Source organism: Oncorhynchus mykiss, chromosome 6 (assembly GCF_057628025.1).
Source record: "Oncorhynchus mykiss isolate SJ-2025 chromosome 6, ASM5762802v1, whole genome shotgun sequence".
Lineage (NCBI taxonomy): Eukaryota > Metazoa > Chordata > Actinopteri > Salmoniformes > Salmonidae > Oncorhynchus > Oncorhynchus mykiss.
Genome location: NC_143027.1, coordinates 68,598,391 through 68,662,611, shown reverse-complemented (window position 1 = coordinate 68,662,611; position 64,221 = coordinate 68,598,391). Strand labels below are relative to the sequence as shown.

Here is a 64,221-nt window from a genome sequence, read left to right as displayed (position 1 = left end):
ACTCCCCCACCTTTGGAAGATCTGTCTTGCCGAAAAAGGTTATAACCAGAAAGGTTGACATCAGTATGAAAAACACTCTTCCTTAACCACATCTCAGTAATGATCAACACATCTGGATTGGAGCTGTGAACCCACACTTTCAATTGATACATTTTAGCGCTAAAAGAAAGAGTTAATAAAATATTTACCAAATAAACGAAAGTAAAAAATTATAAAAAAGTAACACAATAAAATAACAATAACGAGGCTATATAGAATGAATGTGCGGGAGTACAGGTTAGTCGAGGTAATTTGTACATGTAGGCAGGGGTAAGGTGACTATGCATAGATAATGAGTGGGGGTCAATGTAAATAGTCCGGGTGGCCATTTTATTAATTGTTCAGCAGTCTCATTGCTTGGGGGTACAAGCTGTTAAGGAGCCTTTTGGTCCTAGACTTGGTGCTCCGGTACCGCTTGCTGTACGGTAGCAGAGAGAACAGCCTATGACTTGGGTGACTGGAGTCTTTGACAATGTTTGTGCTTTCCAAATCATGTCCAATCAATTGAATCTACCACAGGTGGACTCCAATCGAGTTGTAGAAACATCTCAAGGATGATCAATGGAAACAGGATGCACCTGATCTCAATTTCGAGTCTCATAGCAAAGGATCTGAATACTTATGTACATTTGGTATTTCTGTTTTTTATTTTTAATACATTTGCAAACATTTCTGTTTTCACTTTATCAATATAGGATATTGTGTGTAATTTCATCAATTTTAGAATTAGGCTGTAACGTAACAAAATGTGGAAAAAGTCAAGGGGTCTGAATACTTATTGGTCATATGGCTTGTGCCATTAGATTAGTCATATTCCTGTCATGAAATAACCAACCACGTTTCAGAGTGTATATTCAAGAATTTAGGACAAGTGATGTGCTTATTAGTAGTCCATAAAGCATAGGATATAGGGAACTTTACGCATAGGCCTGTTTAGCGCTTTCATCTGAGCCAGTGTGAGCAAGGCCTCACATCAAAGGCGATTACTCACCCCAAACCTTTTTTTGGATCAGAAAATACCCTCTCTATAAATAGGTGCCTCTGCATAAATGGTAACGATTTCTCATTGTCACATGCGCTTATAGAAAAGGGCGAGAAGTAAAGGAGTGGGTGTATAAATGCAAGGAAATTAAAAAGTATTGTGTCTCCATGGAAACTGAAGTAGTGTCAATTAATGGAGCCCAATTGGAGCTCTTAAAAGGATTAAAAGCATGAATAAATGACCCCTCATATGGGGTCAATAAGCGCACTAATGACCATACTGTAATGCATGAGAGAGGCTTCATGGCATTAGTTTACACTTTACAGTGACAGGAAGAGAAAAGCCACTTGATGGTCCCGACCCACACACCCTCACTCTGAGCTGGGCTGGGGCCTATACAATCACAACCCTTACTGCAAGGGGAGTGTAACGCCTCCACTTACCAAGATAAATGGAAACACAGGTTTGGGAAAGGAAGATGTGGAATTTACAGACACATCATCAAAGCTGCACATTCATTCATTTATCACACACTGAAACTGAGTTATGACAGTAAATTGTCATGTAAGAAGGAGGAGCGAGACTGCAATAAAACTGAGAGGCACAGCACAGAAATCATAAATACAGAAGACTGACCTCAGACCAGTCCCACCAGTACCATTCCTCATCTAATCATATACACAAACACTAAATCATCTCTATTATGTTGATGGGTGAGAGCTTTAGAGGGATGACTGCAGTAGACTATTAGAGTGTCAGACTATGCAGGCTCCACTTGGTTGTTAAGAGTGTTTGAATTTCATTCCCAAATTTTAGGCTCTGTTCCCAAATACGACCAGTACAGAAGTTCACCTAAGGCACTGTGTGTGTTATGGGACTGCTCTGTGTACCAGCATGCACATACCCAGTCACACATATACACACACAGTTGCACATGCACACTTTCAAGTGCACACACACACACACACACACACACACACACACACTCTTTCTCTCTCTCTCACGAACACATACACACACACACAAACACAGACAGACAACTCGTCACATCAGCACAGATTAGGGGAGAAATGTTAATTAAATCAGTAAACACTTTAATCTTTAGGAAACACGAACACACACAGGCCTCATTTGCTCAATAAGGCAAATGAAAGACAGAATGTAAATACATGAAGAAAGACAGCATTGATGAAGAACACTTTAAAGAGACAAAAGCATAGATCATCTGGAGTCAGCAATACATAGACAGTCTAGCATGATGTACATACTCAATCCATAAAACCAGCCTTTTAACTGGGGGGCAGAATGAAATATTTTCAAGTAACGACAAAGATGGATATTCCAATCCAGACTAGGTGTCAGTGGTTAATTTGTTGTTGTTGTTTATTGATGGAAAACACGTGCCATCCAGAGATTTGTGACCCCTCCATATCCTCACACCCCTTCACCTTCTCATCTGATTGGTCAGTCTTTGATTTGGCTGGAGACCCCCCCTCTCCCACTCACCCCATGTACAGTGCCTTGCGAAAGTATTCGGCCCCCTTGAACTTTGCAACCTTTTGCCACATTTCAGGCTTCAAACATAAAGATATAAAACTTTATTTTTTTGTGAAGAATCAACAACAAGTGGGACACAATCATGAAGTGGAACGACATTTATTGGATATTTCAAACTTTTTTAACAAATCAAAAACTGAAAAATTGGGCGTGCAAAATTATTCAGCCCCTTTACTTTCAGTGCAGCAAACTCTCTCCAGAAGTTCAGAGTGAGGATCTCTGAATGATCCAATGTTGACCTAAATGACTAATGATGATAAATACAATCCACCTGTGTGTAATCAAGTCTCCGTATAAATGCACCTGCACTGTGATAGTCTCAGAGGTCCGTTAAAAGCGCAGAGAGCATCATGAAGAACAAGGAAAACACCAGGCAGGTCCGAGATACTGTTGTGAAGAAGTTTAAAGCCGGATTTGGATACAAAAAGATTTCCCAAGCTTTAAACATCCCAAGGAGCACTGTGCAAGCGATAATATTGAAATGGAAGGAGTATCAGACCACTGCAAATCTACCAAGACCTGGCCGTCCCTCTAAACTTTCAGCTCATACAAGGAGAAGACTGATCAGAGATGCAGCCAAGAGGCCCATGATCACTCTGGATGAACTGCAGAGATCTACAGCTGAGGTGGGAGACTCTGTCCATAGGACAACAATCAGTCGTATATTGCACAAATCTGGCCTTTATGGAAGAGTGGCAAGAAGAAAGCCATTTCTTAAAGATATCCATAAAAAGTGTTGTTTAAAGTTTGCCACAAGCCACCTGGGAGACACACCAAACATGTGGAAGAAGGTGCTCTGGTCAGATGAAACCAAAATTGAACTTTTTGGCAACAATGCAAAACGTTATGTTTGGCGTAAAAGCAACACACCATCCCCACTGTCAAACATGGTGGTGGCAGCATCATGGTTTGGGCCTGCTTTTCTTCAGCAGGGACAGGGAAGATGGTTAAAATTGATGGGAAGATGGATGGAGCCAAATACAGGACCATTCTGGAAGAAAACAATGATGGAGTCTGCAAAAGACCTGAGACTGGGACGGAGATTTGTCTTCCAACAAGACAATGATCAAAACATAAAGCAAAATCTACAATGGAATGGTTCAAAAATAAACATATCCAGGTGTTAGAATGGCCAAGTCAAAGTCCAGACCTGAATCCAATTGAGAATCTGTGGAAAGAACTGAAAACTGCTGTTCACAAATGCTCTCCATCCAACCTCACTGAGCTCGAGCTGTTTTGCAAGGAGGAATGGGAAAAAATGTCAGTCTCTCGATGTGCAAAACTGATAGAGACATACCCCAAGCGACTTACAGCTGTAATCGCAGCAAAAGGTGGCGCTACAAAGTATTAACTTAAGGGGGCTGAATAATTTTGCACGCCCAATTTTTCAGTTTTTGATTTGTTAAAAAAGTTTGAAATATCCAATAAATGTCGTTCCACTTCATGATTGTGTCCCACTTGTTGTTGATTCTTCACAAAAAAATACAGTTTTATATCTTTATGTTTGAAGCCTGAAATGTGGCAAAAGGTCGCAAAGTTCAAGGGGGCCGAATACTTTCGCAAGGCACTGTATGTTTATTAGCATAGCAACTTTGTGAGGCTGGACAGAACTAATTCGTTAATCAATGACATAACAGGGGCACCTACTCCTCATTTACCCAACAAGCTCCTCTTGGTTAATCACATACTGGAAGGCAACCCCCCCCCCCCCCCCCTGTCTTGATTACCAGTCTTTGCCATTGATTTCTATTCTATTTTATTCTATTCTATATTTATTCCTATTTGCATGTTTATTGTAGAGCAAACAGTACAGTGTCCCAGCTCCTCTTACAGCTGCTCTCACAGTTATCTTTCGGAAGGCTCTGCCTGTAGCAAGCATCTGGGGAGAAAATAGAATGGGCTCAGCAGAACAACTGCGTCTCACAAACCTCTTCACGCGCCTCCCTTTCTTTAAACTCTCTCTCTCCCTCTCTTCCTGCATCTCCCCTACTTTCATCTTCCTTCGTTTTCCTCTGTCTCCTTACTCCCTCTCTCTTTCCTCTCTCCCTTCCTATGTCTCTTCACTCTTCTCTCTCTTTTTCTACCTACTTCCTTTAAATATATTCTCTCTCTTAACTGAGCAAGTGTAGGAACAAGGAGGGTTTGCGGAATAAATCACAGCTTGAATCACACAAATGTGTATACATGCATGCATCTATGGGAGGGTGACTGCCTCTGTCCTGTTGTTGTTGCTGCAACAGAAAACAGCTTTTCACTGTTCTTTTCTTTGGTGTTTATATCAAGTCTGTGCATCCCAATGTGTCTCAGTGTGATAGTTTGTCTCAGGGGATACCAGCCACAGAATGGAGCTGTCATCCCCACACTCCATCATTCCCAAAATCTAGACCTTCACCAATCCATCATTTTCAAACAGAAACACACTGTGGCACATGTATCATTCCAAAAACCCAAACACACTGATACTGTTATCATTCGAAAACCCTGACACTGTAAACCATTTATGTCTGACACACTGTCACTATGACATGTCAATGATTGGTTTCTCAAATGATTGCCTCGCCTGGTTCACCAACTACTTCTCTGATAGAGTTCAGTGTGTCAAATCGGAGGGTCTGCTGTCCGGACCTCTGGCAGTCTCTATGGGGGTGCCACAGGGTTCAATTCTTGGACCGACTCTCTTCTCTGTATACATCAATGAGGTCGCTCTTGCTGCTGGTGAGTCTCTGATCCACCTCTACGCAGACGACACCATTCTGTATACTTCTGGCCCTTCTTTGGACACTGTGTTAACAACCCTCCAGGCAAGCTTCAATGCCATACAACTCTCCTTCCGTGGCCTCCAATTGCTCTTAAATACAAGTAAAACTAAATGCATGCTCTTCAACCGATCGCTACCTGTACCTACCCGCCTGTCCAACATTACTACTCTGGACGGCTCTGACTTAGAATACGTGGACAACTACAAATACTTAGGTGTCTGGTTAGACTGTAAACTCTCCTTCCAGACCCATATCAAACATCTCCAATCCAAAGTTAAATCTAGAATTGGCTTCCTATTTCGCAACAAAGCATCCTTCACTCATGCTGCCAAACATACCCTTGTAAAACTGACCATCCTACCAATCCTCGACTTTGGCGATGTCATTTACAAAATAGCCTCCAATACCCTACTCAACAAATTGGATGCAGTCTATCACAGTGCAATCCGTTTTGTCACCAAAGCCCCATATACTACCCACCATTGCGACCTGTACGCTCTCGTTGGCTGGCCCTCGCTTCATACTCGTCGCCAAACCCACTGGCTCCATGTCATCTACAAGACCCTGCTAGGTAAAGTCCCCCCTTATCTCAGCTCGCTGGTCACCATTGCATCTCCCACCTGTAGCACACGCTCCAGCAGGTATATCTCTCTAGTCACCCCCAAAACCAATTCTTTCTTTGGCCGCCTCTCCTTCCAGTTCTCTGCTGCCAATGACTGGAACGAACTACAAAAATCTCTGAAATTGGAAACACTTATCTCCCTCACTAGCTTTAAGCACCAACTGTCAGAGCAGCTCACAGATTACTGCACCTGTACATAGCCCACCTATAATTTAGCCCAAACAACTACCTCTTTCCCTACTGTATTTTATTTATTTATTTATTTTGCTCCTTTGCACCCCATTATTTTTATTTCTACTTTGCACATTCTCCCATTGCAAATCTACCATTCCAGTGTTTTACTTGCTATATTGTATTTACTTTGCCACCATGGCCTTTTTGCCTTTACCTCCCTTATCTCACCTCATTTGGTCACATCGTATATAGACTTGTTTATACTGTATTATTGACTGTATGTTTGTTTTACTCCATGTGTAACTCTGTGTCGTTGTATGTGTCGAACTGCTTTGCTTTATCTTGGCCAGGTCGCAATTGTAAATGAGAACTTGTTCTCAACTTGCCTACCTGGTTAAATAAAGGTGAAATAAAAAAAATGTCAGTCTGTTATTATAGCCAGGGTTGGAGACATCCCATAGAAAGTAAATACCCCCTTTCACACAATGGGTGACATCAACACACAACTATAACCTGGGCGGCAGACGTGGGGCATGGTGGACAACATCACTGGGGCATAGGGTGGGATTTGCAGAGTGTAATTTCCCACACAAGCCCCTACATCTTCAATGCAACACGCTCCCCCCATAATTATTAATTATAATTATTATAAGAAGACGGCCATTCCACTCCATTCACTTCACCTTTGGCATTTCTCTCTGGTGTTGTGATTACATCCCTGATCTTTATTTGGATTCACTCCTGGATGGATGGAGGGACATATGGATGGAGAAGCTTTCCACAGATTGTAATGTAGCTGGAATCATGCCACCAGTGTAGACCATCCATCCACAGAAGAGGGGGCAGGGGTTCATCCATTCAGTGTGTAAGAGGCAGAGTTCATAGAGAAGATCCAGTGTGTGTGTGTGTGTGTGTGTGTGTGTGTGTGTGTGTGTGTTTCAAGCTTAGCATTTTATTAGTCGTATGTACAGGATACACATTGTAGACACGGTTCAACAAAATGCTTACTTGCAGGTTCCTTCTTGAAAATGCAACAACAATAAGAAATAATACAATAGAAGGATACGAACATAAAGTAAATGGCTCAGTAGACCAGAATAAACTTTTTAGCATAAGTATAATACAGTAAGGCACAATTTATAGTCCAATATGTACACATGTGCGTATCAGGGAAGGGGGGATTGGGGGGCAAGTTTTTAAATTGTGCATTATTAACACGGGTAATTAAGAGTCTGGTAGCAGCAGTTGTGATATGTGTGTATCATGAACAAACGTGTGTGTGTGTGTGTGTGTGTACAGATTGGGATTGAACAGAGCGGTGAAAGAGGAACAAATTTGGAGCACTGAAAAGGGATTACATTTACAGTAAATGTCGCCCAATCACCTGACCAATCTCTATCTTTCTCACCAATTTAAGCCTATCATAACTCATTGTCATCTACCTCGCTTACCCACACACACTATTTCACTCTCTGTGACATAAATTAATCTATAGTATATTACACAGACAGAAGTTAATCAGTAAACTCACACTGTCACACAGACATAATGTAATCAAATAGACATAGCTTTTCCATGTTCAGTTGATGCATTTGAAACTCTCCAAGCTATTGTTAGTGTGTCTGCGTGTCTGTGTGCATGCATGTACACGTTTGTGTGATTCAAACTGTGATTTATTCAGCAAAGGCAATGTGTGGGTAATGACCTTATACCACGTCAGTGCTTAAAGTGTGAGAATGTGTGTGTGTGACACTGTAGAACATTAGCCATCCATCATATGGTTCACCATTTAGCCTCATCCAGACAGCAAGATTCTGATAAACCAGACATAGAAAAAGACAAACACTATTCTCTGTTCTGCTGTTGCCTCAACACTCTCACACGCACATTCTGATCTGAGTGAACCTGCAGAGGGGTGGCTTGTTTCCCTCTCCTTTTCTGTTCATCCAGACATCTGCTCAGTCCTTCATTCGTAGTCGCTGGCATGTGAATTTTGCCAAGGGAGATGCTAGTTGTTCAAATATTACATAAAGCTGCCGACTCGGCTACTCCCCCCCCTCCAAACCCCATCTCTACCCTCACTCACAGATGGTGAGTGGATTTGGTTAATCGAAGCAAAAGCAGGGATTCTACTCGGAATCATTCAATGGTTCCATTAAAACAAATCATTAGATCGCACTACATTCACTGAAGCCCTCCACTCCACAGCTATTGAAATCAACAGAGATGAGTTTGTAGTGGAGGAGTGTGGGGGGAGAGGCTGAGAAAGAGAAGGGGGAACAGAGAGAACGTAAGAGAGATAGAGGAAGAATGTGAAAATTACAAACTGAATGTGTTCATCATCTACCTATAACATGTACTGACAGAACATTGGTACTGTATAAACAAGGCTCAGGGCTGTAGCTCAGACATTTGCTTTATTGTGCTTTTGGATGTTTTTATAAAAACAAATTCAGAGCAAAACAAAGAGAAAGAAGAATCATCTCCCAGTATCTTTCTTTACCCTGATTTCAGCAGCTTGTGTTCATTACAGAGCACCCCTGGGAGTTCACACTCACTTTGGTAAACCTTTGAAAACCCTCTTCCCGATGTAGACACCAGGATTGTCCTGACAGCTTCTGCTAATGAAGACTTTTCTTGGTATTCACAAATGGCTGTTCCAGGCTCTTTGTTGTGAATAGCTTGAAAATAAATAATTAGACTCTACTCCGTTTCTGTTCACTAAAGATGACTAAAGTAAGGCAAAACGAGGCAAGAATTCAATGAAGTCAATATTTGAGGGAATACCACATGCACCAAAAAAATATAATCACTTGAAATATTCAAAAGAACATAAATCTAAAAAAAAATGTAATCGTTTTTTTCAAAGGCTAACAAAACATGTACAAAACCAATACAAAAGTATGTATAAAAACACATTTTGTGGACACATCGACTGGCACAACATGTTCCCAAAACCCAAAGCACAACATTTTGGTCCAACCATTTTCTTCAATAAAGTATCTGACCACATAGGCTAGCTGTTCTACTGGATGCATCATTCCAAAGAAAACATAGAAATGCAGGTTAGACTGGTATGAGACATTTCAAGGCCAGCTGTGCCGCAGACATTATCAGATCCTACATAATCAGGTATTCATTTTTAGTTTAACACCAGGTGTAAATGGGGTCTAAGTATAGATGCCGTAGAGGCAAGACTACATTTTCTTCAAACCCCTGCAGAGTGAAACAGCGTATGCACGGCTAACCTTCACAGCAGTCCCCAGGTAAAAACACAGTCACACAATCTACTGTATTTAGTCACTTCTGGTTAGACAGTGTCAGGAAAATTACACAAAAAAGGCATTTTAACTCCTAACAAACTGCATGATAATGTTTTTATTTAAATAGTGAAACTAATATGAAATATATTTTTTATTTCAAATAACTTGAATCAGCAGTACATGAGTTGTGCTGTCCTAAAAATACATTAGATCAGGGAAACAGGGAAATGTGACCAAATGTTGTCCTAATTTGAACAGATTAACTGTTGACAATCATTTTAAAAAAATAATCACAGCACCAATCAAAAGATATCAAATAAATGTACTTCACCGCATTGCTTGCCTCTAATTTTCATCCAAACAGGGACCAAATGTGCCCTTATTAAATAATGAAAGTTGCAATGTCCAAAAACAACCCAATCCCACTTCTGTGATACAGATCTGAAGGGACCAGATGGGATTAAGTTTATGGGGGGCTTCCACCCATCCACTTCCTTCACATCTGTCAACACTGATGGGGTAGGGGCTAGAGAAATTAGCTAGTCAGTGCTTGTTTTCAGGCCAGGCTATGGTACAATCCACTCGAGACACCCAGAGCCCCCTCTGTTGACCCCAGCTAAGCCTTCATAAGCAGGTGCAGCCGTTGATGGACGATGGCTGAGTTCATGGTCCACAGGAACTCTGTCAGCTCTCCTTTGAGAAGCTCCATGGGAACAAACTGCAGTACCTGTCTCTGACCAACAGGAGGCAGAATGTCAGTGTCCTCCTCCCCAATGGCCAGGCAGCTCATACGCTCCTGCACGTCACCGAGGTGGGGAATTTGTCGAGCGGCAGCTCGACAGAACCCCACACATAACAGCACCGCAGCACCTGGAGGAGAAGGACACTTTAAGGTGATGGAGCGGAAGGACAGGTGGAGGCAATGGACGGTTGCAGCGGTTACGCGGGTAAAGGTGGAGAGGGGAAGGAGGAGGGCGTCGCCGGGTCCCATGCGGTGCAGGGAGAGCAGGACGCAGCCCAGCAGGTCTCTGATATTGTGGCTCCCCGTCATGCAGAGTGGTGCGGGCCGTAGGTGGTAACGAGGGCTCCGAACGAAACTCGAGCGCCAACCCCCCAGCCTGCTCTTCACAATCCCCCCAACACGATGCTCTGCCAAAAACTAGGCACTTTCTGTTTCCCTTGCCATTGCAGGGAGTGATGTCACATAGGGCTGCCACCTCAGAGAGGATGGAGGTGGTACAAACCATTGGGCAGGAGCTACAGGGAGGGACCAGAGTCCAGGCAGGGCATGCCTGCTCCAATGCTTCATTGAGGTGGTTCAACAAACCCCCATCACAGAATGTTGAGTTCCTGACTACAGGGAGGGTCGCCCCCACTATCACAAACCAGGTGTCCATATGACATTCTGCCAGCGGCCCTGCCAGCACACAGCATGCCCCCTGTGCCCTTCCACCCAGGCAGCATTGCGGCCCTTCCCAACACGCTCCTTCCAGCCCAGGGCCTGCAGCTCTCTCTTCTGGCCCAGGGGCATCCGACCCGTAACGCTGCAACACGCTGGGGCCACTGTTACGAGACAACCAGCGGGCCCGCGGCAGAGAACTCACCTACACACAGGAATAGGAAGAACAGCTCAAGCATGGCTTGAAATTTTTATGCAGAAGTTTGTATTAAACAATTCACTGATAATAAATTACAGATCCACCAAAATGAAATCCAGGATGTGGCAGTCACTGAATATCTCATATTATACTCATCAAATTATTCTGAAATTGTAGATAATTATTATCCTAGCACTTTATGTCCAACTAATGGTCAACGGGCATCAGCAAACTTTTAGCATGCTATAGGCTTCGCTATCTACTTTAATTAACTTTGCACATTTGCCACTCTTACCTGGAAGCGATGCAGGTACTCGTGAGCAGTGCAGTCCCTGATGTTTTCCAGTCGTTGCCTCTGCTTCTCATTGAGGCCCTCAAACTATTTCAGGTTTTCCCCAATCGTCCCTGTCTGTAGGGCATGGAAGTAGGAGCACGCCTGCTCATGTTGCGCCAGGAACGACTGCGGGAGGAGCTGGCTGGGGAATAGGGCTTCACGGGCAGCCAGGTCCGGCCAGAAGTGATGGATCAGCTTGGACAGCAGGGGCCTCACAGCCTTCCTACCATCATAGTGAAGACAGACGACATACACCTCAGAGTTCCCTGCTTTGCTGGTGGCCGGTTTGAAGACGCTGACGGAGCGGAAGCAGCAGTTTAACAGGTAGAGCAGGCAGAGGGAGGAGTGCTCGTACAGAGTGAACATCTTTAGTACAAACGAGCCTCCTGGGCCCAGAAGGAAGAGTGCGGACGCAGCCTCGCAGTAGTGCAACGACGCCACCAAGGCCTCCTGCTCATCTGGGTTCCCCTGGCAGTCAAAGCTCCCGTCCGCCGTCACCACATCAATACTGAGCATGTTACCAACAAAGCCCTGCAGCTCCAGCAGGTGCCTCTGGCTAATGATGACGCTTGTGTTGTCCGAGCCAAAGAACCACCAGGGCAGCGTGTTGGCAATGAGGTGTGGTGGTGGTGCCCCCTCCGTTGGCCTCGTGATAGGGGTTGAGTGTGTTGGCTGCCCAACTCCAGTCCCAGTAGCGTGTGTGCTCGCTAGTTTTGAGGTAGTGGTTCAGAGCGGCAATGAAAGACCCTGGAGCCTCACACAGGTGAACAGTGTTCAGCTCCCCGCTCTGCAACTCCTCCTATGGCAGAAGGTTGAAGGTGCCCAGGATCTCATAGAACGTGCACCAGGCCTGAGTGCAGATCTCGGCATTGGCAGAGGTTCGCACAGTACCAATGACCTTCCCGGCATGGTTGGTGGAATTGGTATGTTGGTGCCAGACTTCCAGATCCTTATCGCTAAGTCGGTTCTTCACCTCATTTAGTGACGTCTTCAGGGTCTGCAGGAGGATGTGGTCCTGGGCCGGGTGTCTCAGTGCTTCGCTGGGGTAAGGGATACACCACTCCCCAGTTGCCGGTTTGACATATGTCCTGACTTTATTGAAGAGTTCTCTGACCTCCGCAACCACTTCCGGGTCAAAGGCTTCCACATCGGTGGGCTGCTGTCTGACAGCTTTCCTCCTCGCTCCCCAACTCATCCTCTCCACTGGACACCCTGCAGCAAAAAAACTGATTTGATGACATCCACAACACTATGCAATGCATGCCCTGAAAATGTAGATTATATCTGGTAAATGTATTTTATTTACACCCGTATTTGTTGACTTTTTAGTTTATATGCATTAATGCCCGGTCCCAGCTCTGCGCAACTACTGCTGTCACTCTATATATGCATGGGCAGCATACTGATTCATGTGTCCAGCTACGTTGTTAATGTGATTTAACTATGATGGAATAGTAGGCCTTGCCTTATGTTAAATGGACATTTGGCAGTGTACATTAATCATTTTCTGGGGCGGCAGGTAGCCTAGTGGTTAGAGCATTGGGCCAGTAACAGGTGGATCAAATCCCCGAGCTGACAAGGTACAAATGTGTTGTTCTGCCCCTGAATAAGGCAGTTTACCCACTGTTCCTAGGCAGTCATTGTAAATAAGAATTTGTTCCTAACTGCCTTGCCTAGTTAAAGGTAAAAAAAAATCTCAAGCAACAGGGTGTGTTCGTAAATTCAATCTGGAGTGCCAGAGCACGCTGTAAATTCAGAGCGTTTCACTCTTGGAGCATTCAGAACGCACACTGGACGCTCCGGCCAAAGAAGAGTAGGGTTGATCCGAGCGTTCTGAACTCACAACCGCAGTCAATCACCCAAGCGAACTGGCTAACGTTGGCAAGTTACTTCCAGACACAAATGAGAGAACACCTCTTACCATTTTACTCGCCATAGCAGAGCTGGTTAAGCTGTTTTCACATTATTCAGAGCTTTGGTGACTAACTGTGCTGCTGGCAACAATTTAATCACGTTTTTTTGCCGACGGCCATATTCAACGAGTGTTGAGCGTTCGCAATTTCATCACTTATTCTGCGCTCTGTCACACTGACGAGTGCTCTGAAATCGGAGTAGAGCGGATTTACGAACACACCCAAGGCAAGCAGGCAGGTCAGTTTGCTAAACCTGACTAACCTACTAAATAAAGTTAGTTAAACGTTAGGCACATTGTATGAAATGCCTTAAGGCGAAACAAGTAAGCGAAATAATTTATTTACATTTTATTGCTGGCTATAATACATATTTAAGGGATACATAAATTTGCAAGTTGTTTAAATGGTCACACACCCCTCACACAGGCCAGGACATGCTTCTGTGAGTTGCTAACAGCACATGTGTCCCTCTCCTTGCAGGTGCAGCGGCATAGTCCAGGTTGCTAAACAGGAAACTACGGGTCGCCTTTTAGGCCTAAACGAATTTCGTTAGCTACCTACGCTAGTTTCTCTAGCGTCAAGGAACATCTCTGAATAACATTAACTAGCTACTATACTTGTTTACTGTACAAACGCTTCCATAACAGGCACACTATTCCAACGCTTACGGTTGTTACCTTTTGTTTGTAACTTTAAAAAGTTTACCGCCGTAATAATACTAACTTTGTTCCATGGTCGTAAACTACACAACTCTGATTCCTACCTAGCAAATGATAAATCAGCTAACATCCTCTTTAGCTAAGCACAGCTGGCTTCCAAGCAGACACTTCCCTGCAGCTGTGTGTGGTTTGTCCCGAGATTGAAACAGATGTACCCCCGAATATATATATAACTATAGATCCATTACACTTTAGGATACTAGATTGAAAAGGGAATCAGAAAAAAATAAAAACATGTATTTTTTATTACCCCATCAACTAACTTAATACTCATCAAAACCCATCACCTTATTCCACTTCTTTAACCCTCTCTGATCCTACCTCAGGCCAACAGCCTGGGAAGATGGGACACTGCTCCTCAACACACCCTGTAACTCTTCTGAAGTTAAATCTCATATACCCAAATACTTCTCTGCAGTTGCCACCACAACATATATTTTCTGTGATTTACTTACCATTTCTGCAGTAGAGTTGATAACCATTACTATGAATGCTAAGAAGCTAACCTTACTGAAGCATAACTCACTGATTGGCCTATCTGTCTGTATTGGCACAAATCTACTACTCACTGGGATCCTCTCAGGATCCCTCACCCTTGACCCATCCTCCTCCACTTTATTCACTGCCTCATCATATGACACCCTCTGCACTACTCTGACTCTGGCCACCTCAACCTGCCTCTCTAGCACCAGAGATTCCCGATCCCCAGCAACATGAGCACCCCTACAATTGACAAACAACTTCATCCACCAAATCTTCAATCCTCAGTCACATGAATCTCCCTCCTACACACTGGGGCAACATGACCATAAACGTTGCTCCTGATTACAGCGCAGTAGATTCTGCACAAAATCTCTAAAAGGATAACTGATATATCCTAAAATCACTTTGTCTGGTAGAGACTGACAATGACTCCACTGTTTCACCATGCTCCCCAATGGGTGTGCGTGGCACCAAACGGCAGGCATCACAAACACCAGGAATGTTCAACTTCAATTGCTACACCTCCACACTTAACACTACCACATAAATCACTCCTTTCAATGGTGCCCTATTCCTAAGAGTAAAGCAAGAAACAGATCTTGACCCAAGTTTCGTGACACGAAGCACCTTCTCACTCTGGTCATACGTAACACAAACAAAATTCACAAGTCCACTGCAGGTTACCTTTAATTGACTTAAGATTCTTCTTCTTAGGGATTGGGTTGGTGGATCACATCTGACTTTTAAGGTGCATACACCTCCACCTACTGTACTGGAGAGTGAGGCCAGGCACAGCCTAACTACACAAAATTGTTCCTTAGTCCTGTTCCTCTAAGAAAGTGAAAGAGCCCTAAACTACACCACCCAAACTTGTCCAGCCTCTCTAACCCTTTCACACAATCTCTCCCTATCTACGATATATAATTCCCAAAATATCAACACATGCTCCACCGTTTCCTCCACCAAACAGTCATCACACAGACCTGTTTCATGTCTCCTTATCACAATGTGGCATTCAAACCTGTATGCCCAAACCGTAGTCTACTCCACAGAACTTCCTCTAACCTACATCCCATACTCCCTACTTCTTCCTTTACGTGATAAAATTGTCTCCCCTTACTACTAGCACCCCACTTCCTTTGCCAAAAATTGAGCCCTTTTGATCGAGGACTTGAATTCCCTGCGGCCCAGCAGGACCTGAATATATACCCCCTCTCGCCTCACAGCACTCTTAGCCAACACATCAGCCTTCTCATTACTCTCCACACGCACATGGGTGAAAACCCAGCAAAAGCTTACCACCACTCCCATCCTCTCCAATCCCATTAACAGCAACATCATCTCCTCAAGCAAGTCTCCCCTATCTGACCACTTCACACTACTCAACACTGCAGCCAAATCAGAGCAGATCACCATTCTTAATGTTTCACCTCCTCCACTCATTTCAAACCTATAATCAAGGCCATCAACTCGGCCCGCATACACTGACACATAATCAGTTAACTGCTTGAATAGTCTAACTTTGTTCTTCTTCTTTAAATGTGTATTGGCGGATTGCAACCATGATGTGCATACACTGCCACCTACTGTACTGGAGTGTGAGGCCATTCAAGGCCTCCCTATTCATGTATTCCTCTTATCTAGCTCTGTGTTTCCACCTACTGTTCTGGAGTGTGAGTTCATTACACTTCTTAGAAAAATTGCAATACCAACTTACCTTATACCCGTTATCACTCCTTTCAACAGTGCCCTAATCCGGGGGAATAAAGAAAGTCCCAGTACTTGTCCCTAGGCGCTTGGGAAGAAGCGCCCATTCCCTCTGGGTGGTAGAAACAACAAAAAAGTCATCAGGAGTCCACTTCGAGTTACTTTCACCCAACAACAGTCCCCAACCTTTTCTCCAACCAAACCTCAACTCTTTTAATTGCCTCCACATAGGAGATTCGATTGACCACTCTAACCTTTGCCACCTCAATCTCTTTCACCCTTACAGGACACTCCAGGAACTCGGGATCATGATCCCCACCACAATTGCAACACCATTGTCCTTCTACACACCATTCTTCAATATACTCCATCCATCTGCACAAACTTGAAACTTGGCCAAATTCTTAGCAATTTTTACACTGCAATGGTTTGGGGAAGAAAGCTCTTACAGCGAATCTTACATAACCAAGTTCCACATTCGTAGGTAGGTGCTCTTTATAAATAAATAAAACAGGACGACAGACTTTCTTATTTTTTTTCCAATCACCCAGTGGGTAAGGGGCCGGACACCAACTACACCAGAAATTCTCTTCATATATTCAATGTTAATTTTCATCGTCACCCCTGAGAGGACTCCTTTAACAGGCTCTCTGCTCTGAAGTTCACAGCACGATATTTCTGTTGTATGGATTATTTTGAGAATTACTGCAATCTTACTCTGTTCTACAGAAATCCAATTAATCCGAATAATAGCACTTAAGGTTGTATGCAACCTTAACATACACAAATATATATCCTCCACTCCAACTTCAGATCATTTCCTTTTTGTCCATTCTTGTCCATTCTTTGACACTACTGTTGTCCATTCATCTTCACCAATTTCGCTCAACGCACTGCTTGATTCAATCCTGGCATCCACTTCCACTGTCTTCCTCCTAATCGACCACTTCCCATTTTAGGGCTCTCCTTCCTCCGTCATAGTCGTTCTCCCATTATTAGGCTATATCTAAGCTTACATCTCATCACTTTTTGCTTTTCCACCATATCCATCTGTATTTTGTGCATTTTATAACCAATAAATCCAGTCTGTGAACCTCATCCAGACAAACACCCACACAAAACCAATAGTTTTAATCCATGTTTGCAACATAACATTTTGAAAAGATTGGATAACGACTACGTTAGGCTGCCTGGTTGGCATTGGGCGGTGCTTGACTTGGTCTGAAATAGGTGTCGATATTATTTTGGGGTCCCGGTACTGTTTGTATTTAGGTGCTGGAACTTTAAGCCAATATTTAAGGGGTCGGAACTCAAGCTGTAGAACATTTGAGGTGCTAGTACAGTTCCTGTGAGCTTGGGCCCGAGTTAAGCACGGGCAATGGGGCCATTAGGGAAATCCCACACTGAATAGAACTTATCCAGAACCAATTAAGTGAAGTCTGACCTAAGTCCTTCTCTGATTGGGAAACCAGCAATCCACAACTTTACCCCCATCCCCCAACGTCTCAGCCTGAAGAGTGGAGCTGCGGGTGATGTAATGGCCTTAATTTGACATGATAATGGTTTGTTTATTAGTCTGAGAGAACAACATGAGAACTGTGTGCATTCTACCCATACTGCCCTGAGGCATGTACATCTGTGCTCTGTCTCTCACTATGTTCCCATATTACTACTGTTGTAACTGTGATAAGAGTTAGACATCTTAGAAATTACTACCTTTAGAGACACTTATGCCAGTAATGCCACAATGGGGTCGAAAGAGTTGGAATTATTGTACATTTAAAAACGTTTATTCACTAACCAAAATTATATTGTTTATTTGTGACATGCTTTAGCTTGAGGTAGTCTCAGCCTTCTCTTCACACTTGGAGATGCCATTCTCCTATTCAGACCATTTTAGAAAAGTAAACACAAAATTATTTGTGTGAAATTCCTTTATTGCCAAAGTAAACCTGCTAACAAGTTATTTGTCTGCCACTTTCTATTTTTCTTGCTTTATTGTGTTTCCCTCTCTAGAGAGATGTTTCATTCTTCCTCTAAAACAATGTGTTTGTAGTTGTCTATGTCAGTGATATCGATGTCTCTTCATGATGTCACTATCATTGTGTGTGTGTGTTAGAGGGAGCAGTGTGTTGGTACTGTAACACACGACAACAGAGACACTGCTGCTGAATGCTGGGAACAGGGCGGAACTTTTGATGCCGTCATACACTACATGGCCAAAAGTATGTGGATACCTGCTCGTCGAACATCTCATTCCAAAATCATGGGCATTAATATGGAGTTGGTCCCCCTTTGCTGCTATAACAGCCTCAACTATTTTGGGAATGCTTTCCACTAGATGATGGAACATTGCTACAGGAAATTGCTTCCATTCAGCCACAAAAGCATTAGTGAGGTCGGGCACTGATTTTGGGTGATTAGGCCTGGCTCGCAGTCAGCGTTCCAATTAATCCCAAGGGTGGTCGATGTGGTTGAGGTCAAAGCTCTGTGCAGGCCAGTGAAGTTCTTCCACACCAATCTCGACTTACCATTTCTGTATGGACCACGCTTTGTGCATGCGGGCATTGTCATGCTGAAACAGGAAAGGGCCTTCCCCAAACTGTTGCCACAAAGTTGGAAGTACAGAATTGTCTAGAATGTCATTGTATGCTGTAGCGTCAAGATATCCCTTCACTGGAACTAAGGGGCCTGAAAAATGACAAACAGCCCCAGACCATTATTCCTCCTCCACCAAACTGTACACTTGGCACTATGCATTGGGGCAGGTAGCTTTGGTGAAATATACTGTAATTCATCACTCCAGAGAACAGGTCTCCAGAGTCCAATGGCGGCGAACTTTATACCACTCCATCCAACACTTGGCATTGTACATGGTGATCTTAGGCTTTTGTGCGGCTGTTTGGCCATGGAAACCCATTTCATTAAGATCCTGACGAACAGTTATTGTGCCGAATTTGCTTCCAGAGGCAGTTTGGAACTTGGTAGTGAGTGTTGAGGACAGATGATTTTTACTGTCCCATTCTGTGAGCTTGTGTGAACTACCACTTCACGGCTGAGACGTTGTTGCTCCTAAACATTTCCACTTCACAATAACAGCACTTACAGTTGACCGGGGCAGCTCTAGCAGGGCAGAAATTTGACGAACTGACTTGTTGGAAAGAAGGCATCCTATGACGGTGTCATGTTGCAAGTCCCTGAGCGTTTCAGTTTTATACCTGTCAGCAAAGAGTGTGGCTGAAATAACCAAATCCACAAATTTGAAGGGGTGTCCACATACTTTTGTATATATGGTGTATTTTAATGTAGTGGCAGCAAGAGACAAACACACATTCCATCTGCTCGGCAGTTTTCTTTCCCCCAATGATTGTGAACATCTGATTACATCTGATTAGGAAGCACCGAGCTTTAAGTGTCCTCTAACTGTCAACTCAATTACTGAATAACAGCCTGAGAGAGGCAGACATAGAGGGAGAGAATGATGGAGAGGGGGGGTGCCAGTTGAAAACACTGCAATATTTTTTAGTAGTTCAAGTACACACTGGTTGTGTGTGATGTCTGCAATGTGCTGTACTGTAGTTGGGGCCCAGCTGGGCTTATTGGTGTGTGTCACACATCCCCATTAGGTGAGAATTTTGGCTCGGATGCAGAAAGTACTGGAGGCTGTGTGTGTGTGTGTTTGTGCATATGAGTGCTTGTATGTATTCATCTGCTGTGAATACATGTACACTGAGTATACAAAACATTAGGAACACTGGCTCTCTACATGAAATAGACTGACCAGGTGAATCCAGCTGAAAGCTATGATCGCTTATTGATGTCACTTGCTAAATCCACTTAAATCAGTGTAGATGAAGGGGAGGAGACAGGTTAAAGAAGGATTTCTAAGTCTTGAGACAATTGAGACATGGATTGCGTATGGGTGCCATTCAGAGGGTGCTCTATACTGCCTGAGGTATCTAAAACACACATCAGAGCTCGATTAAAGTACATTTTCAAAACAAGACTGTACCGCAGATGAAGAGAATATTATTATTATTATTTTTTTTTTTTGAATTTGACCCCTTTTTCTCCCCAATTTCGTGGTATCCAATTGTTGTAGTAGCTTAGGTTATGATAGCCTGCTTGTGCTTGGATCACAGGGCAATCTGTCAGCGACTAGGTACAGAATTGTATATTTGAAACACCCGTACAATCTTCAAATCACACAAACTTCAACACACACACACACCCACACTCACATAGACACACACGTTTCAAGTATTCCCACACAGTCTGACAGCAAGATAACAAAGCAAATGATGTGTGACCAAGAGGATTAAAAGTGTTTCTGATTGATCATCTGAGCAGTGTTTCCCTCTCAGTCACTCCATGTCAGTAAAGATCTGGGGGGAAAAACGCACAAACTTCAATCTCCTCTCCTTCCGTTTGAGCCATAGTAATCATTAACATATTCTACCGTCAGCTTGCGAGCTATCAGAGCTGTGTGTGTGCGTGATCTTGTGCTGCCACTGTCACATTGATTAAACGCTTGACGGTCTGTTCCATTGTCTTCCTGTTTAATTTACATAACAGTATCCAGTAATTATTCAATTGTCTTCAAATAGTGCCACTATATTGAATTCAAGGAATTTAATTTGCCTAGGGCAAATTAGGAGGCAGGTGTAATGATGTTACACTGTAGTGAATGTGTATAAGGTTTAAAGGCTGTGTGCGTGTGTGTTGTCAGCAGCCTGATCTGTGGTTTCGGCCTATGTCTCTCTATGCATAGATACAGTACATTCCTCATTTCCCCCCTTCCCCCCTCATACATAAATACATAGATCAACTTTCCCATCCGAACATACTATAGATACATTCATTTTGTGCTTTTGGATGAGTGAAGTACATCTCAAACTATTTCAGAAAACAACAAATCTGATAAACAAGGGTCATATTCTCCATACTGAATACGTTTGAGATACAAGCAAATCAAATATAAGTTGGTTATGTGCCTTACTTGGGGTGGCAGGGTAGCCTAGTGGTTAGAGCATTGGACGAGTAACCAAAATGGCTACAAGTTCAAATCCCTGAGCTGACAAGGTACAAATCTGTCATTCTACCCCTGAACAGGCTGTTAACCTACTGTTCCTAGGCTGTCATTGAAAATAAGAATTTGTTCTTTAACTGACTTGCCTAGTCAAATAAACATTTTAAAAAAAAACCTGCAGTGTTGATATAGCAGCACTACATCAATATCTTATTCTAGACTTCTGACTCCCATAAACCTCAACTTTAAAAACATGATTAACCTCAAACAGAACCCGGATACAATCATAATAATATTGATAATGACAGAGCTGGTGATTTTGGTGGTTCTGATGGATCTGTGGACGATCTCCATATGGTAGTGCTCTGTCCAAAAATGAAGGCGCCAACAATTACAGTAATCACACCCCACACAGTGCACACCACCCTGCTGACAGGGAGATAAAGAGATAGAGAGGTAGAGGGACAAAGGAGAAAGAAATGGGTGCAATCAGGGACATTCATGAATGTTTACAATAGTAACATAATATTATGCAATTTATTGGACCAAACCTTCAGTTAACTTATGTTTAATGGGCAGTTTGTGATTAAATTCAACACCAACAGGTGATCTCATAACTTCAAACTACTCAACTCACCTGACTCTGGGCGACACAGGCTCTGACTACATAGTGAATACCAGGCAAAGCCCTGCAACACATATCTCAATGTTAGTTGACAAGTTTTACACAAACACAGGATCAGCTCAACACAGGAACGCTTGTGAGTCACAAACAACCTCAGACACATGCCTACACACACACTTTGTTTTATACCAGGAAAGGTAAAGAAGTCACTGATTCCTCCGATAACACTGATGACCTCACTCATGTCAGGGACGAACATGGCGATGAGGAGGGTGACTGTGATCCAGATGACAGTCAGAATCACCCTGCAGCGGTTCTCAAACAAGTGTGTCACCCCACCCACCGTGCTGACAGCGACAAATTTGCAACATCAGGTCCAGAATGACAGACCTGTGCAATGAACATAAATTTACACACAGACTCAGTTACATGGTAACACACAAAAACAACTGCTTGTGCTGTCCAAGAGGGGCCCTACCTTCCCAACAGAAGTATAATTGGATAGATGGTGATGATTGATATTCCAAATAGCAGTCTGGCAATGATCATGACCACATAATTTCCAGGATATGACAGAATATCAGCCGCCACTGTACGGCCAAATGTCAGGAAGCCAAAGATGCCTGAGAACAGAGAAAGGGATATGGCTGACAGCCTGTCTTGCCTGACAGCTCCCACAATAGCTCCTACAACAGCTGGACATCAGGTCCTGTTTGAATACTTTCTTGTATCCTTAAATCCATCCTTATTTCCTTGAGGAATTCATGCTCAACGCTAAAACCATCCAACTTCACCAATTTTTTATTGTATTTTTTTATTTCACCTTTATTTAACCAGGTAGGCTAGTTGAGAACAAGTTCTCATTTGCAACTGCGACCTGGCCAAGATAAAGCAAAGCAGTGTGACACAGACAACAACACAGAGTTACACATGGAGTAAACAATAAACAAGCCAATAACACAAACAAGTCAATGACACAGTAGAGAAAAGAAAGTCTATATGCAGTGTGTGTAAAAGGCATGAGGAGGTAGGCAATAAATAGGCCATAGGAGCGAATAATTACAATTTAGCAGATTAACACTGGAGTGATAAATGAGCAGATGATGATGTGCAAGTAGAGATACTGGTGTGGAAAAGAGCAGAAAAGTAAATGAAATAAAAACAGTATGGGGATGAGGTAGGTAGATTGGGTGGGCTATTTACAGATTAACTATATACAGCTGCAGTGGTGAGGGAAATAAAAGTCTCCAACTTCAGCGATTTTTGCAATTCGTTCCAGTCACTGGCAGCCTAGAACTGGAAGGAAAGGCGGCCAAATTAGGTGTTGGCTTTGGGGATGATCAGTGAGATATACCTGCTGGAACGTGTGCTACGGGTGGGTGTTGTTATCGTGACCAGTGAACTGAGATAAGACGGAGCTTAACCTAGCATAGACTTATAGATGACCTGGAGCCAGTGGTCGGTCTGGCGACGAATATGTAGCGAGGGCCAGCCGACTAGAGCATACAGGTCGCAGTGGGATAAGGTGATTTGGTAACAAAACGGATGGCACTGTGATAGACTGCATCCAGTTTGCTGAGTATCAAATCAAATGTATTTATATAGCCCTTCGTACATCAGCTGATATCTCAAAGTGCTGTACAGAAACCCAGCCTAAAACCCCAAACAGCAAGCAATGCAGGTGTAGAAGCACGGTGGCTAGGAAAAACTCCCTAGAAAGGCCAAAACCTAGGAAGAAACCTAGAGAGGAACCAGGCTATGTGGGGTGGCCAGTCCTCTTCTGGCTGTGCCGGGTGAAGATTATAACAGAACATGGCCAAGATGTTCAAATGTTCATAAATGACCAGCATGGTCAAATAATAAGAAACACAGGCAGAACAGTTGAAACTGGAGCAGCAGCACGGCCAGGTGGACTGGGGACAGCAAGAAGTCATCATGTCAGGTAGTCCTGAGGCATGGTCCTAGGGCTCAGGTCCTCCGAGAGAGAGAAAGAAATACTTACTTAAATTCACACAGGACACCGGATAGGACAGGAGAAGTACTCCAGATATAACAAACTGACCCTAGCCCCCTGACACATAAACTACTGCAGCATAAATACTGGAGGCTGAGACAGGAGGGGTCAGGAGACACTGTGGCTCCATCCGAGGACACCCCCGGACAGGGCCAAACAGGAAGGATATAACCCCACCCATTTTGCCAAAGCACAGCCCCCACACCACTAGAGGGATATCTTCAACCACCAACTTACCATCCTGAGACAAGGCCGAGTATAGCCCACAAAGATCTCCGCCACGGCACTACCCAAGGGGGGGCGACAACCCAGACAGGAAGATCACATCAGTGACTCAACCCACTCAAGTGACGCACCCCTCCTAGGGACGGTATGAAAGAGCCCTAGTAAGCCAGTGACTCAGCCCCTGTAATAGGGTTAGAGGCAGAGAATCCCAGTGGAAAGAGGGGAACCGGCCAGGCAGAGACAGCAAGGGCGGTTCTTTGCTCCAGAGCCTTTCCGTTCACCTTCACACTCCTGGGCCAGACTACACTCAATCATATGACCCACTGAAGAGATGAGTCTTCAGTAAAGACTTAAAGGTTGAGACCGAGTCTGCGTCTCTCACATGGGTAGGCAGACCATTCCATAAAAATGGAGCTCTATAGGAGAAAGCCCTGCCTCCAGCTGTTTGCTTAGAAATTCTAGGGACAATTAGGAGGCCTGCGTCTTGTGACCGTAGCGTACGTGTAGGTATGTACGGCAGGACCAAATCAGAGAGATAGGTAGGAGCAAGCCCATGTAATGCTTTGTAGGTTAGCAGTAAAACCTTGAAATCAGCCCTTGCCTTGACAGGAAGCCAGTGTAGGGAGGCTAGCACTGGAGTAATATGATCAAATGTTTTGGTTCTAGTAAGGATTCTAGCAGCCGTATTTAGCACTAACTGAAGTTTATTTAGTGCTTTATCCGGGTAGCCGGAAAGTAGAGCATTGCAGTAGACCTAGAAGTGACAAAAGCATGGATTCATTTTTCTGCATCATTTCTGGACAGAAAGTTTCTGATTTTTGCAATGTTACGTAGATGGAAAAAAGCTGTCCTTGAAACAGTCTTGATATGTTCTTCAAAAGAGAGATCAGGGTCCAGAGTAACGCCGAGGTCCTTCACAGTTTTATTTGAGACGACTGTACAACCATTAAGATTAATTGTCTGATTCAACAGAAGATCTCTTTGTTTCTTGGGACCTAAAACAAGCATCTCTGTTTTGTCCGAGTTTAAAAGTAGAAAGTTTGCAGCCATCCACTTCCTTATGTCTGAAACACATGCTTCTAGCGAGGGCAATTTTGGGGCTTCACCATGTTTCATTGAAATGTACAGCTGTGTGTCATGCGCATAGCAGTGAAGGTTAACATTATGTTTTCGAATGACATCCCCAAGGGGTAAAATATATAGTGAAAACAATAGCGGTCCTAAAACGGAACCTTGAGGAACACTGAAATTTACAGTTGATTTGTCAGAGGACAAACTATTCACAGAGACAAACTGATATCTTTCTGACATATAAGATCTAAACCAGGCCAGAACTTGTCCGTGTAGACCAATTTGGGTTTCCAATCTCTCCAAAAGAATGTGGTGATCAATGGTATCAAAAGCAGCACTAAGGTCTAGGAGCACGAGGACAGATGCAGAGCCTCGGTCTGACGCCATTAAAAGGTAATTTACCACCTTCACAAGTGCAGTCTCAGTGCTATGTTGGGGTCTAAAACCAGACTGAAGCATTTCGTATACATTGTTTGTCTTCAGGAAGGCAGTGAGTTGCTGCGCAACAGCCTTTTCTAAAATTTTAGAGGAATGGAAGATTCGATATAGGTCGATAGTTTTTTTATATTTTCTGGGTCAAGGTTTGGCTTTTTCAAGAGAGGCTTTATTACTGCCACTTTTAGTGAGTTTGGTACACATCCGGTGGATAGAGAGCCGTTTATTATGTTCAACATAGGAGGGCCAAGCACAGGAAGCAGCTCTTTCAGTAGTTTAGTTGGAATAGGGTCCAGTATGCAGCTTGAAGGTTTAGAGGCCATGATTATTTTCATCATTGTGTCAAGGGATATAGTACTAAAACACTTGAGTGTCTCTCTTTATCCTAGGTCCTGGCAGAGTTGTGCAGACTCAGGACAACTGAGCTTTGAAGGAATACGCAGATTTAAAGAGGAGTCCGTAATTTGCTTTCTAATAATCATGATCTTTTCCTCAAAGAAGTTCATGAATTTATCACTGCTGAAGTGAAAGCCATCCTCTCCTGGGGAATACTGCTTTTTAGTTAGCTTTGCGACAGTATCAAAAAGGAATTTCGGATTGTTCTTATTTTCCTCAATTAAGTTGGAAAAATAGAATGATCGAGCAGCAGTAAGGGCTCTTCGATACTGCATGGTACTGTCTTTCCAAGCTAGTCAGAAGACTTCCAGTTTGGTGTGGCGCCATTTCCATTCCAATTTTCTGGAAGCTTGCTTCAGAGCTCGGGTATTTTCTATGTACCAGGGAGCTAGTTTCTTATGAGAAATGTTTTTAGTTTTTAGGGGTGCAACTGCATCTAGGATATTGAGTAGAGTGTTGGAAGCTATTTTGTAGATGACATCGCCGAAGTCGAGGATCGGTAGGATAGTCAGTTTTACTAGGGTAAGTTTGGCGGCGTGAGTGAAGGAGGCTTTTTTGCGAAATAGAAAGCAGATTCTAGATTTGATTTTGGATTGGAGATGTTTATTATGAGTCTGGAAGGAGAGTTTACAGTCTAGTCAGACACCTAGGTATTTATAGTTGTCCACATATTCTAGGTCGGAACCGTCCAGGGTGGTGATGCTAGTCGGGCGGGCGGGTGCGGGCAGTGAACGGTTGAAAAACATGCATTTGGTTTTACTAGTGTTTAAGAGCAGCTGGAGGCCACTCAGCTGGTCAAGGGCAGTCAGGTCTGGAGTGAATATATAGGGCTATATCTATTCTTAGTTCTGCATTTTTTGAACGGGGCATGCTTATCTAAGATGGTGAGGAAATTACTTTTAAAGAATGACCAGGTATCCTCGACTGACGGGATGAGGTCCATATCCTTCCAGGATACCCGGGCCAGGTCGATTAGAAAGGCCTGCACACAGAAATGTTTTAGGGAGCATTTGAAAGTGATGAGGGGTGGTCGTTTGACCGCGGACCCATAGCGGATACAGGCAATGAACTTGGAGGGCAAGTTTGTCAGGATAATGTCTATGAGAGTGCTCATGTTTACGGATGATCAGTGATTACTTCAAGGAAGGAGGGATCCTTCCATGATTGACAGGCCAGCTCATCTGTAAGGGTGTAGATGAGCAGGCAGAAGAACATAGAGATCACAGACATGATCACCCAATGGGAGAGCTTCTTGTTCTCCATGCTGCTGTAGATGGATATACAGGCCTCATGGCACTGCAACACACATTCATATACTGTACATTCTAATAATACACAAATAGAGTATAGGTGTTGTGGCAGTGTAACACACACACAAGCAAAATGCATAACCCTATAGTACAGATACTGCCTCCAGACTTCAAACAGTTAAAAGTTTGTTCTGTACCTGGAAGCCAAAACAGATGTTGGGGACGACGATGAACATTGATACCCATGAATCTATTATAGAAAACATAGAAGACAGAGAATAACAGATTAGCACACACAACATATGCACAAGTATACTCATAAATGTACTTGCCAAAGAAACACGTGCACACAAACACACATATAAATACATACACACACTCACACAAACCAACTCACACACTCACTGACCCTTCACTGTGCTCTGGGGTAACGACGGCTGAATGTTCGTCCATCATGTAGTATATGACGATGACAGGCACACAGAGATACAGTTGAAGTTGGAAGTTTACATACACAAAATGATGTCATTGCTTTAGAAGCTTCTGATAGGCTAATTTACATCATTTGAGTCAATTGGAAGTGTACCTGTGGATGTATTTCAAGGACTACCTTCAAGTGCCTCTTGGCTTGACATCATGGGAAAAATCAAAAGAAATCAGTCAAGACCTCAGAAAAAAATGGTTGTCCTCCACAAGTCTGGTTCATCCTTGGGAGCAATTTCTAAACGCCTGAAGGTACCACTTCCATCTGTACAAACAATTGTACGCAAGTATAAACACCATGGGACCACGCAGCCGTCATACCGTTCAGGAAGGAGACGCATTCTGTCTCCTAGAGATGAACGTACTTCAATCCCAGAACAACAGTAAAGGACCTTGTGAAGATGCTGGAGGAAACAGGTACAAATGCAAACCATGTTCCCCATCAATGTTACAGTGAAATGGAAACCACTAGACTAGATGGAAACCACGGGAACCGTGCCCCACTCTGATTCATATCGCTTGATTTCTAATGATAGTTGTCGATTATATCGACTAATTGCAATTGTATCGGGTGCCTGTTTTGTGGTTATCAGCTCATTGTCCAGTTATATGAAGAACGGTGACAGGCAGCAGCAAGTATAGGAACAGAGGAGCGACATTCGTCTAGAATTCTGGTTGACTCCGACTACACAGAGGCCAACCTAGGGTAGAATATGCTCAAAGGAATTTGGCGTTAGAATGACAGGTGCCAACAGCAAACAATATCACAGGAGCACATAGGATAACGGGCCGCGTGACGCATGCTGACAGCACACCTGACAACTGTATGGTTTAATGTGGCTTATTTGGATGATCTAGTATCCTGTTGCCATCCTTACAAAAATACAATGAATTGTATGATCAGCAGATAAAAGCTTGTGATTTACAATTACAAGTTGTAAGTTTTGACAGATGGAGTACCCTCCTTGTTTGTAATGTAAACTTTAGGATCAAGAGCAGGTCAGAGTGTCAACTCAGGTGCAGCTCACAAAGAACATGCAGCATAGGGCTGTCGGACAATAGAGAATACATTCTCTCAGGTTCTCCTCTTTCATTGTGTGTGGTATCCAATGTACCTGATAGGAGAAGATGCAGGTGCTGTCTGGAGCTTCAACATCTACATCTTCCAAGTCAGGGAGATCATGTGGAGAGTCAAGTGACCTTTAGTCAAGGGACAAGGCTTTAGTGCTCTAAATTAAGGTTAGAATCCAGATCAAAATTATATGAGTCTAGGGCAGTCTGTGCTTTTGGATAAGACGCTGATGGAGAGGGTGTCATGTACTGTCATGTTGTGTCTTGTCTCTGTCCTTTCCCTTCACCCTGTCTCCCTCTGCTGGTCGTTGTTAGGTTACCTTTTCTCCCCCGCTTTCCCCCAGCTGTTCCTTGTCTCCTCTTGACTACCTCGTCACCCCTTCTCCCACCTGTTCCCCTTTTCCCTCTGATTAGTCCCCTATATCTCTCTCTGTTTTTGTTCCTGTCCTTGTCGGATTCTTGTTTGTTGTGTTTCATGCCTGAACCAGACTGTCGTCATGTTTGCTGTAACCTTGTCTTGTCCTGTCGGAATCTGCCGGTCCGTCTGAGCCTACCTATGTTTGGTAATTAAAGAAGCTCTGTTTAAGTTAATTCGCTTTTGGGTCCTCATTCACGCACCGTAACAGAAGAATCCGACCAAGAATGGACCCAGCGACTTCGGATCCTCTCCACTCAGCCGTCGGGATCCAGGGAGCGATGCTAGGCAGACACGAGCAGGAAGTGTCTGCTGCTCGACATGCCGTTGAGACCCTGGCCACCCAAGTCTCCAACCTCACAGAACAGGTTCACCATCTCCGCCTCGATCCACCGGCCACTTCCAGGGCTTTCGAATCTCCGGAGCCCAGAATCAATAACCCGCCGTGTTACTCTGGGGAGCCCACTGAATGCCGCTCGTTCCTCACCCAGTGTGATATTGTGTTTTCTCTCCAGCCCAACACTTACTCCAGGAGCACTGCTCGTGTCGCCTACGTCATATCTCTCCTTATTGGACGGGCTCGTGAGTGGGGCACGGCAATCTGGGAGGCAAGGGCTGAGTGTACTAACCAGTATCAGGACTTTAAGGAGGAGATGATACGGGTTTTTGATCGATCTGTTTTTGGGGAGGAGGCTTCCAGGGCCCTGTCTTCCCTATGTCAAGGCAATCGATCCATAACAGACTACTCTATTGAGTTTCGCACTCTTGCTGTCTCCAGTGGCTGGAACGAGCCGGCCTTGCTCGCTCGTCTTCTGGAGGGTCTCCGCGCAGAGGTAAAGGATGAGATTCTCTCCCGGGAGGTTCCTTCCAGCGTGGATTCCTTGATTGAACTCGCTATTCGCATTGAGCGACGGGTTGATCTTCGTCACCGAGCTCGTGGAAAGGAGCTCGCGCTCTCCGTCGCTCCCCTCTCCGCATCACTACCATCTTCCTCTGCCGGCTCGGGTGCTGAGCCCATGCAGCTGGGAGGTATCCGCATCTCGACTAAGGAGAGGGAACGGAGAATCACCAACCGCCTCTGTCTCTATTGCGGTTCCGCTGGTCATTTTGTCACTTCATGTCCAGTAAAAGGCCAGAGCTCGTCAGTAAGCGGAGGGCTACTGGTGAGTGCTACTACTCCTGTCTCTCCTTCAAGATCCTGCACTACCTTGTCGGTCCATCTACGCTGGACCGGTTCGTCAGCTTCCTGCAGTGCCTTAATAGACTCTGGGGCGGAGGGCTGTTTTATGGACGAGACCTGGGCTCGGGAACATGACATTCCTCTCAGACAGTTAAAGGAGCCCACGGCCTTGTTCGCCCTGGATGGTAGTCCTCTCCCCAGGATTCAGCGTGAGACGCTACCTTTAACCCTCACTGTTTCTGGTAATCATAGTGAAACCATTTCTTTTTTAATTTTTCGTTCACCTTTTACACCTGTTGTTTTGGGCCATCCCTGGCTAGTTTGTCATAATCCTTCCATTAATTGGTCTAGTAATTCTATCCTCTCCTGGAACGTCTCTTGTCATGTGAAATGTTTAATGTCTGCTATCCCTCCTGTTTCCTCTGTCTCTTCTTCACAGGAGGAGCCTGGTGATTTGACAGGGGTGCCGGAGGAATATCACGATCTGCGCACGGTGTTCAGTCGGTCCAGGGCCACCTCTCTTCCTCCACACCGGTCGTACGATTGTAGTATTGATCTCCTTCCGGGAACCACCCCCCCCCCGGGGTAGACTATACTCTCTGTCGGCTCCCGAACGTAAGGCTCTCGAAGATTATTTGTCTGTAGCTCTTGACGCCGGTACCATAGTCCCCTCCTCCTCTCCCGCCGGAGCGGGGGTTTTTTTTGTCAAGAAGAAGGACGGGTCTCTGCGCCCCTGCATAGATTATCGAGGGCTGAATGACATAACAGTGAAGAATCGTTATCCGCTTCCTCTTATGTCTTCAGCCTTCGAGATCCTGCAGGGAGCCAGGTTTTTCACTAAGTTGGACCTTCGTAACGCTTACCATCTCGTGCGCATCAGGGAGGGGGACGAGTGGAAGACGGCGTTTAACACTCCGTTAGGGCACTTTGAATACCGGGTCCTTCCTTTCGGCCTCGCTAACGCTCCAGCTGTCTTTCAGGCATTAGTCAATGATGTCCTGAGAGACATGCTGAACATCTTTGTTTTCGTTTACCTTGACGATATCCTGATTTTTTCACCGTCACTCCAGATTCATGTTCAGCACGTTCGACGTGTCCTCCAGCGCCTTTTAGAGAATTGTCTTTTTGTGAAGGCTGAGAAGTGCACTTTTCATGCCTCCTCCGTCACATTTCTCGGTTCTGTTATTTCCGCTGAAGGCATTAAGATGGATCCCGCTAAGGTCCAAGCTGTCATTGATTGGCCCGTCCCTAAGTCACGCGTCGAGCTGCAGCGCTTTCTCGGCTTCGCGAACTTCTATCGTCGTTTCATCCGTAATTTCGGTCAGGTGGCAGCTCCTCTCACAGCCCTTACTTCTGTCAAGACGTGCTTTAAGTGGTCCGTTTCCGCCCAGGGAGCTTTTGATCTCCTCAAGAATCGTTTTACATCCGCTCCTATCCTTGTTACACCTGACGTCTCTAGACAGTTCGTTGTCGAGGTTGACGCGTCAGAGGTGGGCGTGGGAGCCATTCTTTCTCAGCGCTCCCTCTCTGACGACAAGGTCCACCCATGCGCGTATTTTTCTCATCGCCTGTCGCCGTCGGAACGTAACTATGATGTGGGTAACCGCGAACTGCTCGCCATCCGGTTAGCCCTAGGCGAATGGCGACAGTGGTTGGAGGGGGCGACCGTTCCTTTTGTCGTTTGGACTGACCATAGGAACCTTGAGTACATCCGTTCTGCCAAACGACTTAATGCGCGTCAGGCGCGTTGGGCGCTGTTTTTCGCTCGTTTCGAGTTCGTGATTTCTTATCGTCCGGGCTCTAAGAACACCAAGCCTGATGCTTTGTCTCGTCTCTTCAGTTCTTCAGTAGCCTCCACTGACCCCGAGGGGATTCTCCCTGAGGGGCGTGTTGTCGGGTTGACTGTCTGGGGAATTGAGAGGCAGGTAAAACAAGCGCTCACTCACACTCCGTCGCCGCGCGCTTGTCCTAGGAACCTTCTTTTCGTTCCCGTTCCTACTCGTCTGGCCGTTCTTCAGTGGGCTCACTCTGCCAAGTTAGCCGGCCACCCTGGCGTTCGGGGTACGCTTGCTTCCATTCGCCAGCGTTTTTGGTGGCCCACCCGGGAGCATGACACGCGTCGTTTCGTGGCTGCTTGTTCGGTCTGCGCGCAGACTAAGTCCGGTAACTCTCCTCCTGCCGGCCGTCTCAGGCCGCTTCCTATTCCCTCTCGACCGTGGTCTCACATCGCCTTAGATTTTGTCACCGGACTGCCTTCGTCAGCGGGGAAGACTGTTATTCTTACGGTTGTCGATAGGTTCTCTAAGGCGGCTCATTTCATTCCCCTTGCTAAGCTTCCTTCTGCTAAAGAGACGGCACAAATCATCATCGAGAATGTTTTCAGAATTCATGGCCTTCCGTCAGACGTCGTTTCGGACAGAGGTCCGCAATTCACGTCTCAATTTTGGAGGGAGTTTTGCCGTTTGATTGGGGCTTCCGTCAGTCTCTCTTCCGGCTTTCACCCCCAGTCTAACGGTCAAGCAGAACGGGCCAATCAGACTATTGGTCGCATCTTACGCAGTCTTTCTTTTCGCAACCCTGCGTCTTGGTCAGAACAGCTCCCCTGGGCAGAATACGCCCACAACTCGCTTCCTTCGTCTGCGACCGGGCTATCTCCTTTTCAGAGTAGCCTCGGGTACCAGCCTCCGCTGTTCTCATCTCAGTTCGCCGAGTCCAGCGTCCCCTCCGCTCAGGCTTTTGTCCAACGTTGCGAGCGCACCTGGAAGAGGGTCAGGTCTGCACTTTGCCGTTATAGGACGCAGACTGTGAGGGCTGCTAATAAGCGTAGAACTAAGAGTCCTAGATATTGTCGCGGTCAGAGAGTTTGGCTCTCCACTCAGAACCTTCCCCTTAAGACGGCTTCTCGCAAGTTGACCCCGCGGTTCATTGGTCCGTTCCGTATTTCTCGGGTCATTAATCCTGTCGCAGTTCGACTTCTTCTTCCGCGATACCTTCGTCGCGTCCACCCGGTCTTCCATGTCTCCTGCATCAAGCCCGTCCTTCGCGCCCCCGCTCGTCTTCCCCCCCCCCCCCCATCCTTGTCGAGGGCGCACCCATCTACAGGGTCCGTAGAATTTTGGACATGCGTCCTCGGGGCCGTGGTCACCAGTACCTCGTAGATTGGGAGGGGTACGGTCCTGAGGAGAGGAGTTGGGTTCCCTCTCGGGACGTGCTGGACCGTGCGCTGATCGAGGATTTCCTCCGTTGCCGCCAGGTTTCCTCCTCGAGTGCGCCAGGAGGCGCTCGGTGAGTGGGGGGGTACTGTCATGTACTGTCATGTTGTGTCTTGTCTCTGTCCTTTCCCTTCACCCTGTCTCCCTCTGCTGGTCGTTGTTAGGTTACCTTTTCTCCCCCGCTTTCCCCCAGCTGTTCCTTGTCTCCTCTTGACTACCTCGTCACCCCTTCTCCCACCTGTTCCCCTTTTCCCTCTGATTAGTCCCCTATATCTCTCTCTGTTTTTGTTCCTGTCCTTGTCGGATTCTTGTTTGTTGTGTTTCATGCCTGAACCAGACTGTCGTCATGTTTGCTGTAACCTTGTCTTGTCCTGTCGGAATCTGCCGGTCCGTCTGAGCCTACCTATGTTTGGTAATTAAAGAAGCTCTGTTTAAGTTAATTCGCTTTTGGGTCCTCATTCACGCACCGTAACAGAGGGATAATCTTTTTGCTGATAATGTAAATGAGTACATTAGCAGTTTAAAAAAAATCACATTACATGTAACTGATTTCATGTAATCAGTTACTCTCCAACCCAGATCTATGATCACCTCAGCTGTCAGATTTTGGCTGGCCACATACTGACCACTCTCTAACTTCTCCCTTTTTTGTAGTTGATTTCTTTCGCAATGATACCGTACAGGTAGACTTCCAGTCATTGTGCTAACACTAGTTAGCATTGACTTGTGAAACTACCTGCTCTTCATACTGCATGCAGAGACATAAAAACGATATCTATGAGTTCATCTGACTCTGGTTAAGTAGGAGAAGGGCTTAAATGCCATTATTTCGCAGTATCATTACTTTATTCTGCTGCTGTGCTTGTTCTCCCTCTGGCTGACCTCTCAGCCTCTTGTTGCTAGCTCTCTAGCTGATCTCTGTCCAGATCCTCTCTTTCCAGATGCAAATGTATATGAGTGTGTGTGTGTGTGTGTGTTTGGCATATATATCCTACAGTGCATAAAGTTTCACTTTGCATCTTTTATTAAGGTTTGAATTTTTCATTCAACTCTTCCATTTCTGTCTCCAATGGGAGACAGGTCCCTCGGGATCGGAGAACCCCTTGTTCACCATCTGCACGCGTGTGTTCTTCTTGTCGGGAGCCTCCAGGGGATTGTCTACATGCCAGCCGCACATAGACGATGAGAGGACAGGCACCCGCCTACCCCTTTCCTGGTACAGCAGGACAAAATGCTTAATCAATCATTGACATCAATAACAGTCAGTAAGAGTTCTAAGTGGACTGGCAAAAATGAAGGGACATCATCAGAAAGATTATGGCCCAGAGAGGAAGCTTTGTAAGTACTTACCTCCTTATTAATGTTCTGTGTAAGGTTCACAGCCTTGTCATCATGTGACACTTTGGGCTCATACCCCTCACTGAGATGGAACACTGCATTATAAACCCTTCCTTGCTCCTCACTCTGGGTACACAAAAAACCTGTGATTAACAGTTGGCTAATGCCATCATTGGAGGTAGTAGTGTCCCTGGAAGCATATTTTAGAGGAAGTAGTGCCATATAGTTTAACTACAGGAGTACTGTTTCAAAACAAGACCTGCCCCGGATGTAATCTCCCTAGATGACTACCTCCACGTAGCACTCGGTAGCCATGAAGTGCTTTGAAAGGCTGGTCATGATTCATGGTCATGGTTGTGAAAACTTAAAATCGGCTCTAATTAATTGGCCATTCTGATTAATCGGTCGACCTCTAGTAGTGTGTATGGTCCAATATATCACTGGGCCCAAGCTTCCTCCCATCCAGGACCTATATACTAGGCGATGTCAGAGGAAGGCCCAAAAAATTGTCAAAGACTCCAGTCACCCAAGTTATAGACTGTAAGACTGCTGAACAATTAATCAATTGGCCACCCGGACTACCTACATGTAGAAATTACCTCAACTAACCTGTACCCCCACACATTGACTCAGGACCAGTACCCCTGTATATAGCCTCGTTATTGTTATGTACTTTTATCGTGTCCATTATTGTTTTCTTTATTTGGTAAATATTTAACTCTATTGGCTAAGGCACTGACTTTCCCATGTTTACTGCAACTCATATCAGATGAGAATAATACAATGTGGTGCAATTATGTAGGCCTAGGCGGATATTTTATGTTTCATAGCAATGCATTTGATTTACCTCTGGTAACATGTGCTGGAAATAAAAGGAACTGGACACTGCGACAAGCTCCCTTTGCGGGAAGCTTCGTGCCCACATGCTCGTGTTGCCCCCTTCTGTCTTGCTCATGTCACTGCACTAGCGTGGAAGCCTTGATATAGGTGTCTTCATAGAAAGCTAAGCTTTTAAAATAGACCTCTCAATTGAAAAGGTTCACACAACTCTCACTATGTAGCTTATGACATCAGTTGTTAAAAGAAAAGTTGAGTTGATTCTGTTACAAATGTTGTGTGATCCTGCTGACTCTATCTTAGCCTACAATAAATGTAGTTTAAATCAAATCACATTTATTTATGTAGCCCTTCTTACATCAGCTGATATATCAAAGTGCTGTACAGAAACCCAGCCTAAAACCCCAAACAGAACATAACAGAACATGGCCAAGATGTTCAAATGTTCATAAATGACCAGCATGGTCAAATAATAGCAATCACAGTGAACAGGTCACGGTTCCATAGCTGCAGGCAGAACAGTTGAAACTGGAGCAGCAGCACGGCCAGGTGGACTGAGGACAACAAGGAGTCATCATGCCAGGTAGTCCTGAGGCATGGTCCTAGGGCTCAGGTCCTACAAGAGAGAATTAGAGAGAGCATAATTAAATTCACACAGGACACCAGATAAGACAGGAGAAATACTCCAGATATAACAGACTGACCCTAGCCCCTTGACACATAAACTACTGCAGCATAAATACTGGAGGCTGAGACAGGAGGGGTCAGGAGACACTGTGGCCCCATCCGATGATGACCCCAAGACAGGGCCAAACAGGCAGGAGATAACCCCACCCACTTTGCCAAAGCACAGCCCCCACACCACTAGAGGGATATCTTCAACCACCAACTTACCATCCTGAGACAAGGCCGAGTACAGCCCACAAAGATCTCCCCCACGGCACAACCCCAGGGGGGGCGCCAACCCAGGCAGGAAGACCACGTCAGTTTAGACAGTACAACGATTCTTTACACTATACAGCTTGTCCTAAATTAAGCAAACTATTAGAATTTTAACAACAAGCAAATGGCGGAGCGATTTCTGCATATTGAACCTTTAAAGCGGCAATCAAACAATAACAAACCATCATCCCCACCCCTATTTCAGTAAAAAGCTGTGGGATAGGGCTGGAGAAATGTAACCACTGTCACATTCATAGACAGAGCTATGGAATCAAGGACTGAGCATCCATGATGTCAACATTATAGTTCTAAACATGTTTATAGGCTATATAGTGTTTGTTTACATTTACTTTGTTTACAAACATTGGATTGAAACAAGCTTGCATTTTGGGTTTTGATGGAGTATGACAATTGAACTAAACTCATGCAGCATTCCTAAGTTATCTTCTTCAAGAATTCAATCTGGTTTCCGAGCTGGTCATGGGTGCACCTCAGCCACGCTCAAGGTCCTAAACAATATCATAACCGCCATCGATAAAAGAGAGTAATGTGCAGCCGTCTTCATCGACCTGGCCAAGGCTTTCAACTCTGTCAATCACCGCATTCTTATTGGCAGACTCAATAGCCTTGGCTTCTCAAATGACTGCCTCGCCTGGTTCACCAACTACTTCTCAGATAGAGTTCAGTGTGTCAAATCGGAGGGCCTGTTGTCCGGACCTCTGGCAGTCTCTATGGGGGTGCCACTGGGTCCAATTCTCGGGCCGACTAATATCTCTTTATACATCAGTGATGTTGCTCTTGCTGCTGGTGATTCTCTGATCCACCTCTACGCAGACTACACCATTCTGTATACATCTGTCCCTTCTTTGGACACTGTGCTAACAAACCTCCAAACTAGCCTCAATGCCATACAACGCTCCTTCCGAGGCCTCCAGCTGCTTTTAAATGCAAGTAAAACTAAGTGCATGCTCTTCAACCGATTGCTACCCGCACCCTCCCGTCCGACTAGCATCACTACTCTGGACGGTTCTGACTTAGAATATGTGGACAACTACAAATATCTGGTGTCTGGTTAGACTAAACTCGCCTTCCAGACTCACATTAAGCATCTCCAATCCAAAATTAAATCTAGAATCGGCTTTCTATTTCGCAACAAAGCCTCCTTCACTCAGGCTGCCAAACATACCCTCGTAAAACTGACTATCCTACCGATCCTTGACTTTGGCGATGTCATTTACAAAATAGCCTCCAACACTCTACTCCGACTACATCCAGTTTGCTATCACAGTGCCATTCGTTTTGTCAGCAACACCCCATATACTACCCAACACTGCAACCTTTATGCTCTCGTTGGCTGGCCATCACTACATATTCGTCGCCAAACCCAATGGCTCCAGGTCATCTATAAGTCTATGCTAGGTAAAGCCCTGCCTTATCTCAGCTCACTGGTCACCATAGCAACACCCACCTGTAGCACTCGCTCCAGCAGGTATACCCCCAAAGCCAACACTTCCTTTAGCAGCCTTTCCTTCCAGTTCTCTGCTGCCAATGACTGGAACAAATTTCAGAAATCACTGAAGCTGGGGTCTTATCTCCCTCTCTAACTTTAAGCATCAGCTGTAAGAGCAGCTTACTGTACCTGTACACAGACAATCTGTAAATAACACACCCAACTACCTCATCCCCATATTGTTATTTATCCTCTTGCTCTTTTGCACCCCAGTATTTCTACTTGCACATCAGCATCGGCACATCTATCACTCCAGTGTTAATGCTAAATTGTAATTATTTCACCTCCATGGCCTATTTATTGCCTTACCTCCCTACTCTTCTACATTAGCACACACTGTACATAGATCTTTCTATTGTGTTATTGCCTGTATGTTTGTTTATGTGTAACTTTGTGTTGTTTTTGTCGCACTGCTTTTCTTTATCTTGGCCAGGCCGCAGTTGTAAATGAGAACTTGTTCTCAACTGGCCTACCTGGTTAAATAAAGGTGAAATAAAAATAAATGTAAAAAATTAAAAATCAATGGGTACATTTCCTTAATTCAGAAGTCCAACAATGGATGATGCAACCATCGTATCCTTGTATATGTAACCGATGTGAAATGGCTAGCTAGTTAGTGCTGTGCGCGCTAATAGTGTTTCAATCGGTGACGTCACTCCCTTTGAGACCTTGAAGTAGTTGTTCCCCTTGCTCTGCAAGGGCCGCGGTTTTTGTGGAGCGATGGGTGACGATGCTTCGAGGGTGACTGTTGTCTGTGTGCAGAGGGTCCCTGGTTCGAGCCCGGGTAGGGGTGAGGAACGGACTAAAGTTATACTGTTACACATAGGCCTACTGTAAGAGTTAGTTCAAATAAGTGCATAGAATTACATAACTAGAATTAAACATAGATGTATAGGATCTCTGCCTTTTTGTGGTCGACAATACATGTATTATTCAGAATAGGCTACATTGATTACATACACGTTTTATTTTGGAATCGCTGTATGCTTGTGTAAATATTCATATTTTTAGCTCCGGGGAAAAATAGATTGAATGTCAGTCCTTTTGACCAATGAAAATGTTTAAGCGTAAAGACGGCTCGGATACAATAGTTTATATCAGAGCCATAGAGGGGGTTCGATTAATCACGCCCGGGACCGGACCCCCATGTAAACGTGTTTTGTGTCGGCTGGTCGTGAGCCAGGCGCCCCGTTCAAAGTCCATGGCGAATTCGGCTCCAAACAAAAGTGAATTAATTAAACCTCTAGTGACTCCCCATCCCGCATGAGGGAGCGTAATCATTGACTGACACTAATTAGCATAACGCAACGGACGTAAATATTCCTAGAAAATATTCCTATTCATGAAAATCACAAGTGATATATTGAGACACAGCTTAGCCTTTTGTTAATCATCCTGTCATCTCAGATTTTCAAAATATGCTTTACAGCCAAAGCTAGACAAGCATTGGTGTAAGTTTATCGATAGCCTAGCATAGCATTTTGTCCAGCTAGCAGCAGGTAACTTGGTCACGGAAATCAGAAAAGAATCAAATTAAATAGTTTACCTTTGATGAGCTTCGGATGTTTTCACTCACGAGACTCCCAGTTAGATAGCCAATGTTCCTTTTTTCCAAAAATATTATTTTTGTAGGCGAAATAGCTCCGTTTGTTCTTCACATTTGGCTGAGAAATCGCCCGGAAATTGTAGTCACGAAAACTCCGAAAAATATTCCAAATTAGCTCCATAATATCGACAGAAACATGGCAACCGTTGTTTATAATCAATCCTCAAGGTGTTTTTCAAATATCTATTGGAAAATATATCCACCGGGACAATTAGTTTTTCAGTAGGACCGATTGGAATAATGGCTACCTCTGTATTTTACACGAGAATCACTCTGGGAGCATCAGGTGACCACTTGCGCAATGTAGCCGCTTTTGGGAATTCTTCAACATAAATGCATAAAACTACATCACAATGCTGTAGACACCTTGGGGAATACGGAGAAAAAGTAATCTGATTGATAGCCCATTCACTGCTCAATAGGGATGCATTGGAACGCAGCGCTTTCAAAACATGAGGCACTTCCGGATTGAATTTTTCTCAGGCGTTCGCCTGCAACATCAGTTCTGTTATACTCACAGACAATATTTTTACAGTTTTGGAAACTTTAGAGTGTTTTCTATCCTAAGCTGTCAATTATATGCATATTCTAGCATCTTGTCCTGACAAAATATCCCGTTTACTATAGGAACGTTATTTTTTCAAAAATGAAAATACTGTCCCCTAGTCACAAGGTTTTAAGCATGTGTCATAATTACTAGTATTCTGTGTTTTCCCATGCTAAAGCGATTGCTTTTTATTATAACGGTTTATCTGCCTTCCCAATAAAAAATAGTTAGAAAATTTGAACATTTATTTGATGAAAAAGATATGTTGTATGTTTCTGGACGGTGCACCATGCTGCATGGGTTGACAAAATGACCGAGCGGCACAGATTACTGTTCGATTTGAGAAGCGTGCTGCTCCCCGATTTCGTCCGATGACATAACGGGCCATACCACGGTGCACCGCGGTTTAGCGTCATCGAATCTGCACATTAATACTGACGAATTTCTTAGTTTTTAAAAATAATGTATTTCTTTTTAATTTATGTAATTCAAGGCTCATCTGTAAAAAAGACATTGGTCTCAGTATGACTCCCTGATAAAATAAAGTTTAAATTAAATATGACTCTGGCTTGCACAACCAATCTTGAGAGAATGGTGGTCGTCGTTTGATGTTTCACCGTTGCTATGGAAACACAAAGCTTTACCTGAAAAAAGCTGCCAGGGTGTTTATGACAAGTTATTACAACTGGCTAATACGTTAACACAAACTGTTAACTAAACAAGTAAATAGTGTATATAGAAGTAGTAATCACTTAAAACTATCGCCGATGCATCCTGAACCCCTCGAATCCGGTGAGGTGGAAGAAGAAAGTGGTGAGGAGTCCAGTATGACCCTGCAAGCTGGAGATGTTGACATCGCGTTCAGCAATATTTCTGCAACTTCCAGTAAACTAGGTTAGACAGTTCACTATAATTTAGCATAATAGTCAGCACATGGCAACATGTTAAATAATTGCATGAGTCTAGCCATGTCTAAAGTTATCCTCCTATCTCACTTGTGTGTCCTCACATACAGAAGTCGACAAACTCCTACAAGCCCAACAACAAGAGGAAAAGGACTCGGGTCCAAGGTAATCTTAAAAACTAGGAATTGGCTGTCAGTAGTCTTCTAACATTATTGTTCGTTCTGTCTAGCATTCTAACTAGTGACGCTTTATGTTCCTCAGAATGACAAAGACATTTCTGAAGGACCACTGCAAGCAAAATAAACTCTACATGACACCTCGATTGAATGACACACTGTATTTGCACTTCAAAGGTGTGTCTGAAATTGTTGTTGTTTATGGAGGGGTTAGATATATATTGTTGCATGAATAATTTATAGAAATTAAAATCATACGCTTTGTGTGGTCTATATAGAATTGTAGGTGGAATACAACTGCACTGTTAGAGTTATTTTAGTATTCTTATGTTATTTATTTTATATTTTCCCCTCTTAGGCTTCTCCACCATGGAGGAGTACACAGGGCTGAAGTGTCTCTGGCTGGAGTGCAATGGACTGCAGCGCATCCAGAACCTGCAGGCCCAAACGGACCTACGCTGCCTCTTCCTCCACCAGAACCTCATACACAATCTGGAGAACTTAGAACCACTCAGCAAGCTCTGCACCCTCAATGTCTGCAACAACTACATACGCACCATCGAAAACATTGGTGAGTCTGTCCTCACTCTACGTACCGCACCTATCTCTCTGTGTGTGTGTGTGTGTGTGTGTGTGTGTGTGACTCCATCTATTTGATTTGTGAGTATTTTCCCAGCCTGCCTGCCTGATCTGGGCACCTTGCAGATAGCCCATAATAAGCTTATTATGGGCTATTTCGCAGCCATGGGTTTAAGCTTATTATGGGCTATCTGCAAGGTGCCCAGAACAGGCAGGCAGGCTGGGAAAATACTCACAAATCAAATAGATGGAGTCACACACACACACAGACATTGAGGGTGCAGAGCTTGCTGAGTGGGAGACGTGGAGCATCTGAGTCAGTGCCTCTCCCTCAGTGTACTGGACATGTCCCACAACCTGCTGGATGACCCAGACATCCTCACTGTGCTGGAGAGAATGTCTGAACTGGTGAGAAGACATGCTCACAACAGGCTCACACAGATTAACAGTACTGTATGCAATAGAGATCATATAATCTTTATTCATTAGTATGCCCATGCGCATGACACACTGACTATAAAATGCAAATACTCTTGCTTCATGCTGATAATATAACCAAGCGTGTGTGTGTGTGTGTGTGTGTGTGTGTGTGTGTGTGTGTGTGTGTGTGTGTGTGTGTGTGTGTGTGTGTGATTACACCCTTGTTGTTCCCTCCTCCTCAGCGCGTGCTGAACCTGATGGGAAATGAAGTGATAAAGAAAATCCCATACTACAGGAAGACTATGATCATACATCTCAAACAGCTCACATACCTGGATGACCGACCTGTGTTCCCAAAGGACAGGTGCATTACCAATTTCAAACATTTATTTGATGAAAAAGATATGTTGTATGTTTCTGGACGGTGCACCATGAGAGTGGGACAGTGTGGACCACAGAGACCACATCTACCTCAGGTCCATGCTCATCTTCACTGTTCAGGGTCTGTGACAACACGTCAAACAAATCGCCCACCAATCACCTAGTAGCATTGGACCCAGAGGCGGGGGATGCCCCAGTGCTGGTGATATCAGAACCTCAGGGAGAACACAGACAGAGGCAGAGCCCTGAAGCCAGCAAACCAGGTTTTCTCATTGAGGAGCTGGACTAACCTTGCAGAAGGCTTTGAAAGCATTAACAACACTAGGTTTAGGTGTTCAATCTGGGAAAGCCTTGTTTTGCTGAAGACGGGTACAATGTAAACACAGAGAGCTGCTGTGGAGCTATTTCGCAGCCATGGGTTTACACCCAACACATTTTCCGCTCAAAACAATGTTTTTTTTGTTAGTTTTTCGTAGCTGTTCTATTACTGGTTATACTTTATATTCTGTATTCTCAGGCTCAGTGTTCTGAATTAAGTGTTCATGAACTGCATTCAAATCCATTCCAAGATAATCCCAGGCAGATTATAGCCAGGGCTCATAAAATAAAACGTTATAAGTATGGGGAATTTGTCTCAGTGCTTGTTACACAAATACTTTAAATATACCACTAGGTGGCACTTAAGTACCAAATATGCAGTACACACTGGCTCATAATTTTTTTAACCTTTATTTAACTAGGCAAGTCAGTTAAGAACAAATTCTTATTTTCAATGACAGCCTAGGAACTGTGGGTAGAACGAGGGGCAGAACAACAGATTTGTACCTTGTCAGGTTGGGGGTTTGAACTTGCAACCTTCCGGTTACTAGTCCAACACTCTAACCACTAGACTACCCGGCCGCCCCAATTACAGAAAATAAAACATAAAAAACAAGTTTAGAAAATACTGATGACGATGATCATCATGCATAAATGTGAATTAAAGAGTAGTTATTTTGTCAAAGTCTTTGCGTGTTTTAGCAGTAGTATTATTACAGACCTGCTAATGCAAAAACACATGGACTGTATCATTTAATCTACCTGGGACTGAGGGTGAGATTTCAGGGCTCCCTGAAAGAAAACATGGCCCGGTGCCCAGGTCAAATACTGGTCGCAGGGAGACTAGAGAATAGATTTTAGTAGATTGGGTCTTTAAATAAAGGTACCAAAAAGAGGATTAACAAAAAAATATATCCACCTGTCTCCTCATCTCTCTTGTCATAGCCACACGCATGCACAAATGGCATTGTCTACTGTTCTCTAAATCTTTGTTTCTGTTCATGACCATGTTCACATCATAATTCACCATCTCTTCATGTTTCCTCCTCCCTCTCCCCCTCCTCCCTCCCCTACTCTGACACATGGCTAGGATGTGCAGTGTGTCCTGGGCCGTCAGGGTGCATCGAGGGATGCTGGGCAGGAACAAAGACAGATTAGATTGATCTGCTCATGACCTTCTGTTATGAAAGGATTTAAGAGCAAAGATTACAAACACACACACACACATTGCACGTTACATACTACACCATACATATCCTTGTAAATATATTTTATTACAAATTAATGCATGAATTATCAAATCTAACTGTCTGGATTAATCAGCTGTCTGTATGTTTGAATTCACATCTTACAATTGAATGAAACAATGCATGCATCCCTTAAAGCAACTGCTCTGAGAAATCTGACATGAAACTATGAAAACAAACATGTATCTAAGGGAAGTGCAGCTTCTGATATCATTTTTACATTATGATGAATCATTACATAATAAGTCCACAGGCACACTGTTTGTGGTGGCTATTCCATGCCCAGTGCCCACACAGGCAATGCAAGAATCAATGATTGGGGAATATAGGGATTTAGTCAGGTGGGGGCTGAGTAAAATACATTTTACAGGTATAGCTCATATAAAAACACGAAAGTGTATACAGGTGTAGGGGTTCTGTAGGTCTGATATCTAATTTTACATTAATACTATTGGTCAACAACTCAGATTCTGAATCCAAACAACTCAAGATGTTATAAAAGGTCTTAGATTCGTTCTTTCTATTTTTTGTTCCTGTCTTTCTTTCTTACATGAGCTATGTGCCATGAATGAAGTCCATAACGCTTGAGTGTTTTCTTGCGTGTTTGTGTGTACATGTACATGCCTGTGTGTGTATGCGTGTTGGAGGAGGTATGCATTTTGGCGTAAGGATGTGTGCTTGCGTGTGTTTTGGAGTGAGGGGTTTTCCCAGGTGTGTGTTGGTTAATTTTATGCTCAGTCCAGTAAAACACAAGGCTCACAGAGAACCTATAGCAGTCTGAGGGAGTCCAGGGCTACATCCTGAGAAGGAGCAGTAGAGAGATGCATGCTGAGAGCAGAAGCGTGGTGTAGGCGGGTCCAAGGTGATGCGTGTACCCTTTTAGAGTTTCTTGATTGGTCTGGTCTGATGTTGGTGGGCTTAGGGAGGGTGGCACGGGCACTGTATTGGGTGCCAGTATGGTGCGGCTGGCACACATGTCATAGAGGTTTCCAGAAAACTGTGTCTTCCTAGACTCTTGCCTCAGAGACTCCCACACAGCCGCTGCGTCTCCAGGACAACCGGCAAGTGCCGCATTCGCACACACATGGAATGCATCCCATGATCTGTAAGGGGGCAAATATGACAACATGAGAGAGTGGTTTGTGAGGGAGTGTGTTTTTTGAAAGTATGTGAAAGGAATACTCCAAGGAAGTCTGAAGGTTGTGAATGAGGGATGTGGGACGTGTGTGTGTTTACAAGTGTTGGAGCACATGTTGGGTTACAGTCTGATTCTGTAGGAGTGACTTGGTCTGAAAATGAACACTTATGTTTGTAAGGAGATGGGAGAATATGCAAGAAGAAAAAGAGAGCTGGAGTGATTGAGTAGGTGTCAAATTGGAGTGGGAGAGAGAGACTCACCTGCAGACTGTGTCAATGTCCTGTGTGCTCTGCTCTTTCTGTGTGTCACCCAGACTGTCCCCCAGAGTGAGGAGACACTGAGCAAAGCTCTTGTAGATGACGCCACAGGAGCTAGGGAGTGCAGCAGCCCAACACACAGGAGCCAGATCTGAGGGAGTGAAGAGTATGAATGTGAATTACAGTAGATACATAAGCTCTTTTGTCCACTGCTAATAATAGATTACTTTTAATTTGTTTATTTACGTCTGGGGTTTTAGCATCGGAGTAAGATAATTCATCATATGCCCCTCTCTCTGTGTGTGTGTGTGTGTGTGTGTGTGTGTGTGTGTGTGTGTGTGTGTGTGTGTGCAAACTACATGTACACACACATTGGTAAACAACCATATAATCACAAACACACACACACATTAGCCCTGAGGGAGGGTGGAGAAGGAAAATGAAGATGAGCATCACCACAGGGGGAAGGTTGGGGTGAATGCAACAAACTCAACAAATGAATCTCTTGCTCTGGTGTCCTAGCACAACATGCATTATGTCTCTCTCTCTCAACGTAACATTCTTATAGCCTTTAGTCAACTCCGTAGACTACAGGAGGTACCGCCCCTATCCTCAGCACTCAGTGGGATAGTATTCTCCAGCTGTCCCACAACTCCCTGAGAGACGACAGTGGGAGGCACACACACACATAAACACACACACTGCGCTGTTCAGAACAAGATAGAACATTAGGATAAGTGCTTCGTAAAACCTCTCTCCTTCATATCCGAATGGATTCAGAAAGAAATACATTTTCACCCATACAGTTGCTCTCCTCTCCTGACCAACTTACCATCACCCCATACCAAACCATCACTCCTGCGCTGCTACTTATGCCATCCCTTCAGTTTCAAATATTCTAACAAACAACAGTTGAACAGAAAAAATATAGGAAACTAGTAAGAGCAGAGTGAGGTAAAAGCTGCCTTTTGAAGCATCAAACTGCGCTCACCACACTAAAGTAACATCACTACAACACACACAGAGACACACAGACATACAATACATAAATAGAAAAGGGGAAAGCATCCTTACAGAGGTAAAGAGCAACAGGCAGGAGGAAAGTCACGGTGCAGGCATGGGACCTCATACTCAACTGGCCCAACTGAGTCCAGTGGAGCCCCAGCACACAATTAATGGGCTCTGATCTGATGACGTTCACAGCAGTGTTATAATCCCGGACAGAATTTTGGTGTCTTCTCAGAGTGAGGTGTCCTGTCATTCATTTGTTGGATCATCAGAGCTCAAGAGTAGAGCAGAGCATACAGGCAGATCGTAGTGAGTGTTCACGGGATTAACAGAGCAAAGGGCCGACGTGCTGCATCCAGGGGATGTGTGTGTAGGGGAGGGGTGGAGGGCAAGCTGTGGAAAGCTTGGGGGCAACGGACCAGGGACGTCACATCATAGCACACTGGATTAGAGCATTCTCATTTCCAATCTCAGTATTAAGGGCATTTAGTGGAGGTAAAATAGCACATAGCACAAACTCACAATGCAGTGTGTCAATAGTTTGGTAGAGAGATAGAAGAGAAAGCGGAGCTCCTCAGAAATATGGGCTTTATATAAACTCAGCAAAAAACTAAACGTTCTCTCACTGTCAACTGAGTTTATTTTCAGCAAACTTAACATGTGCAAATATTTGTATGAACATAACAAGATTCAACAACTGAGCCATAAACTGAACAAGTTTCACAGACGTGACTAACAGAAGTGGAATAATGTGTCCCTGTCCGGAATAAACAGATAGCAGTCCTGACAGAATATTTCCTTAGCAAGATCATCGAATCAACAGTCCAGTTAGAGAGGGTGACAATGGAATTAGAAGTCTAGTAGAAAGGCCTTTTTAGTGTCCTAAGTTTTCATAACTGTGACCTTAATTGCCTACCGTCTGTAAGCTGTTAGTGTCTTAACGACCGTTCCACAGGTGCATGTTCATTAATTGTTTATGGTTCATTGAACAAGCATGAGAAACAGTGTTTAAACCCTTTACAATGAAGATCTGTGAAGTTATTTGGATTTTTACAAATTATCTTTGAAAGACAGGGTCCTGAAAAAGGGACGTTTCTTTTTTTGTTGAGTTTAGTTTGCAGAACAGTTTCTTACAAAAGAGGGGAAATACTCCCTAACACAGACCCATAAATTCCAGATGTTTGGAGTTACTATTTCTCAATTAATGGAATTTATTCTGGGTTTATTGAGATTACTCAGTAAATCTGTCCTATCCACCCCCACACACATATACTGTATACAGTGTATTTTCACAGTTTCTGCCTGTGTGGGACTATGTCTTGTTTTCTAGGACGGTAAGGTGGGCTGTGCTGGGTTAAATAATCCGATTTTTGGGAAGAAGCGGGCAGATGGATGAGATCCCAGTGAGGATTAGAGAATCTAGCCCACCTGGGAGAGACGAGCTCGGAATCACAGGATCCTCTGGGACACTCAGCTCCCAGAGTACAAGGGGGGAGGGGGGGGGGGGGGGGCAGGGTTCAGGCAACATTAGTTTACCCACACACAGATCATATATGGATGGAGTTTCCCTCTGCCCACCATCTAATGACAGCCCTACCTGGTTGAGCCTTTGGATTATAGACAGTTACAGACAGTTTTAACAACCCACTTCCCACTGTATGCCCCCTGCTCCACCCTCCATGCCCCCCAGATGGCTGGCGCTGGGTGCATTAGTAGATAAGTCCTGTTTCACATCTGTAGACAGTCACACATGGGAGGAACGATATCTCAACAGTAATCTGCAGTTTACTACAACCATTAGCTTCTGAATAATCTGACTGCCTCTGGAGATACCTGCTATGTCCCTGTGTGTGTGTGTGTGTGTGTGTGTGTGTCCATCAGAATGACAACTGGAAGCAGGGATTGAGATTAGGTCCTATACACAATATCCCTGACTATCTGATTGCAGAATAAGGGTCTCAGCATGGCAGGAAGCTGAGAGCCACGATCGTCACACTGCTGTTTAATCTCCCACAGTTCAATGGATGGCATCTTCATTAGATTTGAGGGTCGGATTAGGTAGATTAAGAAATAGGTACACTATGGTCAGATAAAGCGTATGTGCTTTATCTCTATGGTTGTTCAGAGAATAGAGAATAACAATGGTTAACAATGAAAGGCAAGGACAGTAGAATATATAGCACCAGGGTACACACAGGCTAACAAAATCAACATGGGCAAACAAGGTTAAACAGGCTTAACATAACCAAAGGAAGAAATGTGCCACAAAAGCGAATGTAAATCCTTACAAATAGAGGCAAATCCACTTGGAACGATGCATGGCAGTGTGGTCACTTACACAAGTCACGCGATGACTACTGAGAGCTTTGGCATGGGATTGTTTGATAGAGGATTTCATGAATTGTTTGTTTTGTAAAAAATATATAATTCACAGACATTCACGTCAAAACACAGTGTTATACTTTAATCTTGTAATACTCTTTAATGACATAGGGTTTCCTCTTGAAAGTACCATGATAGGAGAGGCAGCGGAGTCATGCACATTGTTTTAGGGAATTTGATTCATATTATATAAGGCACTAAGGAAGAGACAGTGAAATGATTAGACATGAGTGGCTACGCTACGCAGATACTGTGTGGTGAAAGCGAGAGAGAGAGAGAGAGAGAGTGGGGGGAGAGCGAGAGGAATAGGGGATAGGGAAAGGGAGAGAGAGTTGTGTAAATTTGATTGACAGGCCTAGACTAAGTAATTACATAACTCTACTGGGACCTGGGGTAGAGAATAAATCCAGATTAGGATTAGGAACCCCCCTCTCTCCATTCATCTCTCTCTCTCTCGCTCTCTCTCAGTCACACATATAATTCCTGTACCCATGTCAGCTGGAAAGGTACATTCTTTCGGTGGCAAACATATGACAAATGTACATATATACACAAACTGCATAGTGAGTCATCCAGTTTACACACATCATTGATCTTTAAACTCCAAAATAACTAGCAATGCAATGTACACAGAATACTCACACAGACACAATTTACACACTGTCTAACAAACATACACACCTACAGGTTAACTACCCTGGGAAACAGCTCTGAGCTTTCATGTGAGGAGTTAGCCCTCTGACAAACCCTTTGCTAACCAGCAGTGGAGCCTCAGAGTGGTGTGGTCAGAAGACTGAGGGTGCATATCAATACTCTTACTTGGCCTCCTCGTCTCCTTTCCTTAATCTACACTGTTATAATTTGACATCCCTCATAGTGCTTTTGACTGTCCAGTGCTTTTTAATCCATACAAATGAAGGAGGTTTCCATTAAACCTTTTTATGCTAGTAAAGTACATGTAGGATAAAACATTTCATGACGAGCCAGATGAAAACATTCCAAATGTTGACAAAACTCAATACGCTAAACATAATGGGATCTTTTTGTGTCGGTAAAATGAATTATGCGAGATATGTCGATGGAAACGCTTTTATGCGCGAATATTGATACAATAACGCGATGACGTGTAGTCCTCAAACTACGATTTGGGAAACCATGCAGTTTATTAGACTACAGATCAAATCAATTATGATGAATTTCACAGGGTGGTGAAAGTGCAAGGTGATGAGCTTGCTGCTCCTTTCCAATAAATATCGAGGGTCTTGTTATGGTGACATGATCATCGATGTTTGGCTGCCATTTGACAAATAAAAATAATCTCGCTCTTTCGTCCATAATAATAATCTCACTATGTAGGCTATACGTGAGCTCTAGCCAACACCGCTAAAGCGCACGTTCCAAGAGTGTGCACACTCATTATATAACGCAACATAGTTTGTGATAAAACCATCATTTTAGTTGAAAATGCGGTGGAAACCTACTTAACTTCTCTTTTTTATTTGAATACCACAAAGGGTATTTTTACGTGTATAACGTCATCACGCACGGCCTTTTATCAGCGACAAATTAATTTGATGGAAACATCTATCGTGGGAAAATGCGCGTTTTGTTTTTATGGGTATTTTAGAATATTCGCATGAAAATGTGTCGCCACGCCCCCTACCTTGCAATGCTAATCACATCTCGCTCTTTGAAAAAAAAAGGTTCTTATCCTTTATTTAACTATGATAAATTGATTTGAATGACTGTTTGCTAAAGACAAGTCACTCACTAATAGATAGAATCTACAACAAAATAATACAATAGAAAGTAGCAAAGATTCTTATAAATTACAGTTTACTGATGATAAGGACAGGGGTAAGAATGCATAAGGTCCCATATAACAGAGGAAGGTAAGATAGTGGACCATGATCCGCCAAGGGAGAAAGATAGAGAAAAGGTGATCTATAGGGATGCACACTTGACAGACAGAATGGGGAGGGAAAGTCCAGTGACATTGATGTCCAAGCTGTAGTGTAGTGCCATCTACAGTCTCTGTATAGTGCAGCAGGTCTGGTGAGAGGATTCAAACTTAATTTTGAAAATGAACTCCCCATACCAGATATTCTTTAATGTGAGCTAGTCATTTAATTTGATTTATTAGGATCCCCATTAGTAGACGCCAATGGCAACAGCTAGTCTTACTGAAAAACGCTTAACGAAAAATACATTACAGACAAATGATTTTACAATTTACAGTTAAAAACATTAACATGTAATGTGTGTATGTGTGTATCTATCAGTTACACATGAATGTCAGTACAAACACACAACAAGTAGGTCACATGGGAGATAGGCATTGTGCCATCAGGTGTTGCTTTATTTGTTTTTTGAAAACAGGTTTGATGTTCACTTGCGCTATATAAGATGGAAGGGATTTCCATGCACTCATGGCTCTGTATAATGCTGTACATTTACTTGAATTTGTTCTGGACCTGGGGACTGTGACCCCTAATGGCATGTCTGGGGGGGGGGGGGGTGCCAGTGCTGTGTGTAAGTTGACTATGAAAATATTAGGAATGTCCAACACATTTCTTATAATCAAGATAAGATTAAGTCATGATTCTAGATCCCTTTGATGTTCACGGTAAGTGAATTTCTCTAAGAGAAAGTCTGTTTCAATTGAAAAGGGGAATAGAAATGATAGACATCAACTGCATGATTTGATCACTGCACCAAGAATAACATTCATGCATCAATTTAAACAGATAAAGAAACAACTCAGGATATATTATTTCAAAATTAAATTTACTTCAAATGGTTATGGTTTAAGTTTCAGAACAGTCATTGCTGTCAGGTCAAAGTTCAACAGTCAGAGGTTAACATAATATCCATATGTGAGTGGCAACTACAGATACTGTATCAAACTATTTGGGAGAAGGTTGAGACACACAGTCACAGTGAACCTTTAGGTGGTGTAAAAGCCTTGCAACCAGAGAGCCATGGATCAAGACAGGTCTCGTGGAAATAGGCACCTCATAAGCACACATACTTTTATAATACCCAACACATCTTCCCACAGCTAGAGTCACAAAGCAACCTTGTATGGAGGATGGCCTCTGAGCTGAAAAGCTGGTGTTTAATATACTGCAATGAGAATTCAACTGCAGATACTGACATACAAACAGCTCAACAACCAGAAAAAATGGCCTAATAATTCCCCCAAAAAGTAGGCTACAGAGTTGCAGCCAGGCAATCCACAAGAATGCATTGGCCAATGTTTTTACACTGCCCTAAAAGGCTGCTTGCACTTAGCAAACACACGGGTGGACTAAATTGGGCAATGTTTTATAGGCAACTATGGGATTATTACTATCAACTAGCTAGCCAAAAAAATAGCATGAGTAGACCAAAAATTTGCTATCTCTTCTATTGAAAATAAATTGTCATCGCTTTCGTAAAAAAGAGGGTTTGCTCTGCTCTCCACGGACCCCCTTCATCTCACGTTAAAGTCTTAGGTCGCGACGGTCTTTAGCTATCCATCCTTTGGGTGGGAATGATGGTCACATTTTCTTTACCGCTGCTCCTGCGGAGAGCAAACGGTCCCGCTCTCGCACCTCCTCCTGTAGCTTGGCCTCGTTTACGCGCAGCTGGCGGATGGTTGCCTTCATCTCCTTCATCTTCACTTCCATGAGTGCGATGATGTCCCGCTGCTCGTTCAGCTTCCGAAGTAGTTCGGCCGAGGTGGTCCCGGTGGTCAGCGAGTACGCGTGGTCCAGCGGGTTGCTGACAACGCTGTAGTACTGCACAGTCTGCTGCTGGGCAGCGGCCGCGGCGTCAGCAGGGGGATCGTCGCCCCCAGCCAGGTCAGTGGAGCTGGAGACGACTGCAGTAAAACAGGACCCGTCACCCTGCGCGGCTGGATTTACAGGTCCGAGGTATTCGCCGTCTGGGCCGATCTGCACCACGAAAGGGCCATCAGTAGCAGCTGTGTCGGTGACTGCATCGCTCTGAGCGGTCTCAGCGGCACCTGGGGCTGTCGAAACAACGTTTGTGATGACAATACTACCTGGACTGGGGGCTGTAACAGGAGCCGCCGCAGACGCTTTCCTGTTCCTGCCCCTTCGAGTCTTGCGTTCATTCACTCCTCTCAGCGGGAAGAGCGTCGGTACTCGAACTGTATAGGTCTTTCTGCCACCGGGAAAGTGTACGCTACAGACGCGGTGTCCAGTAGTGGGTTGGAAGGTACTAAAACAGCCGCTCACCCCGGCCCGGGAGATGTTCTTGAGCCAAATTTCCCTTTGCGTGGTATCCTTTGGAAATGTGTAGAACCGCAGCTCTCTGTCCCGATGAGAGTTGTTGTAGCAGCCAGGGACACAGCAGGTGAATCCAGGCATATTTATTCCAATGAAAATCTGATAAACTTGTTATTCTATTGAAGTTTTATCTAATTTATTTTTGTTTCGTTCTTCCTCGCGTTATTATCAAGCCCATCGGCCTCGAAGCGGAACTACACGTCCCACAATGCTTACAACTTCCTGTTTTGTGTCCTAAGCAGGCAGCCCCAAAAAGATGACATTTTGTTTAGTGTTGTGCACAATTAATATAGTTTTAGACGTATTTGTGTATAATATCTCATAAGTGTATTATGTTGATAGATGTTTAACTATTGTATCCATTATTACTGTTTTCCAAGCAATCGTGTATCAGAACTAAGAACTTAAATAAACTACAAGTCCCACAAGGAATCCCGAATAGCTTTTCTGCTTCCCCAAATTCTCATCTCGCGAGTTTTCACTTACATTTTAAACGCGGGAGCCATCCGCTAAAGGTAAACAGTAGCTAGCAAGTTTTTTTTTTATTGTATATATAATTTTTCATAGTATCCTAGCAAGCTTAGGATACTATCATAAAATAGCACATCAAAATGTTGTTTTTCCACATAGAGGCGACACGAATCTAACGTATCGTGAACACGACTCGGCAGAATTCCTTGATTGTGTCAGTCAGTATGATAAATTTAACTTTAGCTTAGTTTGGATAGCTAGCTAGGTTAACCTGTTACGTTAGCGTAGTTAACTTTAACGCGTTAGTTGCCCCACTTACTTACTTTCAGAAGTAGTAAGTTATGTGTTTATTTGCATTAACGTTAGCTAGCAAGTACTAAGCCGGTAGTGAGCTAGCTAACTAATTGAAACTGACAGCATGTCAATTATTTCCAGAATATCGGTAAGACGTTGACTTCTTCTGTTTCGACAGACTGAACGTTATGCCATAGATTCTGTGGACGATGACCTGTCTGCTCGAATTCTCCTGCAAAATGTAATTCAAACGGAGTCCTCCAGGTCCCCAATTACCCGCAGGTAAATCAACACTGTCGAAAAGTGTCACCCACATTACCTACTACTATCGATCAACTAAACTTGCTTTGGCTAGCGGTTGTCTACTGTTAGGTTGACAGGCCTTCTCTTGTCAACTGTGATATCTCCAGATAAATGTTAACATTTTAATGGAATAAGCCATGTGTGTTATGTCCTCTCTAGTGCCTCCCAGGCTCAGTTCCAGTCCCCTGGGTCCAGAGTCAGACATAGTATCAGACTAAGGAGGAGTGATGTTGGGGCCCTTACCCCACAGGAGTCCCTCAAACAGAGCATCAAAAAGAAGCTTTGTGAGGTCAGGTTAAGCTGGGTGTACACTGATTTTGGCCCCAATTTTAGCTGTCCCAGACAAGGTTTTGAGATCGGAGACAAAATCCCCATGTCCTTGCCTACTCTGGGTGAGCGGCCATCAGCTACGCTTGTTTAATGTGAGCGGGTCAGAGATGTAATCAGAGGGCTACCGATCCTGTCTTTGAGCAGTCCCAGACATCCCAATATTTTTAAAGGTGTTTGATTTTATCTGCACAAAATCTGCAATGCTGTTGTAGTGTGACATGTGTAATGACAAGATTTGAGAACGGTGATCAGCAATAGCCAGTGAGATGATGACTTTGTATCACATCACCCAGAATGTGTACTCTCGAGCAGGAGCGATGATTACTACTAGTATGTGTTTGTACTTGCCAAAGTGTCAAATCGTTACAGCTCTGACAAGCTCTTTACACACAATGTATTTCAATTAAAAATGTATTGGCTAGATATTTCAACTCTGTATGGCAAGCATGAATGTCTGACTGATAATGTTTGAGGCTGCTTTGAGCCACAGCTCGTTCTAGCTATGAAATCACATCTTTGTCAAGACCGCATGGTATAGAGAATCCTCAAGACCAAGTGAAGAATGTTTTCGTGCGTGACCTCCCCTTGTTTGTTTGCGCAGCACTATGTTGGTAAGACAACTACAGGAAAGACGGTCATTTAATGTGAGAGGCTCAGGGATGTTAGGATTTTAAAGTTGTGTAGTGTCCGCCCGGCATTACTTTGAAGATCTGTCTTTCTGTCCGTTTGTCTGTTGGGCAGAGGAACTGTTTTAAACAAGGCTTGTGTTGAGTTCATCAGCATTTTTGTATTTTCTCTTAGAGCACTTCCAGGTTTTCCCTGCCAGAGCCACCCAGTAAGAGGTGGGCTGTATCAGAGGGAGTTGGGAAGATAAATATGCCTGCACCAGCCACAGCCTCACTTCTCTATGACGATGACATCACACCTAGATATATACTGCAGATCCTGCAGACAGGTGAGTGTTGTCATATCACAGTGAGAGTGTGTGGGTCAGAGTTTTAATTATTGACTAGCGGTAAGATGTATGTTTTATTATATGCTCATCATGGGCACATTATGGCCCGTTGTTCAGTGATCTTTGTTTTTGTTTCTCTTCTGTCTCCTCTCTGATTGGTCAGAGTCGGAGACATCCCTTCTGGTTCAGGACCGGCCAGTCCGGAAGGAGCCAGAGCTTCCCTCCACAAACTCCAGTCTTCACAGCAACCGCCCAAGGTATGCTGACAGACAAGGACGATATCCTCAGAGGTGCACTCAGGACACACAGCCCTCTGCATTATTGGTGTGGTGATGTTTGTGCGTTCACACCTTGTTTTTGTTTGTGCCTCCTAGTACAGGGCTGTCTGAGTTGGATTTCCCTGACATGACCACCACAGTAAACCTGTCAAATACGGTGAAGGGACTAAGCAGGAAGCGACCATGTCGGAGTCTCAACATAACAGCATTCAACAGGCAGCTTGAACATGAAGGTAAGGTCATGGTCGGCACTGTACAGTGTGTGCGCATGGTTAAGTTTGTGTGACATCTATAACTGGAGCATGTTCTGAACATGCTACGGGGTGTGATTAAACATACTGGTTATCTGCTCTATATGAGAAGAGATTTTCTCTTCCTCTCATTTTGACCCACTGACAATCCCACTTTTCATGGGTTCAAGTTTAAATTAAATTGTATTTTTCGGCAAATACAATGGGTGTAGACGTTTCCATTAAATGTTTGCTTACGAGACCTTCCCAACGATGCAGAGTTAAAAAATAATAATACAAATAGTAACACGAGGAATAAAATACACAAGAATGGAGCTATATACAGGGAGTACCAGTACCAGATCAATGTGCAGGAGTATGAGGTATTTGAAGTAGATACTGTATGTACACGTAGGCAGGATAAGTGACTAGGCATCATAATAGATAAGAGTAACATGATGTGTGTGGGTTTTATGTGAGAGTGTGTGTCTGTATTTAGTATTGTGAGTGCATAAAGTCAGTGCAAGAAAGGATCAATGCAGATAATTAATGGTTACATGGACTAACTATTTAGTTGTCTTATGGATATTTAGCAGTATAATGACTTGGGGGTAGAAGCCGTCTCGGAGCCTGTTGGTTAGGAGTCTGATGATGGATGTATTCACTTCCTGATATAATTTTATGTTTGTGGATTCCTTGTTTGCAGATGGAGAAGGTGGCAGTGCAACAGAAAAATACCTCTCATCCCTGTCTTCTGCCTCTCCAAGGTAAAGAGCTGCAAATTGGAAAAACTTCTGCTCTCATTGAATTTCAGTAGTGAATGTCAGAAATGTAAATGAGGCTGTTTTCTCATTTTCTAGCTCTATCACCTTCTCTCTGAAAACATCCTTTGTGGACATTCGGACTGAGAAAAGGAGATTTCAAAGGAAGGTAGCAAATGGTAAAAATATTTGCCTTGAGGAGTTTGACGAGGCCCTACGGAATCGACAGGCGGCAATGGGTGGAGACCCTGGTAAGCGCTTTCCTCTGTATCCTATATAATTTCTTCCCCCTTATATCTGCTTGTCTTTTGTTCGGTGTATTATATTGTATGATATGCACTTAAATGATTGGGAACAATATGAGATTCAGACTCTTATTTAAGACTACATTTTGTGTGAAGAGTCAAACTTAAACCTAGTACTTCCACCTCTTTTTTTCTCTTTCCACGCCCACCTCCCTCTCCCTGTTTGTCAGAGCTGAGTGTTAGGGAGGATCAGCAGGGTCTCAGTGAGACCGTTCGTTCTGAGGGGTTCACCTTGGGACTGAGTGACCTCAACGCTCCTGACATCACCCATGACATCATCACCAGCAAAACAGAGCTCTACGCCCCACCTGATGACACAGCAACAACCTTCACTATCGCCAGCCAGGACAAAGACACCATCATAGGCACACAGATCCAGCGAGAAATGGGAGGAATGAAGGATGAGGAGGAGAAAGATATGGAGGTGGTAGGGGAACAAAAGGAGTACAAGATGGAAATAGACAACAAAGATGGAGAGGATTTGGCTGTTGATGCTGGGCAGAGAGAGGCCTTGGTGAGACAGGAGGAGTCCAAATCACAGACCGAAGAGGTAGCTGACTCCCGGACAGGAGAAGATGAGGAGCTGGCTAAATCTCAAACAGAAGGAGAGGTAGCCGAGTCTCCGACAGAAGGAGAGGAGGAGGAGATGACTGAATCTCAGACAGAAGATGTAGCAGATGAAGGGAGACAGGTAGTGGAAAAAGGCTTGACATCACAGAGTTTAGTACACAACGCGATGCGCATCAGTCGGAGAGCTTATTGCTCAGAGGGTGGTGTCAAGGTTGCTGGAGTGATGGAAGGAGGGAGGGGCTACAAGAGCATGGGAGCAGAGCTCCATCCTACAGAGACTGTTGAGTCAGGTTGGTAATGAGAGCATAATGAAATATGTGACATTGGCTGATGTGGACAGTATTCCACTTGGCTCAAATACTGCTTGTCAACAGTTTGAAAAAATAATCTTAGTGGGTCTATTCTATTTTCTATTGTATTTAATTTAATATTTGTGAGACTGTTTTATTGATGTCTTTGTGTGTGTTTTGTAGGGTGTGCAGGCAGAAGGTCAGAGGGGGACACTGCTGGTGAGTGGCACAGCGGGCCGGAGGTGGGAGCTAGTGAGAGCGCCCACACCCGCACAGTAACCCTTGGCAGCGCCCCTCCCTCCCCATTGCCCCAGGAAGATGAGCTGGAAGGTTTGAGTAGAACAGGCACCAGCCTTGGAAATGAGGAGATGGAGAACTCCATGCCTCCTTTAGAGATGACCTTTGAACCTGAGAACAATGCCCCTCATAGTAGCATTTCATCCCTGCACCCCATCACTGCCCAGAGCCCAGCTGACCATGAGGAGGACTGGGATGATGTGGAAGAGGGGGATGGTATCCAGAGTGAAGGTTAGATCCACAAAATCTGTATTCAGGTGTGTGTGCGCTTGCGTATATATTGTGATGTCTAACCCCTTCTTTCCTACAGAGCTGTCCATGAAGACACCTGCGTTTGTCAGAGAGAAGAGAAATGCTCTGCCTATTGACCCCCTGGCCACACCCACTATTCTCAAAGACCTTCAACCAAGGCAAGTCACACACAAACACATGCAATCATTTTAGTAGTAGTATTGTGTGCTAGTTTGTGTGCAAGCTTGTGACCTAATCTGTTGTCTTTTGAGGCCTCAGTGTTTCGGCTGGTGCTGCAGCTGCGGTGAAGCCCAAAGCGGTGAGGGGAAAGCGGACTGGATAGGCCAAAAAGGATCCTGGTCTCTCTAAGAACTACATCATGAGCGTGTTCAAACACTTTGCCAAGACCAAGGTGTCTACAGATGTCTACCCTGTCCTAAAGGAGATGTAAGAATCTACAGCCATCTTAGGGAAAAGTGCTTGTTCATTAACCTGCACATTAAGTGATTTAGTGATGTACCGATCTGTTTAAAGACAGGAAAACATCAGAATACAACTGTTATTTTATCGTTGATGTTAAATTATTTGTATTAGTGACAATAGAGGACTTACTTAATGATAATGTATTGATGGATGAATGCATGTGTAACATTTACTTGCCAGAATGGAGCTCTACTTTGACCGACTAGCTGATGACTTTGAGATGTTTGCTGCTCACGCCAAGAGGAAGACCATTGAGGTAGAGGATGTAGAGCTGCTGATGCGGAGGTTTGTTTATAGCTGTGGTTCGTCAGGTGTTTAAGTGTACAGTATGTACTATAATCTCCTTGTCGTGTGTGTGCATTCGTCTTTCTCTACCTCTGTTTTTCTCTCCAGACAGGGGTTTGTGACTGACAGCATGCCAGTCAATGTGTTGATTGAGAAATATCTCCCAATGGAATCCTGGAAGCTCCTCATTCCTGTGGCAACAAGTGGTAACTACGTCATTCCCAAACCGAGGAGAAAATGACCAGCCTATACTGAAAATGATTGGCTCAAATCATAATGTGGGCTGATGTTGTATATTTGATTGCATATCTATTAACAGCTGTTAATTTATAATTTATTATTTCAAACACAGCCAGGACAAGACCATGTAACCTGGTGTAAATGTGTTTTTGTATGAATATGGCTTCGTCTTTTGTTTTGTTTATATTTGTCAAATATTACTGCAATAAAATGTATTTGATTTAATCAGTAGTCTGGTCTGGCATTTGTTAGGGCCTTTGGATGACAAAGGAGACCCTGAGGTTAGGAGTGCCTTTGCTTCCATCAGAGAATCCTGAAAGACAACCAATACAACAAGCACTATAGTTTGTAGACACTAATCTAATGCCCTCTGTCCTCATGCTGCCCCCAGTTTTCACGATCGACCCAGCTAATCACAGTACAGTCAGAATAAAAAAGCAATCATTCAAACTTTCGCATTCGTTACTTTGGGATGTGATCATTAGGCAGATGTTTCAAAACGTTTTGCAACAAACCGTTTTACTCCAAACAGAAAATGCAAACGACCGTTTCTATTGGACAAATTCAGTTAGGCCCATTTTCGTTCGCCTTGATTGCTTCCGTTTGGTTCTTGGCTAACGGTCAGCTTTCAAACAATATGCTTCGAACACACTGATTGTGATATTGCGTTTAGGTACACCAGAAGTTCATTCATTTCCAATGGATCGCTGCGTTTGCCTTGCAGCATTGCGTTGCAGAGGCATATGTAGTACGTTGTGGTAAATCGAATGTATGCATCAAATTGTATGCGTAGACTTGACAGAAAGTAGTAGAATGTTGAATTTTTGTTGCACACAAATCCAGTAAAAAGAATGTGGGATTCCATAATTTTACATATTTTATTCATTTGCCAAGTAGCATACATATTTATTCGATGACATCTAAAAATTGTGCGAGCCTATAATATAATTTCCCTCAAATGCAGTTTTGGAGCGAAATGCAATAATAGTCAAGATAGCAGAGAGTAGGCTCTTTCAACAATGAGACCAAACGGTGATGAAGGTGGTCTTGATCGCGCTGTTGGGCGGGTGTAAGGGACCAGCCCTGCCGAAAGCGTGGGTCTAGAGATGGTTGAAGTCCCGAAAGCATGGAGAGGAGTTCCACCGTCTCATTCAAGATCTTCAACTGTTTGGAGAAGAATTTCGAAGTTACTTTCGTCTGGACCGAAGCCAGTTCGATCACCTGCTCCAGATGGTTGGAGCCAGGATCGCCCGGATGGATACCAACTACCGGGAGTCCATCAGCCCAGTTAAACGCCTGGCGATTTGTCTCCGGTAAGCTACATTTGAGTACATGTTTAAAGCCTTTGATACCGTAATTGATTTATATTAGATATATTTTATGTGAAACGTAGCTAGCTAAAGGGCTCTAGTTAATAGCCCATATGTAACATTTACTTTCACAGCATGTTCATTAGGACTGTAACTTTTCCCAAAGTTGGTTTAAAATCATTTTTTAATGATGCAATGTTACCAAATGAAAATAAAGTTGGGGTGCCTTCTGCCCTGATGAAGGTGGGCTAGTCTTCTCCAGGACCCCTTGTTGTTCAAGACAGTAATTCATTAAATTCTTATTGGAATTACTTACACTCTTAGAAAAAAGGGTTCCAAAAGTGTCGTCCTGCTTTCCCCATAGGATAATCCTCTTTAGTTCCAGGTAGAACCCTTTGGGGAAAATGTTATAGATGGAACCAAAAAGTTTCTTCAAAGGGTTCTCCTATGGGGACAACCGGAGAACCCTTTTAGGTTCTAGATAGCACCTTTTTTTTCTCTAAGAGTAGAGTTGGTCTGGGCTACAGTTTGATACAGCCATAGACTGAATTGTACTGCTCCAAGGCATTTTTAATGATGGTTGATGACTATTACAATATAATTAGTAGAGCATAATAAACTAATGAGGTAGGTATATGAGTAGGTAGAATATGTGGGTGGAATTTCAAGTTACACACAATATTGAGAATTATATTTCAGATTCTTAACGACAGGGGATTCCTACAGGACCATCGGCTTCAGCTTCGGAGTTGGACGGTCCACGGTGGCAGGCATTGTCCCCTCTGTGGCACAAGCCATTTGGGACTGTCTGGTTGGTGAATACATGCCTGTCCCTAAGGAGGAAGACTGGAGGGCCATTGCTACCGAGTTCCTGTAGAGGTGGAATTTCCCCAACTGTCTTGGCTCCATTGCTGGGAAACATGTAGTCACCCAGCCTCCACCGACCTTGGGTTCGCAATTCTACAACAAGGGTAGATATTCAGTTGTACTCTTGGCTGTTGTAGATGCCATCTACTGTTTCCGTGTCGTCAATGTTGGTGCTTAAGGCAAGGGAAGTGATGGTGGGACTCTGCCTTCAGCCAGGCACTTCAGGATGGCACCCTGGAGATTCCACCACCTGCATCACTCCCTGGGGCTGAAGACCTGAGACCCGGTCACCACGTCTTCGTCGAGGCTTCCCTTGAGACCCAACCTCATGCGCTGGACGCCAGCTGCCATTGCCAAAGTCTGCAAGGATCTTTAACAAATGACTATCCAGGTAAAGGTTAGTTGTTGAATGCGCCTTTGGGATTCTGGCAGCCTGGTGGAGAATGTATCGGCGAGTGCTTGGTCTCAGCCCCTCAAATGTTGATGCCTGCGTAAAGACCACGTGTGTTCTCCACAACTACATGCGGAGGTCATTCCAGGAGCCGCTCCGGGTGGAGACGGGCACGCCAAATGGTCACCTACCTGATGTCACCAGGGCATGTGCCAACACCCCCCCCAGACAGGCACTCCAGGTGAGGGAGAAGCTGACCACCTACTTCATCACCAGCAGGTGAAGTCCCATGACAATATGCCGGAGTGAAACAGCTCTTTGAAGAGCCCCCTAACACCAAGGTTATTTTAAGAACCATCCACCGCTGTCCATAAAATTGCATTTTTGCCCAGATTACTTCAAGTCTCATTGTTTCTCTTCATTTGGAAGTTATATTTAAGTGAAATTTGGGAGTAAAGACCACACCTTAACCCTTTCCCTCTCCCATTAACATCAGTATTATACACACCTGGCAAGTACAGGAAAGAACATGACAGGTATGTGTTGTAAAAATGTTACAAAAAATAAAAACTATTGAAAGAGTTGTGTGTGTGTGCATGTAAAAATACAGGCTACACATTAATTGTTGTAAGAGAACAAAAAGAGCATGTATTTTTGGCACAGCTGCAGACAGATACAGGGACTCCTCAAAGCCTAGACCTAGTAAGGAACTTCAGACATGGCCATAAAGAGAGAAAGGGCAGGGCACTGGAGATCTGAGGGACAGAGAGGAGTGGTGTGTGTCTGAAAAATGTGTAGCCACAATATAGGTAAACACGCATTTCACCTTTAGTCTTGTAAAATAACAAGAGAATCTGAATTCTCCAGTGTCAGGTTTCATGCAATCTATGTACAACTAATAATGAATGCTATCCTAAGTATTGAGAAACTATTTACTTTATGAATTCCATACTAAAAAAGCCTACTAACAAGGAGATAGTAAGCGGAATAAGGATAGTTGGAAAATCTCAATTGAGGACAGTTGGAATGTCTCAGTTGCATTTCCTCGTGCCCGCTCTCCTCATCTCCCACTCAAAACCCATTGGAGGAGAAGGTCAAAACAACAACCAGACAAGTCTCCTCTTACTGTCCTTCCTGTGAGCTGGTCAGCTAAATTGACTATCTCTGGAAGGGAAGAGAAAAACAACACACAAGCATTACATAATAACACCATAAAATGTGAGATTCATGATAACTAAATACTACTTGTATAGTGTAGTTAGTGGAATAAACATTGGCACAGTGTGGTAAAGTTGGTAATTCTTGCTGTTTACTCATGGAATTTGTATTTTAAATCAAAAGATGAATATGACAGGCAAATATTTAGACTGCAAACTGTTTTAGGATATTTTCTAACCCAGCAACAGCTATACATTTTCCTCAAGTTAATCCTTTGATCTGAAATATAAATTAGTGTACATGAGTATAATGTAAAAAATGACCTACTTTACTTCACTGACACAATACTTATGACACTACCTGTGTAGTGGAGAAAAAAAAAAACACCATTGAACTCTGCATCAAAACGCAGCTAATGAATTTTAACCTTGATTGTTGCTTTTCTTTGCTGAGGCAGCCACTTCAGGGTTGGCAACAGGCTCATGGCAAAGAGGGTCTCTTCATCCTCCTTAATGTGAGGATCAGGTTGGGCTGCATCCCTCTCGATGGCTTTGAGGAGCCTCTGCTGAAATGAGCTGAGTGGATCTGGGGGCTGGTGTGACGTTGTTCCTCTTCATTTCTCCATGTTTCTCTCATTTGTCTCCACGGCCACATCCTGTTCAAGGCTTTCAGTAGTCACTCCCAGGAGGGTCATAATAATCTCAGGAGGTCCTAGATGAAGCTGCTGACT

At 44.0% G+C, this 64,221-nt stretch overlaps 3 protein-coding genes, 1 non-coding gene and 3 pseudogenes across 5 annotated transcripts; 3 read left to right on the top strand and 4 right to left on the bottom strand.

Annotated features, from left to right (window-relative positions):
* Positions 1 to 9,897: 9,897 nt before the first annotated feature.
* Positions 9,898 to 14,552, bottom strand: LOC110526954 (cap-specific mRNA (nucleoside-2'-O-)-methyltransferase 2-like; annotated as a pseudogene). Its single transcript, XR_016496959.1, has 3 exons — positions 14,416 to 14,552; positions 11,290 to 12,540; positions 9,898 to 11,000 (listed from the first exon to the last, which is right to left on the bottom strand). The product of XR_016496959.1 is annotated as a cap-specific mRNA (nucleoside-2'-O-)-methyltransferase 2-like (transcript).
* Positions 14,553 to 16,231: 1,679 nt separating this feature from the next.
* Positions 16,232 to 35,233, bottom strand: LOC149983060 (putative sodium-coupled neutral amino acid transporter 8; annotated as a pseudogene).
* Positions 35,234 to 40,769: 5,536 nt separating this feature from the next.
* On the top strand, positions 40,770 to 43,425 carry LOC110526450 (uncharacterized). The gene is made up of 5 exons (XM_021607441.3): positions 40,770 to 41,230; positions 41,352 to 41,406; positions 41,503 to 41,594; positions 41,776 to 41,988; positions 42,659 to 43,425. The coding sequence occupies exons 1-5, from the start codon at positions 41,104 to 41,106 to the stop codon at positions 42,682 to 42,684; spliced, it is 513 nt and encodes a 170-aa protein (XP_021463116.3). The 5' UTR covers positions 40,770 to 41,103; the 3' UTR covers positions 42,685 to 43,425.
* A 943-nt stretch (positions 43,426 to 44,368) lies between these two features.
* Positions 44,369 to 47,131, bottom strand: LOC149983059 (neuritin-like protein). Its single transcript, XM_090238720.1, has 3 exons — positions 46,832 to 47,131; positions 45,761 to 45,908; positions 44,369 to 45,465 (listed from the first exon to the last, which is right to left on the bottom strand). The coding sequence occupies exons 1-3, from the start codon at positions 47,016 to 47,018 to the stop codon at positions 45,156 to 45,158; spliced, it is 645 nt and encodes a 214-aa protein (XP_090094846.1). The 5' UTR covers positions 47,019 to 47,131; the 3' UTR covers positions 44,369 to 45,155.
* Positions 47,132 to 51,467: 4,336 nt separating this feature from the next.
* On the bottom strand, positions 51,468 to 53,667 carry LOC110526448 (THAP domain-containing protein 11). The gene has a single exon (XM_021607440.3). It carries the CDS (start codon positions 53,521 to 53,523, stop codon positions 52,690 to 52,692), a length of 834 nt encoding a protein of 277 aa, XP_021463115.3. The 5' UTR covers positions 53,524 to 53,667; the 3' UTR covers positions 51,468 to 52,689.
* A 131-nt stretch (positions 53,668 to 53,798) lies between these two features.
* Positions 53,799 to 59,990, top strand: LOC110526447 (uncharacterized; the record flags this gene model as incomplete). Its single annotated transcript, XR_016496837.1, has 14 exons — positions 53,799 to 53,957; positions 54,386 to 54,489; positions 54,670 to 54,799; positions 55,642 to 55,795; positions 55,959 to 56,052; positions 56,170 to 56,306; positions 57,010 to 57,070; positions 57,164 to 57,315; positions 57,540 to 58,229; positions 58,413 to 58,757; positions 58,837 to 58,936; positions 59,037 to 59,204; positions 59,421 to 59,525; positions 59,634 to 59,990. It is a non-coding gene; the product is annotated as an uncharacterized LOC110526447 (transcript).
* A 901-nt stretch (positions 59,991 to 60,891) lies between these two features.
* On the top strand, positions 60,892 to 62,616 carry LOC149983058 (uncharacterized; annotated as a pseudogene).
* The last annotated feature ends 1,605 nt before the right edge of the window (positions 62,617 to 64,221 follow it).

Coding starts and splice junctions, on each gene's coding strand:
- LOC110526450 (XM_021607441.3), top strand. CDS start 41,104: ATGCATCCTGAACCCCTCGAATCCGGTGAGGTGGAAGAAGAAAGTGGT. Junction 41,231..41,351: donor TGCAACTTCCAGTAAACTAG/GTTAGACAGTTC, acceptor CCTCACATACAG/AAGTCGACAAACTCCTACAA. Junction 41,407..41,502: donor GAAAAGGACTCGGGTCCAAG/GTAATCTTAAAA, acceptor TATGTTCCTCAG/AATGACAAAGACATTTCTGA.
- LOC149983059 (XM_090238720.1), bottom strand. CDS start 47,018: ATGACAGGACACCTCACTCTGAGAAGACACCAAAATTCTGTCCGGGAT. Junction 45,909..46,831: donor GCCTGTTGCTCTTTACCTCT/GTAAGGATGCTT, acceptor TCACTCCCTCAG/ATCTGGCTCCTGTGTGTTGG. Junction 45,466..45,760: donor GACATTGACACAGTCTGCAG/GTGAGTCTCTCT, acceptor GCCCCCTTACAG/ATCATGGGATGCATTCCATG.
- LOC110526448 (XM_021607440.3), bottom strand. CDS start 53,523: ATGCCTGGATTCACCTGCTGTGTCCCTGGCTGCTACAACAACTCTCAT.